The sequence below is a fragment of the Lolium perenne genome, chromosome 1 (assembly GCF_019359855.2).
Source record: "Lolium perenne isolate Kyuss_39 chromosome 1, Kyuss_2.0, whole genome shotgun sequence".
In the NCBI taxonomy this organism is placed as follows: Eukaryota; Viridiplantae; Streptophyta; class Magnoliopsida; order Poales; family Poaceae; genus Lolium; species Lolium perenne.
In genome coordinates, this window is record NC_067244.2 from 193136618 (window position 1) to 193208706 (window position 72089).

The 72089-nt window shown below is 44.6% G+C and overlaps 3 protein-coding genes and 1 long non-coding RNA gene across 4 annotated transcripts; 2 read left to right on the forward strand and 2 right to left on the reverse strand.

The window, feature by feature from the left end:
* Positions 1-3416: 3416 nt before the first annotated feature.
* Positions 3417-5738, forward strand: LOC127317114 (uncharacterized). Its single transcript, XM_051347641.2, has 2 exons — positions 3417-4659; positions 5242-5738. The coding sequence occupies exons 1-2, from the start codon at positions 3487-3489 to the stop codon at positions 5593-5595; spliced, it is 1527 nt and encodes a 508-aa protein (XP_051203601.1). The 5' UTR covers positions 3417-3486; the 3' UTR covers positions 5596-5738.
* Positions 5739-17614: 11876 nt separating this feature from the next.
* LOC127335948 (NDR1/HIN1-like protein 1) lies at positions 17615-18963 on the reverse strand. Its single transcript, XM_051362686.2, has one exon. It carries the CDS (start codon positions 18671-18673, stop codon positions 17921-17923), a length of 753 nt encoding a protein of 250 aa, XP_051218646.1. The 5' UTR covers positions 18674-18963; the 3' UTR covers positions 17615-17920.
* A 3330-nt stretch (positions 18964-22293) lies between these two features.
* Positions 22294-24137, reverse strand: LOC127309889 (uncharacterized). The gene is made up of 3 exons (XR_007857331.2): positions 24036-24137; positions 23647-23698; positions 22294-22395 (listed from the first exon to the last, which is right to left on the reverse strand). It is a non-coding gene; the product is annotated as an uncharacterized lncRNA (long non-coding RNA).
* A 6528-nt stretch (positions 24138-30665) lies between these two features.
* On the forward strand, positions 30666-51628 carry LOC127317124 (uncharacterized). Its single transcript, XM_051347650.2, has 14 exons — positions 30666-31234; positions 31753-31821; positions 31927-32034; positions 33550-33615; positions 34243-34386; positions 35110-35157; positions 39357-39463; positions 41055-41129; positions 42744-42795; positions 42908-43482; positions 44372-44578; positions 44663-44783; positions 50693-50824; positions 51243-51628. Exons 1-13 carry the CDS (start codon positions 30857-30859, stop codon positions 50759-50761), a joined length of 2019 nt encoding a protein of 672 aa, XP_051203610.1. The 5' UTR covers positions 30666-30856; the 3' UTR covers positions 50762-50824; positions 51243-51628.
* Positions 51629-72089: the final 20461 nt, after the last annotated feature.

The window sequence follows — 72089 nt, forward strand, 5'->3', positions numbered from 1 at the left end:
TCAGCAGTTTCAACTACAACGCATTTATTAATAGATGAATCAATTTTATCTTTATACGGTTCATGATACTTATCAAAATTCTTCTTAGGCAATTCATAATGAGAGGCAAAAGCTTTATAAAGATTTGCAGCAACTTGAGAATCAAGACCATATGTAGCACTCATATTACGAAATTTATCAGTATCCATAAAAACTTCAATGCATTTATAATCATAAATTATACCTGATTCTCTATCCTTGTCGTTCTCCCAACCTTCAGTATTTTCTTGGATCCGATCAAGAAGGTCCCTTTTAAACTCTTCTTTATTGCGTGTAAATGATCCAGAACAAGAAGTATCCAGCAAGGTCTTGTCTTGAAAAGAAAGTCTTGCATAGAAATTATCAATAATAACATTACCAGGAAGCTCATGAATGGGGCATTTGAGCATTAAAGACTTCAATCTCCCCCAAGCTTGGGCAATACTCTCTCCATTATGAGGCCAAAAATTATATATGCGATTCCGATCCTTGTGAATTTCACTTGGAGGATAGAACTTAGAATAAAATCGGGGCACAATATCATTCCATTCAAGAGAATCCCCATTATCCAGTAATTTATACTAATGCGCCGCCTTACCAGACAGCGATATAGAGAATAGTTTCTTCCTCACTTCATCCATAGCAATACCTGCACACTTGAATAAACCGCATAATTCATGCAAGAACAATAAATGATCTCCAGGGTGGACAGTTCCATCCCCTTCATAGCGGTTATCCATAACACGTTCAATGATTTTCATAGGTATTTTATATGGTATCACTTCCTCACCTGGCGCCTCATCCACTACCGTTGCAGTAGTAGTAGATTTCCCAAATAGAAATTGAAGAGAAGATCTCTCCATAATGACTTATAGCAGCAGGCAGAAATAAAATCAGCACAAACAGTAAAGGTTTTCCTTACCGATTCCACTTACCAATAGCGCTTCACTCCCCGGCAACGGCGCCAGAAAATAGTCTTGATGACCCACAAGTATAGGGGGTGTATCGTAGTATCTTCGATAAGTAAGAATGTCGATCCCAATGAGGAGCAGAAGGTGTTGACAAGCAGTTTCGATGAAGGATTAACTGTAAATGCTCACAGACAAGTATTCAGGGGGTTTTGATGTAACAGTTGAATAAAGTACGAGTAAGTAAAGTGCGAGAGTAACAATTGCAGCGAGTGGCCCAATCCTTTTTAGCACAAAGGACAAGCCGGGTTGTTTACTTATAATGACCAAACGTTCTCGAGGACACACGGGATTTTAGTCTAGTGCTTTCGCTACATACGGCTAAATAATCTTCATTGTTATGATAAGTGTTGTGTGGGTGAACCTATGCTAATGTACCGCCCTTCCTAGGACTAATACATACTTGTGATTATACCCCTTGCAAGCATCCGCAACTACAAGAAAGTAATTAAGAATAAATCTAACCACAGCCTTAAACTCTGAGATCCTGCTATCCCTCCTGCATCGATATACCAATGGGGGTTTAGGTTTCTGTCACTCCGGCAACCCCGCAATCGGCAAACGAGTACAAGATGCATTCCCCTAGGCCCATAAAGGTGAAGTGTCATGTAGTCGACGTTCACATGTCACCACTAGAAGAATAACACCACAACTTAAATATCATACCATTGAATATTACTCAACCATAGTTCACTACTAACATTTAGACTTCACCCATGTCCTCAAGAACTAAACGAACTACTCACGAGACATCATATGGAACATGATCAGAGGTGATATGATGATGAATAACAATCTGAACATAAACCTTGGTTCAATGGTTTCACTCAATAGCATCAACAACAAGTAGAAATAGATACCGGGAGAGTTTCCCCTATCAAACAATCAAGATCAAACCCAAATTGCTACAGCGGTGACGAGGTGCTGCGGTGGAGATGGCGGTGATGATGATGAAGATGATGGTGATGGCGGTGGAGATGATGTCCAGCTCGATGACGGTGACGATGGCGTCGATTTTCCCCTGGGAGGGAATTTCCCGGTGGATTCCTGCCCAGGAGAGCTCTTTTCTCTCTGGTGTTCTCCGCCCCGCAGAGGCGGTCAGTAACTCTTCGTGAGGTACCCTCTCGTGGTTTAGGTTTCGGGACGAAGGGTTTCGCGAAGAAAAGGAGACGAAAGGGGCTGTGGGGCGCCGAGACCACAAGGTGGGGCGGCCCGGCCAGGGGCGCGCCGGCCTGTGGTCTGGCCCCACCTTGGGCCTTCTCAGCTCCTCCTTCTGGCTTCCTTCGTCATCTTGAAAAATAGGATTTTTGGTATAATTTCCTTCCACAGTTGATCTTCCGAAATATTGCGTTCTGACGGTGCTTTTTCCAGCAGAATCCTGGCTCCGGTGCTTGATCCTCCAATAATGATGAAACATGCAAAATAGATGAAATAACATAAGTATTGTGTCCCAATATGAAATATATCAATGAATAACAGCAAATTATGATATAAAATAGTGATGCAAATTGGACGTATCAAGCCCCACGAGGTCCATGCGCGGAAGTGGTAGGGCACGTGAGCCGCGGGTCGATGGACAAGACAGACACATAACACCTTGCAAAGCCCGGGCCCAAGAAGGCGCGTAAAGCATTGCCAGTTCTAGGCCTGTCTAGCCTGCAAGCTCACCGTACGCCTCACCATCGCCCGACAACCCGCACCGTCCCAACCGGCGGTCTTCTACGGTTTTCTTAGGTCATGTTTTGTTTATAATATTTTTCAAACATGGGAATAAAAAAAACATAGGATAGAGATGTCATGACATAGACCATGGCCCACCAAACATGGGAGGAAGAGTAACCGGACACCAACACTCTTCGGCTCGACCCATCCATGACGCAAATTTGGTAGACGGATAGATCGCGCAGACATTCGGTCCGTTTGGATCGTCCCGCTAGAGGCTATTTTTTTTGGTCGGCCTATCCGCACAGACCATTCCAAACTGCGCAGGGCAGGATGTTAGCCCCGCTGGAGCGAGTGCATGGTCATAGACAAAGAGAGTACGCTTTATATCATCACAGTGGATCTCGCGTCATGGGCATTTGCTAGAAATCGGAACGAGCCTATTTGCAAGAACTCCATAACATGGGAGAATGCCACGGAGAGATTTCCATGCGGAAATCTTTACCTTAGTTAAAACCAAAGTTTTCCATAAGTTATCCCACACTTTATTTATATTTGATTTCCTCAGCGTCTATAAATTTCATTCCCAATATTATCAAACTAGTGTTTCCGTTCTTGTTAAAAAAAAAGTGTTTCCATTCACAGCTTCACACTGATAGGCTGATCTGAAAGATTTTTTTTGTACCTCAGCAAAGAATTACTAGTAGCGAGGCTTGCTAGCCCATAATGCCCCCGGCAGGCCGCAGCACACGATCGAGATGGGCCGGACTTTTGCGCCGCGGGCTGTATTGGAGCTACGCATCCGCATCTTACAGCCGCCGTTCGAGCTTTCACAGCCATGGCCTCCTCCGAGCCACCCTCGCCGCCGCCGCCGCCGCCGCCGCCCGCTCCGACCACCATTAACGCTCTCACCGATGACCTCCTCCGCGAGATCTTCTTCCGCCTCCCGGACCTCCCGAGCCTTGCCTGCGCGGCCTTCAGCTGCCGCGCCTTCCTCCGCGCCGTCCGCTCCTCCCCGGCCTTCCGCCGCCGCTTCCGCGAGCTCCACGCGGCGCCCATCCTCGCTCTATTTATCGAACCCTACATGCGCGCCTTCGTCCCCGCCGTCAGTCACATGTCCGACTCCGACACGGGCATCACCGCCGCCTTCGCTGATTTACTCAGAGACGACGGTTCCTCCGAGTGGATGTATCATCCCGAGGCTCCCTACTCCGACGGGTATGCCTTCTTCATCAACCGGAACACCGAGCAGAATATCTTCTACAACGTCCACACGCAGGCCCTGTATATCTACCCCAGGAAGTCCCACGTCGGCGTCCACACATTCCTCGAGTTCCGCACGCTCCCTGCCGACCGAGATGGCCAGAGGCCATCCCGTGTGGTCTGTGTTCATCACGATAGCTCATGGGCGTGGGCGCGCCTGGCCATCTTCTCGTCTCATGCCATGGAGTGGCAGGTCATCCCTGAGTCCGGGACGCCGCTGCTTAAGGGCGGCAGCTACACAATTGGTACGGTTATCGGTGGGTTCGTCTGTTGGTTATATGAGGACTGCATTCTCGCGCTCAACATTGCTAAGTTTCAGTTCTCACTAGTGGATCTGCCGTCGCCCTCAGACCCAGACTTGAACTCGTGTTTTAATATTGGTCAGACCAAGGATGGGGAGCTCTGTTTAGTGGGTGCGCAGGAATGCACGCTTTCTGTCTGGCTCTTGACACCGGACAATGGCGGGGTCGAGAGATTTGTGCTGCACAAGGCGTTTCCATTGCACACAAGTCTTAAGGAGGTCACTGGGCGTCCAGTAGAGGATATTGTTGATGTTGGATCGCAGCTTATAATGGCTATCGATGGCTTTGTGTACCTAGCTGTTGTCTACAATGGGGATCCTCAATCTTGGTTCGTGTCCGTCTGCCTGGAAACAACAGATGTGAAGCTCCTCTTTAAGAGAACAAGCTGTTCTTCCTGCTTCGATCCCTGCATCATGGCCTGGCCTCCTGCTATGATACATAACGAGGTGAGTCCCGTTGTTATGTCTGAAGATTCGGGTGAAGTTTCTTCATATGTTTGGTCTCTAGATTGTGTATCAAGTTGTGTTACCTGTGAGCATTGGATTGTTGCATTGCCTTGAAAATCAGCTGCAGGATTTCAAGTTTTGCTGCAGTACATGTCTGACTTTAGATATAGTAGAGGACTAGTCCCTGCAAAAAAATTGAATATATTATAGGACTTCAGTTCTAGATTGTATACCACGTACTATAAAGATCCAACTTTTCAATTGGCATCAGGATTTGTGCATATTGTTTATAAGGATCCAACTTTTCAATTGCCATCAGGATTTGTGCATATTGTGTGTTAGCATGAAGATGCAAAGTGCTGCACTGCCAATATTTGAGGCTGGAAATCCTTGTTCACAAAAAAGCTCTTTACACTTTATTATGCTAATCGCTATGAGATGCCAGTTGCAATGATATCTTACTTCACGTTATTGCTTCTATGGATACTAGTTGGTCTGTATAATTAGAACCTATTTCCTTGCACAAATTTGTCTATGAAACACCTGAATTACAAGTTAGTCATGATTTTTTGTGTGTCACAGGAGGATTCAGAAACTGAAGTTATTGGCGACAGTGTTGGTGATAATGGCCGTGTTGGCATAGAAGAAGCTTCCCCTATCCTTTTCACAGCATTGCGATCATTCAAAGAAGCTTTGATTGACGATGGCAATGCAAAATTTGTGTGCTATATGGATTCCTTCTTACTTGATGATGAGGTTAACTCTCTTCTGAACAAAATCAGTACTTTAGATGCAGGACTAGCAGCTGCGAGAGACCGTGTCTTGAAAATAGGTGGTCGCTCCGATATCAAAAAGGAAAGGATAGAACGAGAGGGTTGGTGGCGAATGTGCAAAGGGATGTTGCGGAGAGCTCGTCCTAGTTGCTTTGCCAGTTGATCTTGGTGTGCTGTCTTTCTGCTCATGAATTATGCTTCTGTTGAATTGCTGCATTGTTCTTCAGTTTTAGGATGGCGTGAGCGCATATTGTCATATTACTTTTGCTGAGTTTATCCAATCGATATGAACGAAGTTTTAATATATGTTCTTTTCCCCGCAAAAAAGAGAGGAGACAGTTAAAAAAAAAAACATAAAATTACCAGAAGTTGTGGATGCTTGAATTCATAGCTAAAAGAACAACAACCAATAAACACAGAACATGTGTCCAGTCTGTAATCAATCATTTTGCCTCTGCACCTTAACCGCAACATAGAATTAGCCACAAATTCATTGATGTTGAACTACCGGCACCATGCATGGATGGTTCTGCTCTTCTACCTTGTGAACTTATCTCCGTAGATTTTCAAAGTTTTACAGCCGGGGACTAACAGCACCTTTTCTTTTCTCGTGAAGGGATAACCTAGGACTCGAATTCATCTATGATCTTGTTGACATTTGGAAGTGATCTGTTGTTGCGTATTTCCAAAAACCCAGACCTTGTGTAACTTCCAAAGTGATCAGTCTATCAAGAGTTCAGGATGAGCAAGGTATCAAAACGCTTCCAAGACTTTCGCCGTCTGTTGCTAAAGTTTCTCCAAACATGGAAACCAAAGCAATATGGCTGCTAGTGGTAGCCTGATTGCTCCAACCCTGTGGGCGGTGGGTCGGCAGGATGTGCAGACAGCACCGGATCGGGGCCTCTCGGCCAAGATCTGGTTTGTGGTGGCAACAGATCTTCTTGATCCGTCCAGTGGAGCTAGCGGTGGCGGCTTGAATCTACGCCATCTAGGTCGCCTGTGGTGGACGAGTTGGGATGGTGGTCAATACCCTCCTGTTCGCCCCTAAGCTAACTCCTCTCGTCATTGAACTCCAACTCCACACCTACACCCATCCCAGCCTAGGACTCAGATTCATCTATGATCTTGTTGACATTTGGAAGTGATCTGTTGGTGAGTATTTCCAAAAACATAGGCCTTGCTTAACCTCCAAAGTGGTCAGGCTATCACGAGTTCTGGATGAGCAAGGTATCGAAACGCTTCAGTGTTCTCAAGAATAGCCGTTTGTAGCTGAAGTTTCTCCAAACATCGGAACCAAACGCAATATGGCTGGCTGGTGGTAGCCTGGTTGCTCCCACCCTGTGGGCGGTAAGGTAGTAGTAATTCAACATGGCGATGATGTGAGGGAATTGATACTCACGGCCTCCTGGTATATATGGTGGATGTGTCGTCAACTATTTCATGGTGAGAAGGTGTCGACAACCTCAAGTGTTGCGATGTCTATTAAAAAAGTTCCAACAAATATTATTAGGGTTTTGAGAAAGAATCCGTTGAAGAAGAAGAGCATATGATCTAAGCTACGGCTGGGCGCCATTTTATGATATATATATATATATATATGGGAAATAGCCACATGACTTGGTGCATAGCTGTGCACACCCCCAAAACCGTTGATCTACACCATTATTGATATAGGGAGCAGGCATGTGGGCTGAAGGATTCCAACGCCGGCAGTTCCGTCCGTCACAACGAGAGCATGTCTCATGCAACGTCTACGCATTGCATGCATGCTTTTAACCGAAACAGAAGGATACACACGTTACCTCAGGACGTAGGTTAAAACAAGCATTTCACCACACACGACACAATAGAATCTGTGGTGGCATTAAAACCTGGGGATGTTTAGAACGCAGCGTGAGGCGTATGAACCATTGTTTGACATGACGTGTTTGTACTAGTGTGGATGGTATACACAAGCAGCTACACACACAAAGTTTAGGTCAGTCATCCGCTGGTTGGATGATAGAAGCAGCTACACAACAATTTCTTTCACGCCTCCCGCCACTATATTTTGAAAACTGAATCTGTCGACCATACGGCTGTCGCCCTGGACGCAAATAACATGCTAGGACATGTTTTGTGTAGTCATGGAGCGTTGCGTCACACTTCAAATAATCATATAGCAAGCTCAGGGTGCGCGCGTGTGTTGGAGCAGGGTTTTATTGTGGAACAACGCCGTTACACGTTACCTGGAAGTTTTCGTCGTGGATCGTTCGCGGGGTAGCAAATGAATTAGGCAGCCACTAGAAAGGCCCAACGTAGCGCACATTAGGTGTAGTTCTCTAGCCGAATCCTTGGTGCTCGACGAAGGCTTGCATATCATTCCTAGCTCGCAAGAGCAAACAAGGTCTTGCTGATAAACAATCAGGTTCAGATGCCAACTATCTCCTCCCTATACCTAAATCCTAGCAAATTCTGGTGCTTCTGGTAAGCAGGAACACCAAAAGCAGAGGATCGGACGCCGACCCGGGTGAATCGGAAGACGAAGATCTATTTTTGCTACATGCTTCTTTGTTTCTTCGAAGGTACGCGTGCGATCTATATTGCTGTCTAATTCAATGTACGCCTGTCCTCATCTAATGCTTGCAACAGATTTAGTCTGTCCACTGTCTCATCCCCTTTTCACGTTTCGTCTGCAATCAGGATGAGTAGCGGTCCAGGATCATGGACCGGTGGGAAAGGTCGCAACCAGCCGGATCTAGCGACGAGGACGATGTTGCCTCGCGTGGCAAACAATCAGCCCAAATACGGCAACTCAGAGCTGCTTGTTTGTCTCAACAATATTGTCAGGTTGTTCACAGAGAAGCAGATTTTGGTTGCAAAGTCTACTGGCTTCAGTACATTTGCAACACCAATTCATCCTATAGAGTTTGACAAGCAGTTCACGGTATGGCTGATGCCAAGAGTCGATACCATGTCCAGGACAATCGGGCCAGTAGATGGTAAGAAGATCATGATCTTCCAGGAGGACGCGGCTATGGTGTTTGGCATCCCATTCTCTGGTAAGGAGGTGTACGACTCCTCATTGGACAAGTCTGCAACGATGCGCCAAGAGGTTATGGCCCTCATTGGCATGGAAGATTGCAAGGCAAAGCCCAATTATGCAGCTTTCAAGACTTTGTCTGATCTCGCTGGCCGTGAGTTGAACGAGGAAGAAGAAGCTAAGTTAAGGTGTCATTCGCCGTGTTCGTGCTGTGGATGTTGTGCGATGGAAGAAACCCTGGAGAGAAGGAGTCAGTCAATTTCTGGCCAGCTCTAAAATGCCCTGCACAAATCCACACATTCAACTGGGCATCATATGTTCTTGACTCAGTGATTTCAGCCTGCGTTAATGCGAGGATGGCGACGAGGTCGAACACATGCTACTCTCCACCCGCCGGGACCGTATTATTCCTTCAGGTATTACGTTTTTTGTTTCACTCAGATGACAATCGACTTAATCTGAGCTCACTTAGTAGACACTATACCCACATCCCAATCACATTTTTACTTATCCTCATGGCAATGTCTGGCAGGTTTTTTACCTTGACAACATGGATTATGGTGCACTGTCACTGGCCAAAAGCAGCCTGCCACGAATCAAACTATTTGACGCGCAAACCTTGTCCAAACAGATAATGGCAGAAACTATTGGTCTCCGTGGCCAAACTCCATGCAGAATGTTCGGTGCCGGCAAGGTAATCAGAACTAAATAAGTTTAGTTGCAAGCTGGGAGGTTTCCAATCTGGGATTCACCCAGGTCTCCTGATCATGCTCCTCTTATTCTAACGTTGATTCTCCTCGCTCATTTTATTAGATGAGGACAGACGAGCAAGTAGTGTACAAAAGAGTTGTCCGTTATACTGCAGGGAAAAGTTCATCCGCCACAACTAAAGCATCACCTGTGAAAAATAAGACACCAGATTGTGCTGACACAACACCAAATAAGCCGAAGAACATAGCACGGAATTCGCATACAATTAAGCAAAAACGGCAGAGGGCTGAAGCACCACAAAATTCCCATGCAGTAGAGGGAGCCACTACCACGATGGACGTAAGTACATGTTTTTTTGGGGTTATCAGCAAGTGTGCCATTTTGTGTGTCATGTTAGGGACACCATTATATTTTTTGGTCATGAGCAACTTCTAATAAATATCGCTGATTGCGTTGGTCACCAGGTCAATATGGAAGCGTTGCTGGCCGTGAAAGCACACAAAGCGAGATGCCTGAAGATACTCGCTGTAGCAAGAAAAGCGCTAGAAGACGAAGCTGACAAGTTGATGGACCAATTTAGTGTGATAGGCGTCACAGGGAAAGTCCCACATAGCGTCCCTACTATTCCGGACCCCGATTTTCAACAAGCTGAATTACAAATCTCACCTGGTCAGCCTTTTACCCCATCACCCATAATGTCCCGCCCAACACGTAAGCATGATTTATGCATTTCTTGCAGACAACATGGTTTGTTTTTAATTTGCATGAACTGTAACTTTTCTTAGCTGACCCGTGACACATCCATTCGTAGCTAACGTCAATAACATCATACAAACCAGGGTCCCCTGACGGAACAAAACTTAGAAGATATGCTGGATGCGAAGCACCGGCATTCTCTTTCGGGCCAGAGTTCGACGGGATGGAGGTTAAAAAACATACAACCAAACCAGGATTGTTGCATGGGGGTACCTCCGCTGTGTCGCCAGTTGGCCCTAGTCCACCGAGGAAAACGATTCGACTATCCAGTACAACATCACCATTGTCTGCCACAAAAAAGAAAAGCGGTGAGTACCTTTTCAACAAGAGGACAACATCGACAATTAACCTCAATGACATTGCAGCCGAACTGGAGTACACACAGTCACCTGTCACTCGGAAGGTTGTCCGCGAAGGACGCATACTATGCCCCCCGAGGGACACATCGCGCCCTTACAGTGAAGCGAAAAAAAAATCAGCAGCCGAGTTCCACAAGTGGGCCATGCAATTACCGGGTGACAGTAACAGGTTCGAAAACTATATGCGATAAGAAATACAGTTTCATTTGACATTACCATTCATCTCACTATGTGTTCAATTTTTTTTTGACTAAATGCATAACCAAAACACAGGTACTGGGTGCGTCACGGACATCCAAAGTTCATTGAGGTATCAATGGAGCAGATCATCGCCCAATTCAAAACCAACGGGACATATGAACCAGAAACTTGTGACGCATTGCTACGCAGATTCCAACAAGCAGGTGCAAACGGAGCAACAACTTCATGGAGACATTACCTAGAAACCGATTTCGCGGTAATGGCATATCGAATCAACGGTTGTCCGCAGTTCTATATTTTTTTCGACGCATCCCCATCTCCAATGTTGTTCCATCTGTTATTCGGATAATCAACCTACCCCTTATAACGATGCATGTTAGCACCATGTAATAATTACATAACTTGTTCATGCATTTCTAATCATTTTACTTACTCAGATGCGGGCACTAGCTGGTGAAGACTACATTGCCTCAAGGAGTATCCAGAACCAATGGATTGGCAAACAGATACAATACGATGTATCAAAGTGCATGCTGGTGAGATAACATCTATCTAGTTCATAGTTTATCTGACGTCACTCTGTTGTGATTTTGTTTGTTGCCGGATGCAGATAATGACCATGTCCACAGTTGGAAATAGGTGGGTAGCTTTTGCGTGGGACATGAAGAGAAGGCAAATAACCATTCATGATGCAGGTAACAAGGCCGAACAATGGGATTCCCACAACCAGGTTTCAAAGATCCTAAACTCTGCTATACGCACTTGCATTGCGGCATTCTTTGACGGGTGGAACATAGATTGGGAAAATTGGGCAACGGTTTATATGTCATCTCCATCGAGCAAAAAAAACAGCGCCGATAGGTTAGCACATTTCCCCTCCGCTTGTAAAAAGATGCAGTAACAATTTGTCTCAAATTGTACCATTAAAATTCACTTATCTTTGCAGAACAAAATATCCCAACACCCACGACTTTGCACCAGAAGCACTTCAATTCTGCCGAACCTTCGACGGTATCAAGCAAGGTGGCCGGCTCACATCGGTGAGCACGGGATGCACTACAAATTTTATTTTTAGATGCATCACCACATTAATGGAAATAATTGACGCTCTTAATCTTTTGACCCAATCAATATGTCCACTTTTTATGCCATTCATGTATTATTTCTTGCATTAACGTTCCATGACACACTGTACAAATACTTACAGCCCGCAGTCGACATACCAAGCGCGGCTGATCTGCTCTTCGACCTCCTACACCTGAAGAACAACACAGGGGCACTGCCGCCCCAGTTCGTGCAGGACGTGGATGAATGATCGCAGGTTGTGCAACACAAACCATGCTCCCATCCAGCGCATGCAAGAACAATTCCCTTAGTCGGCGACCCCCTTGTACTCTCACTTGGAACCATGACGTGCATCATTCGAAACAAATCATTAATTTGTTATCGCAAAAATCCCTTACTTTTACAAATTACCGGTGTCACGGCTCATATTTGATCCGAACATATGTGCAGCTTTTTGCATTGCAAGTAGGTTCCACACGGAGAATTTATTTCTGCAAGTTATTGTTGCGCGATGTCAATATTGATGTGTGCATTGCAGGTTTATTTTGAAGGTCAATGCCGCACCAAAACATCTTTTGTCCAGCTGACTCACCACCACTGCATCTACCGTGTCAGTTTTGCTTATGACCAACAGCGCCATAAACTATTAAACCAGAGCCCCCTGGCATCACCACTCTAGTGACGTTTTTTGTTATATAGCAGCAGTACAATAAACCCTTAATACGAAATGGCAATTTTCCAGGAAAGTAAATGATTGCAGGGAACGTCACCACCGCATCGCAATTTACAGAAAGGCGGGCAACCACCTATATGCACAGTTTTTCTCTCCAGTCGGTACGCCCCTTTGAGACAAACCTTGGTTGCGCAGCATCAACACGACAAACTATCTAACCATAACCTGCGCGCGCACATTGTTGCATGTCCAGTGGGTTGAAGACATAGAGGCAAACTGCCCCTGCGCAACACCATCACGCCCAAAAACCTCTCTAAAAACAAACTGCGACCAGCTAGGAGTTCACCTGGGGCACCGATTTGTGAAACTGTTCTCACGTCCTCCAATTGCTGACAACTATCATATCCCATAGGTGAGTTGTTTGCCCAGCAAAATGCACAACAAACCACGCTAACATGCACTGGCCTCCATCGCCTTGTACGAAAAACCAGCGGACCATGCAATTTTCGTGAATAAACAGGATGGGTTTTGCTGTACCGGGAGACAACACATAGAAGCCAACTGAACTATATGCGTGTGTCTCCTGGTATCGTCGTCACTTTTTTTCCAATGCTCGCGCAGGACGCGGCCGTTGAGGATGGATCACAGTTCGTGACGACCGGCTACACTGCGTTCCTACTCCAATCAAAGAGCCAGACCAACGCCACGGCAACTAAATCAACGCATGTCTACGCTGGCGATGCGTCGACAATCTGAACCAGCAGAACATCTATATAAACGAGAACAACCTATTCAAGGCAAAACACAACCAACGCCATGAGGAACAATCGCCTAGCCATGCTCTTAGCCATCCAGGTCGCTTCCAAGCAGATTCGCAGGCCTGCCGGCCGTTTAGCTAGAACTCGGAGCATCCCGCGCCACCGCCTCACTGCGACGCCGGGGTCGCCAGCCTCCACTTTGGCCACTCACACTCCCAACAGCCCAGCTTCCCCGCCAACCCCTGGCAATGACATGACACCGCCCATCAGCCCCAGTGTTCCGCCAGCCACCCAGATCGCCATTGCCGAAACGGAGCCCATGGTCCCCGGAGACTCTTCTGACGGAGTTCCTTCGGAGTTTTCGTCTGACGATGAAGAGGTGCCGGAGTCTCCTATGCAGGATACGGCGGCGGAGGACCAGCGCGACACCAACGCTGATGGAGAGGATGAGGACGAGGACTACAAGCTAGTCCTACAGGACTCAATCCGTGACGAGGAGGAACGTGAAGCTAAGGCAGCAGCACTTGAGGCAAACAAGAAGGAGAACGAGACCGTCGATGAATGGCTGAAAGCGGTGTCAGGCGTTGAAGAAACTCCACCTCCGAAGGACACAGGTAAAACTTGCGAACTCTGACGACACCGGTAATGCACTAACGTGTAGACGATCTTTTTGACATGCTTTATCTGATTTCAGTTGCTTCTGGAGAAGACCTTGCCTCAGTCTTCAAAGTGGAACACGGCGGCGCACAAGTCAAGGCGGAGCCAGGCGCACTGCCGATGAAGGATGATGATATCATTGACATATCTGACGGAGAGGACTCAGCCAAGGAGCCGGGATCGTCATCGGCACGTCCGGGCAAAAGCGCGGATGACGACGACGTCATCAACATTTCAGATTAGGTAGATGTAGGTTGGAGAGTGCTACCATCCCGCTCCAATGATCGAAGAACAAATCAGCATGTTGCTGTTCTAGTTGTCCTTAGTTTACTAGTAGCCTTGCTATGGATTTATTAGCCTCTCCCAGTTTAATTCCCAGTTTAGATTGTCTTTATCTCCGCCCGCATTTGTGTAATGTACCCGACCGTAACCATTAAATATGAGTGTGTTTCAACAATCGCCTGCAACGTTTTACTACAAGTGTTCGCTGCTACTGAATATCTAGCCACTTATTTTTGCATTCCATTATAACCCACGCCAACAAAAAATGTATACCCGACCTGTGTAAGGGCTTTTTACCTGTGCTTAACGTGCCACCCCGAAAATTTAAAAATCCAAATACTAAGTGTCTGCTATTTTCCATGTCAAACCTAATGCATTACATTTTCAAAAAACTAAAACAACTATGGTTAGAGTGGGAGCATACAATGCTCACTTTATGGGACCAGTTTTTACGCACGCCAACAAAGGTACGGCTGCAGCCATTTTCGAAACAATTCAATTAATCAATTAGGTGGACGCTAAATTTGACAACTAGCCCTCTGTTTTCACTTAGCTCAGCAACATATCCTCCGCCAACAAATACAATGTACAACACCGATGCCACGTTTCTAAGAAAGATATATCGCTTTTTCATTCGAAGTGCAATAATAACATCACCTTTTCCCACCTCCTCCCGCACAGGTAGTATCCCACCCCCTATGTCGCCCCACAAGTACAATTGAGCGCCCCGTAACTCCCCAGACTCCCGTAACTCCTATGCCCTAACCACCGCCGCCGCCGCCGCCTTTAGCGCCGGCAGGGCAAAGACCCTCAGGGTGTGGGGGCGACGGGGGCCCGTCCTCATCGGCGCCTGGTAACGTGTGCCGGATCCCCTTTCCTCGATGGATGGCGGCCGCGCGGATGGGCTGGGCGGCGGCGGCCTGCGCTGCGCCCCCTTCTCCCGTCGGCTCCCCCTACGCCGGCATGTTTCGAATGGGCGAAGGCAGCCAGCGCTGCGGCCTCCCTCATCCCGTCGGCTCTCCGCAGCACTCCAACAGGGGCTGCTGGTGGGCGCAGGCCAGACTCATGGCCTGCGACATTCCCCCCCCCCCCCCCCCCCCCGCTTCTCGCCGGTGAGTGCAGACGACATCGGGATTCAACCGCGACACGAGGTCGCCCGGGGGCAGTAGTTTTGCGTAAGTATGTGGAGGTGGACCTCTTATTCGGCGGGAGGGTTGGCATGCGGTTGTTCGTCGTGGATCTATCGATCTACTACCGCGTTCCGGCGGCAACATAGAGATGCTTGCTAGCAGGCGACGGAGTCGCCGGTTCATGGTTGTAGTGGCCACCCCGGGATGGTCGCCGACGTGGAGGTCCGACCTGAATAAAGGCGGTGGTCCTACTGTCTCTCTTGCGTCAACAGGAAGACTTACCGGAGGCTCAGACTCGTGATCTAGCCGGAGTGTTCAGGTCAGGAAGACCCCGCCGGCGAGTGTGCTAGTGTTTTTTGCCTGTAGGTGGCTGGATCGGTGGTATTCGGTCGTGCACACCCATGCCTTTATTCCGACCTATTGGTTCTGGAGGTAGCGGCGCGAAGGCTCTGGTAGTGTGTTGACATCAAGCGATTATGGATCCATGATGGTAGTCGCGAGAAGAGAAGTTCATGAAAGCCGGAGGGGAGGACTTGCTAACGGAGGCTCAAATATCCGCGATGATTCGAGGGACTTGCTTGTCGTTCCGGGCTCCACAGCAGCGTTTTGAAAGTAGGGGTGACAACACAGGTGAAGTTCATAGTCGTACATTACTACGCTGAAAACACAAGGTCTTGCCCTAACTGGTTATGCCTGACAATGACCTTGCTGGAGGCAGTATTTTGAGAGCGAGAACTATCTTTTAGGGATGAAAACCTTAGATCGTTGATCGGGCGATGATGGTGTTCGCTCACTGGAACCTTCTTGGAGGCGTCGTTTTGGGAGCTTCTGTATTGCAGGTGTTTTGTTGGCGGTGAATGTATTGTTGTTGTTATGCCCGAGATACTGCAACGGGAAATTTGTTCCTTTGTTTTCTTTTCTTTTTCTTATCTGCGTGCATCCGTAGTGACATTAGGGTGGTACACAGTCGCAGTTGCTTGGTGTAATTGGTATCGTCTTGGTATTAATATATCCCCTTCATCCAAAAATGGTCGGTATTGCAACCTGGACGCCAATCTTACCAACAATATGGACAAGCTTGATGGCCTAGATACAGCTTTCGATGCCAATTCTGACGCCAACCCCCATGTCCTATTGACTCGATTCCCGCCATCCCGCCACAACTTGCGACGATGCGCACGCCGCGTTCCTCGTCTTGAGCTTTCCGCGGGTACCTCTAGTGCTGTCGCAGACACACATGACGCGTATTCTAATGAAGGATATGAAGACTACGAAGGGGACGCGGACGATCAGGTAGCTGAGAACGTGCGGGGCGAACAGGAAGTCGAACAACCTGCACCTGGCCGTCCACGCCAATTGAACCGTAACGCTCGCCAACCTCGACAACGACACGTGCTGATGATCATGTTGTTAAACTAAAGTTAAATATTCCGCATTTGTTGGGTAGAGATAATCCTGATGCATACATTCATTGGGGAATGGAAGTAGACAAACGCTTCACATGTTTACGCTAGCCCGTTCATTTTTCCCCGTTAGTGCTGATAATTTTGAGTTCACCGATTTTAAATCTATTCTTGCTCGTAGACTACTTCTTGCTAATATTCCTACTAACTGGAGTGGTTTTTAATTTTAGCTATGCTCACTAGTGTTGTGCCTCCACTTTATGAGCGTGATTTGCTGGAAAACTTATCTCACCTAGAACAAGAAAAAAACTTAGTATAGCCACCAAAGGCTGCAAAACCATAGTGCAGCGTCTTTACACGCCCCGCAAATATGATTTCGAAAATACAAAAATTGTCCCGTTATTTGCAGCCCCAACAAATATCCGTTGCCCCACTGTATTGCTACCAGAAAGATCGGACGAAAAAGTCAGTTTATGCGTGGCCCCGCACTTGGGTAGTGCTGAGTCAGGTTGTTCTATCATATCTAACATGCCTATCGGCTGCTCTAGCAGATTAGATTCACAAACCAGCAACAACACACGCCACCAGCCATAGTCAAGCCCATCCACCCAACGCCAACCATGGATCAGATGCATAGTTTCTAACTTAGCATCGCGAAACATATGATACAGGCATATGACAATGAACAGAGGCATCCCGACTCACCCCCCAAAAAGGACAGAACAAGGAGTGTAGGCTAATGCCAACAATTTTAACGAGTGGATGCTCTTGACACTTTCTATATCTTTGGCTACCAGCCTCATGCGCTAATTCTAGCTGCACCAAACTGCATCACACTACACGTAACGTTTTTACAGCCATATAAAGTCCATGCGTTCTTGACGGAGGTGCATGCCGGCGTTAGCTGCTCACAACAATGTGAAGTACCCAGAGACCCCAAGTCACAATCAAGCTCCCTATATCCAACGGCTGAGCCGGTGTGCACAGCTACCGGTTATAAATAAATATATATATATATATATATATATATATATATATATATATATATATATATATCCAAGCTTCAAATTTTTATATGAATCCACTGAGTTTTATTGTGGCTTTGCTGATTGACCATGTATCTATTGTTTGGTTAATAAAAATACATAGCATAGTCTTGATGTTTCCATTAAAAAATGCCCCATCTGACCTAGAAGTCATTCACGCTGAACCTAGAAGTCAGATTTAAAAATGGTTTCGCCGGAAGGTGAGATGACGGTCTGTCAAAATAAAAACGGCTTCTACACATGTCGTTCTTCGAAGAATTAAGGAAGTGATGGATTGCCACTGAGGAAAGGAAAACTCCAAACCGCCGATGGGGATGAGTTCAGCCACCACTCGAACTTGGAAAGGTTTGCGAGTGAGGATTTTACGCACGTAAACATTGCATGTTATTTCTGTATACTACATGTCGACGTCGTCCAGTATCATATCATATCTCCACGTCGCAGGAGGGGTTGCCGAGCAGAGGCGCCTCGGGGACACCGGCGGCGCCGACGCCAGGGCCCTTGCGGACGCCGACGAGCAGGTCGCAGCGCGCGTACATGGAGCGCCACCCCCTCCGGAACGGGCCGGACACGAAGCGCACGCGGCCGAGCAGCACCACCCGGAGCGACACCACGCCGTAGGACACGTCGTTGGCCAGGGCCGCCGCGGTGTCGTGCGACACGGGCACGGGGGGCGCCCCGGCGCCGGCCCCGATCACGGGCGCCACCACCACCGCGCTGTCCGGGTCCTGCGCCAGCGGCGGCAGCTGCGCGGGCGCCGTGATGGCCTCCCCGCGGTAAACCACGTACGCCGTCAGACGGTCGTACCGCGCGGACGCGCGCCCGCTCGGGTTGCGGATGACGAGGGAGCACTGGAACGACGCCGCCACGGCGCTGGGCGCGCCCGGGGCCGCGGAGGAGGCGGCGACGTTGGAGATGGAGTAGACGGCGATGGAGTTCACGGCGAAGGCGGGGCCGGTGGGGCGGTACACGAGGTAGAGCACGAGCGCGGTGATGCCGGCGAGGAGGAGTATGACCAGGACGAGGAAGCAGAGCGTGCGGAGGAGCCCGCTGGAGCCCCTGTCGTGGCCGTAGTAGCCGTAGCCGCGGCGCCGGGCGGGCTTGAGGTCGTCGGCGTGGACTCCCTTCCCGCCTTTGTGGTGGTGGCCTGGCTCCGGGGGAAGGTGGTGCTCTGCCATGCTCGATCAACCCGCGAGCGTCGAGCTAATTTTGGGTTCTCGAACAAGATGTATGTATGAGTACAAGGCTGGATAGGCATGGAGTGACGTTTGTACAGTAGGAGTATATCAGTATGCGGTGCGCGTGTTCTGACTTGTGTCCATGCGCGTCAGCCTATCTGCCTATGCATGGCCTCCAGCGGCAAGCTCGGTCTCCGATCGGTGATCTTTTGGATGGAGCGGCACTGGAGCTGTGTGCATGCACCTTCGAGGATCGGTGGTCAGGTTGAAGTGGCAGACAACTGGAGTTGATATTACGGCGAAATATTCTTTTTAAACGTCAAAAAAAACAGAGATACATGAAATAACTTACTCTATATATAGTAGTTTGGAATCCCCAATGTTTAGTGTTTTCAACCCAAATTCAATTTTGATCTAGGGTGCCTATGACCATCCTACCAGAAAACTGAGGTTGGATGGTTAGGAGGGTGATTGTACCCAACCCACTAGAGTTCAAACTCTAGGTTTGATATCTGTGGGTCTCATAAAGGTGAAATATTCATTTAGTGGGAGGCGACTTTCCCGTCGATAGCGAGGTGGCTGTGGTGGCTTCGTCAATTTCAAGATCCAATTCACCGGCTTAGTCTTTCGGAGGTGCTCATAGGGATAGGATGTGTGTGTGCGCGTTCATAGGAGTGAGTGTATGCGCGTGTATGTGAGCGTCTGCGTTTGTACTGTGTTTCTCAAAGAAACTTTTGAACAAAATTTCACGCGTAAATGTCGGCATTCTATATGTGCAAGCCAAATTTCACGGAAAATCAACATTTTTTGTGTGTCCTGAAAGAAATAAGAAAATGTCCCCGTGACCAGTTTTTTTTAGCACCGATATTCTTTGTTGGATTTTCAACATTTTGAAATGTGTATGAAATCATTTTAAAAATCATGAGCATATGCTTCTGAGACCCAAAACACCACGTCCGCTTTTATATATTTCTACAAATGTTCCTCTTATTTTTTTTATTTGCTTGTGTTTTTTCTAAAGTTGTATGGTACTACCTCCGATTCAAGGAATAATGCGCCCTCGTTTTATGTGTTTTTCGTTTGACTAAGAATTACTTCAAATATATAAAGATTGTTTATATGAAATTAACATCGTTAGAAAATGTTTTTCAATACGAATCCAACGATACTAATTACATATAATATAACCAAGATTTTTTATGGTCAAAATTCGCCTTGGAATAAGCGTGCGCCTTATTTCCTTGGGACGGAGGTAGTAGGTTCCTAGCTTTCATGTGGTTGGCCATCAAAAGTTCACCATACGAACTTCATCAGGAGAGAAAGGCCAACAGAAAGCCCCAATCCCACCCTCTAAGAGAATCTCTAGCCCTTGACATATTTTTCTAGAGATCCAGTGTCTTATTAGCATTTTTCATATGAAAACATGGCGCTTAGCATAAATTTTCTGGAAAAAGTTCCATCTGCCACGGCTTCGATGAAAAATTTGCTTTTAGGGACAGAGTCAGATGCAAGCGAGCCTACTAAAACCCTGGTAATGTAAAGAGTTAAGTTATGGGGCATGACCATAGTTTTGTCATGATAGTTATCAGGAAGGCTGAAGACTCCAGTATTGCAGAAAAAAGTAAGTCGGTTTTCTCAAGAGAACTACGAAGAAGTCCTTGATTTGCACAAAATTACATCAAAAGTACATTTACCAAGAGGACCTGAAGCTCTAAAAAAATGACAGAAAACTCACGAAGTGTTTAGAAAAATTGGGTAAAAATGCTATCAAACGCCAAATAATCTATAAATGAGAGCAGAGGCTAAATCGTGAGGAAAAATATATATGGATGCTTAGAACAAACATGAGCACTCTAAGGGGATTATTGTTCTCCTCCCCATGTCATTTTCTCTATGTCTATTCGAGGAATTGCCATAAAATCTCAGAAGACGCAATAAAATAGGAAAAAATATATAGGCTTTTTTTTTGGAAAAGTAGGAGAACCTTCAAAAGAACCTTATTTTGTCACCATTTGCTGAATGAAACGTGTTGCGCTTCCTGGCCAGGGAACCAACCATGACCGAAAGCCGAAAACCGAATCTTAACCGGCGTCCGGTGTTCAGTTTTGGTTTATGTTTTCTCTATGTTCATCTAAATCTAAACTACTTATAAAAGCAAGAAGTTGGTAGGAACATTAATCTCAGCCATCTACCTACTGAGACCAGGCGGCCTAGCTGCTCCAATAACATTGCGCGTCCTTGCAAACGAATCGCCCAACTTATTTGGAACCGTCCATTAAATTAGCAGTTATTTTGGAAACAAATCTCCTCCATGCTGCCGCAAACTCCAGAATACAAAGGCTGCATCCTGCTCCACCCTAATCTAGCACGCATCGATGATGAAAAATCATTAAGCTTATGATATATATGTTGCATTACAATTTACATCAACTAATTGAGACGTGCGTTTCACGTACGTACTAACTAGTGTTTGTGGCAGGAATTTGGGTTTCATGTCTGATATACTTTGTTTTTCTAGGGAAACAAATGCCCAAATATAGACCACTAGTTGAATGCCCGTGCGTTGCCACGGCTCATCAATATCTATTCTATGACATGCAAAAATAATACATATAAAGTTTCTGGCGGTACCCAATACCATATTAATCATTATTTCAACATCAACGCCTCTTTTATCGAAGGGAAGATCTTGCAGTTTGCATCCATTCGCGACACATATGTATCAAGTATTCAAGGAAAATCCTTTTCTTTTCAAAAAGAACAATATAATATCTAATATGGCAGCATATTCAATATTCCAAGGAAATATTGTCAGCCTGAAACCTCTCGCTAAAATACCTGAGAGAATCCACCATTGGCCCTAAAGATTCTAAGTGTTATACAACTCACACCAGCCTATGAGCATTTTTTTCCTATCAATTTATTTTACTCTGTAGTAAAAAGTTGTCAAAGAACTTGTTTTAATTAACATCAGCAGGGGCTCCTCTTCGCTGCAGAGTGGTGGCCTAGCTCTGAAAGATGTGTGCAACTCACCTTTTGATCGTTTCCCCTGCTTCGCTATTATTAATTATACTACTCGTGCAACCATATTAGAGCGTATATGTGCAGCCCTTTTGCTGCTAAAAATTATGCCCCCAAAATTATTACCTGGCTTGTAAACGAGCCACAATTTCTCTGGCCACAGTTATGTGCTAATCAATCATGTCATGTAATATCAGATCAATGGCAGATGCTTTCAAAGTTCAAGGTACTAAGTTTTCTGAGAAAATGCGTGCACTATTTCCACTTTAACTCTCTTGTAAGACCGCTACTAAAATTAAGAACTAAAAAGTTACATATTTCTTGCCCAAATATATCAACAAAGATAAATTTTGAAATTAATTGGTTCTAGTTGCCGAGATAACTTAGATTGAAAAGGCTCCAAACATGTTACATACCACTCAAGGCCGACCGTTGTTGTTGTTGTTTAGGTAGTTCTGAACCACCACTATCAGCATCACCAACAACAGTAAACGCGCCAGCAGTGCTGATGTAGTTAGCTAGCCAAGACGGAGGCTGAGCTAGGTTAAACGTGTAAATATGCCAAATGGATGCATATCACACTGATTGATCCTATCTCAGCTTACTTTGAGTGCAGGACTGTGGTGCAATAGGTAATTCTTTGAGTTACTTTTAGCATCTTCAAGCGTCATTCTTCATAAAATCTCCCAACACATAGCACTCTTGGCATGTGAATTTTCTACAGAAAATTAATTTATAATTTCATCTATGCTTGCAATGATCTAAAAAGGAACCATTCATAAGAAAGGAATAGTGTATCCACATGTACGAGAGTATATTAGTAATGCATGCCAATTAACATGTTTAGGCTGGCCTTTAACTTTCTCTTTTTATAAATATTTGTCCGGTCTTTAATTTTCATTTTTCATGGATTGATATACTTGATGCATTATTCCAAAATCCTATGAATTTTAAGTACTGGAAGTTAATTACATGAACATAGGTGATCGGAGAAGAAAAAATCATAATAAAGATAGTGTTATATAGAAAATCGTGTAAGCACATATGCAAAGAAATTCACAAACCTCGTGTAGAGAAGAAAAATGTCAAACTCTAATTTATAAGCTTCTCTACACACAATGTATGTTAGCACTAATCGTGTCATGATGTATCTGCATATTTAGCTTTTCTTTGTTATGCATGTAACTTAGATGGTCTAGGGAGTAGCTAGTCGTTGAAGCTTCGGTGAGGTGCGTCGATGAGGCGAGATGCCGGGCTGCCAGGAGGTGCGGCAAGTAAGGCGAGATGCCAATAGCAGAGTGAAGCTGCAGCGCTGTGCGAAGCGGCATGGTCGTGTGAAGTGGCAATGCGTGAGGCCGGACCCAGTTCGGCTAGACCATGAGTTAGGAGCCGAGAGAATTGGTGAGTGTGTTGGTGCATGCATCACTTTGTTAGCTGAAGGACCAAGTCAGGAGGAGCTGCACAAGTAGTGGGCGTGACCGTGCATGTAGCTAGTATTCAGTTAGTACGTGGTGTTAGTGCCGAGCGTGGCTCAGTCTATTTAAGGTTGTAAAGCATGTTTATTAGCTAATAAGAAGAGAAGTGAAAATGTAATATTTGATGGTACCAAGGGAGACAGACACGGCAAAGCTTGTTCTTCTTCCCTTGGCTGTATGTGTGCGTGTGTCCTAGGTGATAGAGACAAAAGTGAGATTAGAGTTCAGAGGTGAAGAAGAGAGACACGATAGTTACAGGAAGAAGAAGATAGGGGCTGAGAGATTCAGCCCCAACAGTGTCTATTTGGTAGAAAGAAAATGTTAAACATCAAAAGACTGTTGTTGGCAGAATATACGGTAAAGTGAAATATATGGTCGGCAGCCTGTATTTTCTCAAACTGGATAATCAAAGGCAACTTCATATGGTAACGTACCAGCAGAGAAAATTTAGTGAAAGCCAGTCCTCTAGGTACTTACTGTAGTGTTCATGCTGCTCAACTTTTTCTCAACTTCGACTTGTGGAGTAGGTCTGCATAGCAAGACAGTGAACAAGTCAACAAGTGCTTGATATTTGCAGAAGCAGTAAGACTTGCATAGGTATTCATGGGGCATCATGCAAATTAATATGTTGAGTTGCTGACAATCAGCAGCCGAACAACACACTTTTTTACCAGGTAATAACACGGATCTAATTTAAAATTGTAAATAATTTTCAACTAAAATTGATGTTTAATTCTATTATACCAGATTCAAGTATACTTATAAAGGAACAAGAACCACATTTCAAATATAGCTGATGAGACCAATAAGAAACAACCATCACACAATACCACAGAATCCATGGGAAAATGATGGCTAGATCTTACTGGACATACCTTCGAAGGCCTGTAGATGTGCATCTTTTACTTCACAGAACATTTCATATGCTTCTTGAAGTTTGGTGTACTCTTCGTTCAATGAACTTTCACACTGCTAGCAATGCAAATTGCATGTCATCTTTCAGTTTTATGTAAATTAGTAAATTAATCGAGAAACTGTAAGAATTTTGCGTAAATACCTCTTTGGAAGTGTTTGACAGTACTTTTCAGCAAATGTGTGCCTGCACATGAAAATAAAATACTGATCCTACATCCTAAATTAATATGAACATTTACTTTTCAGTAATCAGATATGGTCTTGCAAAGAGACAACTGGTAACTATGAGTACTATTCAAAGTTCACACGCGGTTACCTTTCCTTCTCAGCATAGTCTGAATATCTGTTGCACCACTGTAAGGGTTGAGAAAAGTGAAAAAAAAAAAAGCTTCAAACTTCACAATTTGTGTAGTACCATAGAAAACACAAAGAGTTTCTGGATTTAACAAATCATGTATCGCATGAACAAATTCAAAACCAGCAACTGTTGCAGAGGCTGACCTGAGTCTCATATAATAATTGTTATGAAGTAACAGAGTTCTGTATGAACTGGTGAATTTTTATAGCATGCCAAATGGAAAATCGACTCGCCGAAAACGAAGCCGTACCTGACATCAAAATACAGAGCCCACTAAATCGTAACATCATTGCTCGAATGCAAAATCCGACAGGCATCACCAAACGAATCTAGGTCACAGATTCAGCCGACAACATAGATGGCACAATAGAAAGTGCCAAACTATAATTCACTACAAGTCTACAGACAAAACCGTCAGCACGAAATTCGACTGAAAGAAGCTGTCAGATTAGCACCCACATATTAGGCTACTTTTTTTAACGCTAGCACAAACAATTTCGGAGGTGAACACCAAGAAAATAGTTACCTGCACCTGGCGATAAACTGCTTGCACATCTTCTGTACATCCTGGATTTCTCCGCCCTTGATCAGCCGTAGAAGGCCCACCATCTCCCTCAAATCGCTGCATCGGCCACAAAATGAACCCGCGCAAAGAAATTAAAATTTAGACAAGTAAAATCGAAGGAGAAAGTTTTGGACGTTCAACGGGAAGCGATGTAGAATATAGGGGACTTTCTCCCTTGTCATCATGCTTCTCACCACACCAACACTCGGCCGACGACAAACACGACGCTGAAGATCAAGACGAAGGAGAGGCGAGTCCCCAACTCGAGCTTCATCGGGAGCGCGGGCTGAAGAGGGCACCAGCAGAGCCCTCTTTGTCGACCTATGCGACGGCGTGACATCACAACGGAGGAAGACGATGTGAGCAAGGACGCGGGTCCTAGAGGGTGTGGTCACCGTCGCCGCCTCAGAGCGCGGGAGGATGCGGCCTGGGTGAGGCCCGACTCTCCAAGATGCACGTCCCCGCTGGACCAGGAGATGCATCTGCCCCCGTCCCATATCCAGTCTGGAACAAACTCCTCTTTTCCAGAATCGGAATTCGGGACGGACAGGCCAAAGAGAAGATGAGCTGAGAGGGGAGAAGAGCACAATTCATCTACCGCCGGCCAGCGATCTAAGGCTCCTCTACGATGGCGGCAAGGAGTTGGTGCAACTGCGGGCGCTCTGAAACTCCCAGGCGGCGACCATGGGCGAAGAGCATGTGTGATTGTGGGCGGAGAGTAAGTCGTGATTGTGCGGGATTGGCAACAAATATCTGATGATATCATTCTTTGTATGACTTGCCTTATTACGTATGTATAGAAAGGAAATACTATTATGGCAATTTGATTGAAAATCGCTTTGATTCCATATACCATACGCGGGGAGTAGTGAAAAAATGATCGGACAAAGCGGAGACTGTGAGATCAGATTGAACGGACAGGATGACTCCAATGACGACCATCAAAGTGCGTTGAGTGTCAAACGACCAACTTCCATTTAATAGTCTTTACTATTAAATGTGAGTTGGTCGTTTGACACTCAACGCACTTTGCGGTCGTCATTAAAATCATCTTGGCCGTCCAATATAACATCAACCCCTCCGCTGAACATCGGTCCGTCCATCAGATCCACTTTCACCGTGAGGTCCCTCCTTCCCTTGTTAGTGCAATCACTGTTTGGAAAAATGAAAGGATGGCTGGAATCACGGGAAAGCAAACGCAATGTTGATGATTTGATACACAATTAATTAATGTCAAATTAATTATCTTTCCAAACTACTCTCCACGGGACACATGGCAATGATGTCATCCTCGCTGCTCGGGCTTCATTCATTTCTCTGTTCCTCTCCTCTCATCTTCCTCGTTTCTCCAATCGTCGGCGCGGCAGCGACGAGTACCAGGCTTAGATGCCTCGTCAACGGGAACTAGGGCCGGCAACGACGGCTCTCAGGCGAACAAGCAAGGCCAGGGTGGCCCGGCGGGTGCAGCGGCTCGCAAGGGAAGGGGCGGGTGTGGCTGGTGTGGCGGCTCACAGGCGCGGCGGCGATGGCTCGCAGGCGAGGCGGCCGTGCAAACCCGAGGCGGCTGTGGCGGCGAGAATCAGGAAGGGAGGGCGGAAATCAGGTAGCCCGTCCCTGTCCACTCGAATTTGGCCTCCTGTGCACAACCATAGCCTCTGCTCCGGGCGATTTGCATGTACAACTATGCAGGTTTGGTTGTTTTGATTGATGCGATGCCCCAGTGATATGGTACTTGCAAAATGATCTTCTAATGTCTTTGTTTAGTCAAGCTTCTGTTGTTAAGAGTTAGACTGAGTTTCTTATTGTATTGGTACATTTGGATGTTATTAAATTGAGAAACATAGATGAATCTGTCCTCTACATGTTACTCTTGTTCTTTGCTGCTTGTTCACCAATTGTTTGTTTCATGCTTGGTGGTAACTTATATTGTTCTTGGACTGTATCAAGCTGAGATAATGGCAGAACTTATACAAGAGAGATGTACATATATTATCATGACTTAATAGTTATTATTTTAGGTGAATCATGTCTTGCCTTCTCTGATTCTGACATGAATTAAGAGTGATATAAGTTTGGTGATTCTGAATTCTGATGATATGGAGTTGCATTGAGGCTGTAATTGTGCCGGAGGTGGAGACATTGTTCTTAAAGGTACCTATGAATTTGAAGCAAACATCTTAGCTCTAACGGGACTGGGTAGCTGCATTCATGGTCAATTTATATGTTTGAATTCTAAATCTATGTTCAGAGAGAGAATAAATCTATGGTAATGAATATATATTTTATTTTATGATATGTATTATTTATTTTAGGTTACTCACGAGCATAAACACGTCTATGATGGTAGTGAAGTGATTGATTCTGTTGAGCACAACAAGAGGTACCTCAACCTGTGTATAAAAAGCCTTTTTTCCTCTATCTCTCTGTTTACCTGATATAATAATAATATCTTAATGACAATATTTTTTCATTCCTCACATAATGTTTATGCCTTTTAGTTTTTAATCAACTTTTCTACATTTTACATGTGGCTGATATATCTGCATGGTTCATTATGATTTCTTAACAAGTTTTATTTGTATTCACAGGCGCGTGAGGTGGTATAAGGATGAACGGGCCTGAGGACGCGTAGGGTGCATTTTTTCCTTTATCTCTCTATTTCTGATATAATAATAATATCTCAATTATAAGATTTTTTCATTCCTCACATAATGTTTATGCCTTTTAGTTTAATAAACTTTTCTACATTTTACATGTGGCTGATATATCTGCATGGTTCATTATGATTTCTTAACAAGTGTTATTTGTATTCATAGGCGCGTGAGGCGGCATAAGGATGAACGGGCCTGAGGACGCGTAGGGTGGAATCATCTTGCCGTCTTTCTCAACTCCCATGTAATTGTTGCTTATGAATTCTCAAGATCAATTCTTTTGTCAGTTTCTCGTGGGCGCATCTATTCTTATATGGAACAACCAGATGCTGGGAAGTTAAATGGTGCGTACATTTCAGAAAATGACCCCATCTAATATTTTTGTTCTAATATTTTTGTTCATGATAATTGTGTACAACATCTCCTTTTTTGTTCTTTTGATGTATTCTATGTAAATAGTTTGTTTCTTTCTTCAGATGAATTGTGCAGAGATTTGATACTAGAGGAGACTGACATGGATTTGGATGGGGCAAAACACTTACGGTAAAATTATACAATTGTCTGTATTTAAATGTTTAGTGGCAACATCTATCCAGCCCCATCATTTATGCTCAGGACTATGCATGCTCTTCTGGTGGTCGATAGTCCATTTAGTTCTCTATTCTTTGGTTGATAGAAACTGACAACATGCTTGCTGCAGTCGTTGAGATTTAACCAGCCGCACAAAAATTTTGGAATGCCCATCACATGTTGGATGATTATCTCATAAAAAGCATTAATTTGGCAATGCTTGGATAGTTTTGTTGCTAAAAAATTACTCTGTTTGATCGACATGCTTGGACATTTACTTGACAACTTACTGAAGGTGACTACTTAGCTATTCTATGTATCTTGGTTAATTCTTCTATGCAGACTGCTCATATAAGTTTATTTTTGGTTGTTCATTGTTAGATGCAGTACTTTTTTATTATTAGAGAAATTTAAAGGATTTACTTTGTTGCTGTTATGTTACTGTATAGGCTGCAAATCAAGAAGATCAACTTTCATATCTTCTTTGCTGCCTCTTCAGAACACAAGATAAAGCCATGAAAATCTTGATTTAGTATCACATGATGTCCTGACTTCATGGCGAGGATGAGTAAGCGGGTATTGTAAAGCTTCAGATTTATTGTTTAATCCTCTGTGTAAGTTCTATCTGTTGACAATTTGATGATATGTGGTACTCCAAGCACTTAAATACAAAATTTTCTATTTTGTTTCACGGCCCTGGTGTCTCTTGTAAGTAGTATAAGCACATATATTCTTGTTTTCTTCCTTGAGGAACTTACACAATTACACAAGACCATTGTAGTTACTGAAGTTCACAAGCATGAAATTCCTGAAGTACCTAAAATCAGGGATGACTATAATGCTTTTACATGGATGATGGACGCCACAAATACTCAAATGGAGCAAATCCATGTAGTTGGTTTTGCTATATACTATCGACAGTCGAAGTTACTTCTGTAAATATAAGTAAGTTTTAATTCCACACCCACTTTATATTCACCTTTCTGCCACTCACATGTTTGTGATGCATTTCAGGCAGACCAAAGAAATCGTCAAGACCTTGAGCAAACTGAACATTGAATCCAGCTTACTGTCTCTAGGAAGTATGCTCCGCCATCGCTCAGTTTCTTGCTTGCTCGTGGAAGCAAAATTGATGATACTAGAGCAACTGTCAGTATGTTGGAGTTCGATTCTTCTTGATTGTCATCATTTCCTGGATGTTTGGGATGATTTTCTGGAAAAATTGCTCTAAAAGGTATACTGATGCCACTTTGTTCAAACCCTGTGATTTCCATCGAAAGATTTGTATCATAGAGAGAGCTACTGGAATTTATTCAGCATTACCTTTTGCAATCTCTTGGTATATTAACTTCTTATCTAGAACTTTATTCATTCAGCATAGTTAGTGCTTGTGTCATTTAGTATAGTTAGCTTGTTCCCGGCCTTCCTTGTCGGGTCAGAGCAAATCAAGCCTCGAAAACTACTTCTAGGTTCATAACTGCTTCTAGGCCGCACATGGGCGGTTGGTCATGGGCGAGGTGTTCCTGGACTCCTTCAACGATGATAAGAGGCCACCGTTGCTCGTCATGGATTGCAAGACCTATAACAAGAGCCGGACAAACTCCGGACGTCTCCATTCTCCCATCCATCAGAGACCAGGGGACTAGCTCCCTTAGCCTTGGGTGCAAGCTCCTGGCGGCGCTGAAGAAGCTTCTTTTAGAGGCCCAGTCCGAATTGCTGGGCGTCACCGTCAGGCGCAGCTTCGGCAGGTGCACAGAATTTCCTGTCTTTGTGTGAATTATGGGTGATTACCTCTGAATTTATCATGGGGACTCTCTGTCTTTCTGTTTTAGGCACCAGCTCCGGAATCTGGACCTGTACGTCATGCTCGGCTCTCTCTCTCTCTCTCTCAACTGCTCAATCTTTGCAACTAATGTGGTGCTCGGATGAATCCCTTTTGTTGTGCCTACAAAAAACATGCATACTTGGGTCTAAAGCTGCATGAGCCTCTAGAGATTTTGGTGTTTTTAATAGCAGATTAGGCATGTGATCGTGCCCTGTATTTAGTTGATGCACTGCAGTCTATATGTTATACCCTGTAAACATCAATCAATACAAGCTAAATACATATTCATTACTCTAAATTCCAATTCTTAGGGTGGAGTTTTAATTCTTTGTTTAGGATTTGCTTGTGCATATGGAGATTAGATAGAGTGCTGGAGCTTTTTTCTCCAATCTATATGATGTCACCATTATAAATCCATCTAATAATTATTTTTATAGTTTTTATTTTTATTATTCCGTAGCAACGCACGGGCATTCAACTAGTAAAGATAAAAAGCGAAATTACGAGAAAGCCTTCTACTTTTCTCCACAGGCCACACAAGAGGCCCGGCCCAATTACAAGACGCACTGGGCCACCAAACCGACTACCCGAGAGGCCGAGACCGTCCCCTAGAAAAAAAAGGAGACCGCCGGAGAAGTCCGAGACCCTACCCACAAGCCGCCACCCAGCCTCCGCCTCCACCCAGCTCTCGTCGCCCGCGCCACTTCAGACGAGCCTCCGCCGTGCCGCCCCCGCCTCCGAACTCCAAACTACTCTCCTAAACCCCCACCGGCACGAAACCCTAGGACTACACCGCGGCGGCCATGGGGATCGACGCCGACATCGACATGGCGGACCTCGCCTCTCTTGACGGCCCCGCCTCTTCCGCCGCCGCCGCCGCCCCCTCCACCCGCTTCGCCCCCAACATCAAGGGCAAGCCGAAGGCCAAGCCTAAGCCGAAACCAAAAGCAAAACCCAAACCGGAGCCCGAGCCGGTGCCCGCGCCCGAGCCAGTACAGGAGGATGAACCCCGCGCGGCGGCGGCCCCGCTGCCGGAGGATAGCGTGGACGCGATGGAGACGGACGTGGTGGGCGCTGGCGTGGGCGCGGATGAGATGGATCACGAGGTCGAGGACGAGGACTTCGTGGTGCGGGAGATCGATGTGTATTTCACGCCCAAGCCCTTCGACGAGGACACCATGGTAAAGTGTTCCAACGCTCGCTGACTCCGTTCCTGTTCCTTTGTGCCGTAGTGTTAAGTTTTTCTAAGCTGCTTTTAGTGCTTGCATGATTCTGCGGCCTGATTGACTCTGCTGTGGCTATGAATGCTGTCTGTGTTGGTTGGTTTAGTTTTCAGTGTCGCTGATGATTAATGAAGTGTTTTTATATGGCGTTTCCATCTTGATAGTGATCTGATTCTCTCTCCCAGTGGCAATAGAGGACCCTATATTTGCTGAACTTATTTGATGTACAGTTAGCTAGTTTGGCTGAACTGAACTATATGGTTAATCAGTTTAAGATAGACAACAGTAGCTTGACTATGAAAGGGCTATTTCAGTCTGTTATCGATTTTTTGTATTGGTTTGGTTGAACTGAACTATGCTGGACCTTTGCGGTCCTTTGGTACTCATCAACTTCTATTATAATGCTCACCTGTAGACTGCTCTTCTTTGTGTTATATCTATTTCTGAACTTAATTTCGTATATGGGAACTTCACAGCTTTACATTATGCAATATCCGCTGAGGCCATGCTGGCGCCCGTATGAGCTTAATGAGATCTGTAAGGAGGTACGACCCCTGCTAGCTGTATCTCCCTTTTCACGGTTAATGTCTGTCAGTTGATAGCATATTAGTTTTTTTTTTACTTCATTAAAAGGATTATGATCAAATCAGGTTCGCGTGAAGCCGCGGAGCTCAGAAGTTGAAGTAGATTTGGATATCGATACTAACAGTGATAATTACGACCCAGAGGTTTCTGCATCTGCGAGACTAACAAAGCAGGTGGGTCTTACTGTCACATAATTTATTACAGACTTAACTCTTTGGATTATTTATCATGCTTCTCTATGATATTTAACTATGTATGATTCCTTGGGTGCTCAGTAATTTTATGTGAAATTTATTGTTGAAGCTTACATTATCCATTCAATTGTTATTAATATTTGTAAGCTTAATTTATGGATACTTACTCGATGATCGCTGTTTATAGTGCACCATAGGTTTCTCCTTGATGTTATCCCGCTATTATAAATGACTATTTATCTGAATGGATAATTTGTCCATGTGCTTTCTGCTTATTTAGTTTTGTGTTGAAAAATCATGTTGATTGTTTATTCAGAGTAACGTGCATAGCTGGCCTTGTGGCTATTCCATAGCCTTACCTATTTGTGCTGTCAAAAGTGCAAAGGGTGCGGCTTGGTGCATGACAGGAGACTAGACTCGAAAAGTGCTTTGTCAAGCTGTACGGATTTCGAGTCTAGTCTCCTGTCAACTTCTTGTTAATACTATTAATATAGAGGACATTTTTTTTAGAGAACCTTGATGTGGTAAAATCAAGCAATAATCCCCTGAAGTCTCCTAAGTCTTAAGATGAATGCTCCCTGTTAGCCAACTAGCCACACAATTATTTTATCTGAATATAAAGGAGTAGAGCAGAGTAAACCCGTTGGAAGAGGGCAAAATAAATACTGGTTGATTGGCAGGAGGCATGAGCAGAAAAGAAGGTGAGGGGGTGGGAGGAGAGGAGTATTGGAGTAATGTGGTTCTTGTAAGTTACGCTAAAGAAAAGACCATAATAGCACCGATTTCAGATCGGTGCTGTGTCCCCTGACACAGGTTCATTCGCCCTCAATCAAGGGTTAGAGTCAACAGGTGGAATGCCATTGTCATAGTAGTTCCCTCCTTTTTTTGTAATAATAATTAAATTCAGTATGCTGGAATGGTTTTCTTCAGATTCTGCACTCTTATTACGTTGTGCTCACATCTAGAGTTCGCCTTGTATAAGACATGGAGTAATGCCGCATAGTGTCACTGTTGGTTGATTTTTGCCGCATACATTCCTGGCTGATCCTTTTGGCATTCCTCATTCATGGATTGTGCTGCAGAATGTAGTTCTGTATTTTGGGTGGGGGTGGGGGGTGCTACAGGAGTTACTTATTTGTTCCAGGGCATAGTTGTTGTATGTGATTTGGTGGGACGGTATACCGGTAAAACTCAGAGTTTGGAGCTGCTGCGGCTGGAAGAAACACAGAAGTCGTAGCTTCTGGTCTGTAGTGCAATTTTTGAAAGCGCTCCACTCAAGCCGCTGCGTGGGTGGCCAAAAAAGTGGTGTTTGTTTGGGCTCCGGCTTCCACAGCCCAGAAGCTGTTGGAGCGGCTGGGAGGAGCCCAGACAAACAGAGCCTTATGCTGGTTCTTCGTTGGGCAGTAGTTCAGTTTTCATCCGAACTGTTCTTTTCTTCCCCAGCTGGTATGTCTGAATAATTTCATTGATATCGTTGGGTTTATGTTGTGGCAGACACTATCATCATCGAAAGCAGCTGATGTGACTGATTATGCAGTTGGGGTTCTTCGAGGCAACTTGGTAAGTAGCAGAACAATTTTTATGTATGTATTGTCTATGGCGAATTAGCCACGAAAGTTGCATATGTACTTCTGGTGTGCCTCACTTAGCTTAGGCCATCTGTGCCATGAACATTGAACAAAATGAATCGTGGTGTGCCTCACTTTGCTTTGGCCAACTGTGCCATGAATATTGAACTAAATCCTTAACCTGCAATGGCGTATAGAGACCTGTTCTTCATGGTTCTAATGGTGTATTGGATTGAGAGGTTTTAATCCATCTCCTTGTTTGAGATAAATTGAAGTATTCATGAGCATGCTCCTGAATTATGGACAGATTGATTCGGTACTCTTATGTTTAAATAGTTCTGGTGGAACTTGATGTACATGCAGTCAGATAAGGCTAGTACTCCTACACTCGAGAAGTTGAAACAATTGCACGAGAGTTAGTGGTACTGAGTTTGTTAACTTGTTTTGTCCCTAATTAGCTTCTTGTACTTGTTGGATAGTAGCTATAGTTCACAGCCTACCCATTGCAGGAAAACTTGTACCTTCTGAAAGAACTTTTATTCTAGGCAACTGATTAATGCAAGGTGTTTGGTCATGTGATGTAAATGAACATAATTGATCCCCTTGCTTTGTTTCACAGGTTTATTTAAATCATATTGATGCAGTGATGCAACTGCGACCATCGATGTCACATCTAAATTCTGGTGGATCACATACTAGGCAGCCTTTACAACGGGTAGAAACAAATGTTCGTACAGGTGGTCCAGCGGCTCCATCAGTTAAGGTGCGGCACTAGTTCTCGCCAGCATTGCTACTATTTTGTTGTGTGTTCACAACAAGTTTGATGAACATCGAAATATCTTCCCTAGCCACAATCTCTGCTAATAGTTATCTAGACAACCAGGGGCAACTGAAAGCTACCTCTTAAAATGTAACAAACAAATTGAGCCATGCAATAATGTTTCGTAATGCGTGTTGGTGACAGTGAACTGGCTTTGCCAACATAACAACCTCTGGTTCCCATGTTACTCCACATTCATGGAACAACACGTCAACAGTAAGAGTAGCATACAGATGATTTCTGTCTGTTTTTAAATTGGTATTTTATTGGAGTTAGCCCTTTCGGTATTAACTTCTGCAAGAAAAGTTGCATGTATGGTATTCGCTCTCTGAGGCTCGGCTAAGCAGGTACAACATCTGAATGCGTACTTTCCTGCGATTATGAGAAAAAAATGTTCTGTTGTCAATGATCTAAGGTTTGCTTAGTGAATGTGCGCATTTAATGTATAACACTGAGGAGAACAGATGTCATGCTGAAATATGGCACACCCTTCCTATTGGTGTATGTAATGTATTCCATGTGTGCTGTTTTTGAGCATCATATTCTTGAACTACCCTGCTTACTTCTGTAGAGAAAGGGCTGCAGTAATGTTAAGACTGTTGCCTTTTTGCTGCTAGCTCTGAGCGTCTATTCATGTCTTCATTGTCGCTTACCTTATGCTCCCAGGGAAATGAGCGCTCAGATGGTTCCAAGGACTCCGCTGAAGAATCTGAGGTTTGTAATAAGGATATTAGTTTTTCACTTAATGTAAATTTATCTGTCTTACATTCTAGGCTTTCTTTTGGTCCAGTTCATTTTTGTTATATCTTCTACTGAAATTTGGGTCTTCTAGTCTTGGTTCTCTCCATAGTAAGCCTCTACTGAGTTCGGCTCCCTCACTGTTTTGTTTCGACATTTTGCTAGTTAATTTTTGAACCTATTCAAGCTTCCTAGTTTACAAGGCTGAACATTTTCTGGGTATAAATAGTGTGCGGCCCTAGATACACAAAAGTCGACTAGAATGACTTCAGGTTTGTTTGGTGTTTGAGGTGAATATGGTAATAGTGTTGAGTCAAGAGGAATCACTTTGATATGTATCAACATTTGGCTACCTGCTTTTGTTAAAATTTGTACAAACAGAGTTTTCAACTGGTGTTACTATTAGATACATAATTAGAAATAAGAGCACAACAGTAAATTCTGTGGCAGCGGCCAATGCTTTTTTGAGATATATTGAACTTGTAATCGAATTTGCCAAACAGACAAACAGGACACTGAATTTGCCACAACATATCTAATTTTGCAATAGCCTCCAATGCTTTTGGGAGAGGTAATTAACTTGTAATCGAATTTGCCAAACAAAACACCATGTATTTGTATTCCACAACAGCTATAAACAAATGTGACATGTCGTAGTTCAGCAAAAAATTGGCCCTTAACATATCTTGTAAGGTGGATCTGCAACATTACTGATGGTGTCAATGCCAACTCTATTATTAGGCTGTGATCTTGACCATCCACTGGGTAAGTGATATATTGCTGATCTTGCCTCCTATTGTCTCCTACCTGATTGCTGTGACTGTGAGTGATCAGCCATACAGTATTCCGGTAGTTGCACCTAGTGGTAGCAGGATGCCATAAATCAATGGGGGTATTAATTAGGGGTGTAAACGGATAGGATAATTTCCGCACTGAAGCCGGCACCGAATCCGTTTTAAGGTATCCATATTCGATTTTAAAGAATCTGGTGGATAAGTATATCCGATTCCGAAGTGGTGCTCTGGAGACGGTATAGCAAATAGCATGTGGATTTGGATTATCCGAAATTTAATTAGGATAATCCGATTTTTAAGTCAAAAGCCAAGGCCAATCTTGCAAGGTTAGTAGTTGTTGAGTTACCAAATTCATTTGGCGAACATGTTTAGCTCTAAATTTCTATCAATGCTTGAATTTTAGCGCATTATGTTGTCTCTTCTGTCACGGAAAGTTCAAATCTCTCAAGATTTGCAAGAACTATAGCTATCTATCGATGAGATCATATATCCGACTATTTTGTTTCCGGTCCGAGTCGGCCCCATTTCCGATTCGAATCCGCAGTTCGGTATATCCGCATTCGAATCCGAAACCGATCAATATCCGGTCTGATCCGAATCCGAGAAAAATACATGGTAAAGGATATGGTATGAGCAAAATCCGATCCGATCCAATCCGTTTACACCACTAGTATTAATACACAAATACAAAATGCTGATACTTCAGCAATTTTTGGCATGAGAAAGATCTTGGTGCATAATAAATATTGTATTAAGCCCAATATACTTTAGTTAAATAAAATGTGTACCAAGATGTGCATTTACAAGTACAACATACGTGAACAAATAGCAATGTATTTGGATCCACCAAAATAAAATGAATGCAAAATTGTGACGTCGAACTGATCCACTCTAGGTGTCGAGGCAGCCAGTCATATCTGGATTTGGGTTCTGTCTGCCTACGGTCGTTGGACAGAAAATGGAGGCGTATACATTTGGAAAACACACATAGTACAAAGAACACACAATACACGAGATAAACTAAATATAAGGCGGATTCGGACTGTTAAATCCATGCTTTGACTGCAAGTTACTCATGCAATAGTCAATAGTTACAAAATCGCAATAATACAAAAGTTTTTTAATATAATCTAATGTGTCTATTTTGTGTAACATACAACAACAACATCAAAGCCTTTTTCCCAAGCAAGTTGGGTAGGCTAGATATGAAACCCAACAGAACTAAAAGGAAGCTAAAAACAAGAACAAGATGAAAAAAGAGAGTAAACTAAGATTGTGGCACATGGATCGCTGATCTCCATGCAGTCCTATCAAGAGCCAAGACTTTAGGTACATTCCAATCCCTCAAGTCTCTTTTTACCGCCTTCACCCAAGTCAACTTTGGTCGTCATCTACCCCTTCTAGTCTCCTCCATACTCACTAGAATTCCGCTTTTGGAGGACTCTACTGGATATGCCCAAACCACCTTAGTCGATGTTGGACAGGCTTCTCGTCGATCTGTGCCACTCCTAATCTATCGCGAATTACCTCGTTCCTAATCCGGTGCTTTCTTGTATGGACGCACGTCCATCGTAGCATGCGCATCTCCGCAACACTCATTTTTTGTATGTGTTGTCTTTTAGTTGGCCAACATTCTGCCCCATATAGCATCGCCGGTCTAACTGCCGTCCTATTGCTTTGCAACATTGATCCCAAATATCGGAGCTTTGCAACATTGATCCCAAATATCGGAAGGTGTCCCTCTTAGGCACTATTTGTCCTTCTAATCTGTCATCTCCGTCTTCGCCACCAACACCACTAAAGTTGCATCGCATGTACTCAGTTTTGGTCCTGACTCCAACGTCTGCCTCCATAGCTCTAACACCCTATTCACGCCGGCCCTGGTTTCATCTACTAGCACCATATCAGCAGTAAAGAGCATACACCAAGGAATATATCCTTGGTCACCTCATCCATCAACAAGGAAAACATGTATGGGCTTAAGGCTAACCCTTGATGTAGACCTACAGTGATTGGGAAGGTATCGGTCTCACTATCACGGGCGTACATATCTCTGATGAGGCTAATGTGCTTTGTTGGGACTTTGTGTTTCTCCAGCGCCCACCACATGACCGTCATTGGTATCTTGTCATACGCCTTCTCCAAGTTGATGAAGACCATATATAGGTCCTTCTTTTGCTCCCTATATCTCTCCATAAGTTGGCGAAGTAAGAAAATCGCGTGGTTTTTAGTGACATTCGTCATTCTCCTCAAGCGATGCTCGATGATTTTCTCCCAAAGTTTCATAGTATGGCTCATAAGTTTAATCCCTCGGTAGTTAGTACAACTTTGAATATCTCCTTTATTCTTGAAGATTACTAATATGCTTTTCCTCCACTCTTTGGGCATCTTGTTTGACCGGAAAATGTGGTTGAATAGCTTAGTTAGCCATACTATTGCCATGTCTCCAAGGCTTCTCCACACCTCAATTGAACATCATCAGGGCCAAGGGCCTTTCCTCCTTGCATCCTTTTGAGGGCCTCTTTAACCTCAAGCTCTTGGATCCTCGGCACGAAACACCTATTGATGTCATCAAAGGAGTCATCCAGCTTGGGCATAGTGCCCTTATTCCCATCATTGAATAACCCATCAAAGTACTCCCTCCATCTATTCTTGATCTCTTAATCTTTCACTTGAAGTCGATTAGCCTCATCCTTGATGCACTTAACTTGGTTGAAGTCCCTCGTCTTCCTCTCACGAATATTTTTCCATCTTGCAGATATCCTTCCCGCCCTCCTTTGTGCCTAGTCTATCATATAGCTCATCATAGGCCTGCGCCCTTGCTCCACTCACAACTCGCCTTGCATTCTTCTTGGCCTCTTTGTACTTTACCATGTTGCTTGTGCTTCTATCCTGGTGCCAACTCTTGTAGCACTCCTTTTACTTGATAGCCCTTTGGACATCCTCATTCCACCACCATGTGTCCTTAGCTTCTGGCTTCTTACCCTTTGTCACTCCAAGCAGCACCTCCCTAGCTACCTTTCGGATGCAAGTACCCATCTTCACCCACATGCTATCCTCACCTCCCTCTTCGTCCCATGGTCCTTCCATGATCATCCTCTCCCGAAAGGTCTGTTGTGCTTCCCCTTTGAGCTTCCACCACTCCGTTCTTGTGATTTTGATGCCTTTATCCCACATCACACGAGCGTGAAAAGGGAAGTCGGCTACCACAAGCTTATGTTGCGCCACAACACACTCCATGGTTAAACCATGGATTTGGACCGTCAAATTATACCTTATATTATGGAACAAAGTTTAGTATCTTTGTGTTCTTACCATACACCATTTTGTTATTTAAACTTCAGAAATAATTGATATGCCTTTTTTCGTTTGTCATTTCAGCCATGGATATCGCTCACATACGAACCAGCTGGGAGTCACATTGCAAACAAGTACGACACTGAGATGATAGCAAATGACAGCAGGCCTATAGATTTCACAATGAGCACGTAAGTGTTGTGATAGTTGTTCCTGGTATTGTTTTGTGAGTAACATTGTGTGATGTAGCAAAATATATTCATATGTAGCACAGACATAAGCGAACCTATATATAGACTTATCGTTGGCTTGTGTCAGAAGATTGCCAGTACATATTTGCTTTTGTAGCAAATATGTCATGGCCATGTAAGCTGAGTCACCAAGAATATAATATACAAGACTGTTCTGCATGTTCAGTTTGAGCCTAATTGTCCCACTGGCAATCAAATTTCAGCTGTATTCTAATTTCGCAACCCATTTTCCTTTAGGGCTGCATGATTTGAAGCATTGCTGGCAAAATCTGGTCAATATCTCAATTGTATGTTTTGAGTAATTGAGTTGTTGACGCTGCAAACTCACTAATTAGGAAAACATCTTAGCATAGATGGAACTTTCAATGCTAGACATATCGTTTACATTGATTTTATTACTTTTGGTTTAGCCTTTTTGCAAAGTTGACTCTAGGACACCGTTATTTTTTGTTAAGTGCTCAGTCACATTTCAAAATATAAAGTTAACTACAAAATCCATTTACCATAACACACTGTTGATTAAAATATGATGAGTATACGGAAAACATACATGTGATACTCTCCTCTCTCTTGTCCCATTGCTGTGTGAAACCCAAGCAGCATGGCTTGTTTTCATCCCCTCTCCCTTCTCATGCTCCAGTAAATCAAATTTATTTGATACACAAGTAAAATCTGAATTCAATCAGTAAACTAGCTTAATGTGAGCTTGTCCTCTTTTTTTTATCTTCCCTTTTTTCCCTCTATGAACAAGGTCAGACAAAGTGATGGGATCAGTTCCAGCAGATCCAAGGAGTTGCCTGACAGTAGTGGTCGTCTAGGTCATTCACAGGGTACCCGACCTAGGCGCTTGTGTCCACAGGTGCTGTAACAAACACAGCACTGGGATAGTGACGCTAGGCCAGATCCTAGACAGGAGGCTTCCAACGTTGAGTTCTCCAGCATGGCACCACAGTGCATCCGTTGCCGGCTGGCAGGAGTTCATGCATCTCTTTGCTGCCAGCCACGAGTATCTTTCCTACGATGGTCCTGGTGCTTACCCATGGCACAGCAAAGTGTTCATCCCAGGCTTTACAAGTCCATTCTGTGTACAGGGGGTATTGTCTTTTACGTTCACGGATTCGGACAATATAGATAGAGGGGAAGGGAGAACAAATGTAAGAGGATCATGGCAAAGCTTATATTTCGTGAGATATTCACGCTAATATTACGGAAGCAATATTTTGATGTGTGTTCTAGCAAATGGGCATGATTTTTGTAGTGTTATTGAGTCAATGCCATGTTTACAGTGTGTATGATCAATTTGCACAAAATAACAATGCCCTGGAGCCAATTTTGTGTTTATTGTCCATTTCTTGTTTTATTATTGTTGTTAGTGTGCATGATGTTATGTGTTGGTTCGGCACTGACAATCATTAAAACGGTACTGAGGTGCAGTGCGATTTTTCAAATATATACAACAATCAACTTTTTCTGTTACTATCGGATTGGAACTGGTACCTTTTGTTGTATAACTTCCAAATTTATTCTGCAGATCCGATTATGCATTGTCATTGTGTCCTGGTGGGCCTACAGGAAGCAAGAATATGAACAGATGCCATGCGCTAAGGTGCAGATCACATAATTTCCTTTCCTCTACAAGTTCAACTGATCTTGCCATTTCTTTGTATATTTCTGTTTAGTTTTTTTTTAAGTCTGGTGGAGTTTTCAGTTTTTGTAGGGGAGCAGCCCTACTTTGCTAATATATTTATGGAAAATTTCTGCTTATGAAGTGTTACTTTCGCATATATGGAAGTATAAGTATTTTCCATGCATGTTTTTTTTTCTGTTCAAATGACTTTCTAGATTATGTTCCTACTAATTGCAGTCAAGGATGAGCAAATGGATTTGCCACAATAGCTAGAGTTTTTCAGTGATCACTAGGTACTCTGATTAAGAGGCAGTCAACTCATCGCATAACTTGTTGTGAATCAGTACTTTGCTTTGAACTGGAATCCTTGACTAACTATATTTGCGACTATTCTACGAGTTAGTGTCCCAGGGACTATCTGGACTCCCAATAATTTGTGAGAAGACACTAGGAATGCATTAGTATTTAGTAGGAGAGTGACATGGATATGTCACGGATTACATTACAGCATGCATGCATGTGCACGACAAAGATAATATAGAGGTTGCAGTATTAACATGCTAATATATGGTTAAGACTAAAAAGAAATAAATAAGTGTACAGCATTTTGTGGAAGCGTTTTCATTTCACTTTTCCAGTCAGGTTGTTTTTTCTTCCTATTAAATGATCAATAGGCTGTTTTGTGTTTATATGCAATTGAAGCAAGACATGTATATTTTGGAGGCAATTCCCGTAATATATATGTTTAGCTAAAAAAAATGTTGGCCCAATTTTCACTTAATTAAATGTTTGAACATTTCTTCATGAAATGGGTGCTCACTTTTCTGTTCAACTCTAGCAGTCTTGTTAAGAAAATATTGTGCCAATGAAATCATTCTTCTCACACAGCGATTTCAGTGAACAGAAGAATATTACTGTATCATGCCTCCTAGGAGGATTGTAAACCAAACTCTACCTTTTCAATGAAATGAAACACAAAGTTCATTTGCGTTTCACGAAAGAAATGATTCTTCTTTTGTCTGATATACTAAATAGCATCTGAGTGTGCTGTATAATTATTCAATGCTATTTATATGCAAATATTGAAAGTCATATGAGAACTTATTTTGTGTTGACATTAAAATTAGTCAAGCCCTAGATCAAGCGAGAGGGAGGGAGAAAGATGAGTTATGTCGCGATTCTTGCTTACTCCCTGATAGCTTCGACGTCTTTACATAGTCATAATTCATAGAGGTGGCAACTAAAGATATATCACAATTGGATGTAGAGTCTGTCCAAGCTAATCTATCTTTTCCCACCGTAACTAGTCACACGGATGTCTTTATTTATCTTAAACTAAGTATCAACTTGACGGGCATGTGGTTCCATTTCATTGTGTCTAGATTGCCTTAGTTAAAATCTTGCAAGGCCCCACTGGAACGTGTATACTGTGTAGCTTTATATCTTAGTTAAAATCTTGCAAGGCCCCACTGGAACGTGTATACTGTGTAGCTTTATATCATTTCTTTTCTTCCCCATGTTGTTTAACTTGGAGCTGAGATCTACTATTCAACTCAACTCGCAAGTTATTTCTAACTTGCATTGCATAAACAGGGAGATGCTTTTACTGCCACTGGAGGAGCGCCTGAAGAAATGGTTTTCTGAGGTTAGATTCACTGACAGGATGTTTCCAATTCCGAGATGAGATAGAAGAACAAACCAACAAAAGGCTCTAATTGTTTTCTTGACTTTTTTTTTCATTCACTTAATTGAATCAGGTGTCACAAGTGAATCGATTTGATGCTCTAATGCATCTTGCTCCAACCTATTCAGAGGAAGAAGTTCTGAAAATTCTTCCAGTGTATGCAGATTTGGTGCGTGGTTTATGGGTCTGCAAAAGTTCTTTATTGTATGATGATGGACATGCTCCCAAAAGAGATAGAATTATACTCGAATTTACAAAAAAAGAATCCATACCTATGGAAATCGTAGACAAACTGTTCGGAGATGTGCGAACAAGGAATATGATATTGAATCCACTGGGTAAAAGAAGGGAAATGCTTAAAGACTATAAATTTATAGTAGCAGCAGATTTATCCTTCATAAAACGTTATTCCCACATAGTCAGGGAGCAAGAAAATACTTGGTCAGTTCGTGAGGCAACTTTGGCTGCCACCCTAGAGACATATAGCACTACCAAACAAAGTAAAACCAAGAATTCAGCCAGGTCTAACATTCCCGGGAAAGGCATGGATCCAGTTGTGGGTAAGACCAAGGATGGCCTTGTTCAAGGAAGTGAAAGCCATGTGCGCTCTGTCTTGGATAGTGTCTTCATCGCAAATAAAGTTCGCAGGTAATTGTTAAGAAATTTGCTGGTTATCTTTGTTTTTTATCCTGTCTGATTTTTCTTTAAAATTAGTAGTTTCCAGTATGTTTTACCCTCTGAAGTTCATTCATTTGCGTTGGTATGCCAATTGAAGGAAACTATGAATCTCTAGTTGACCTGTACTCTTGATTGTAGCACTCAAGATTGTTTGATTTAATGTCATATCAGCAAGTATCTAGGTGTTTGTTGCCGCAAGAAAATGCGAGCATTGTCTATTCTTGTACTGTTGGTTTTTCGGAGCACTCCAGTGTAGGGGTCATTGATCACGCATATTAGTTTGCATCGAGTTATAGCTATTTTAGTCAGGGGAGAATTCCATCGCATCGCACATTGATGGCAAGTGTGGCAGGTTATGCTGAGAAAGCAGGACTACATCAAAATACCAAGCCAGGCTCTTAAAAGATTTTGCAGTAATGATATACGGTTTGGCATACAAAACGATGATGAGACACTCCTAGGTTCCGAGACCCTGCAGTTGCATGGAAATAGTTTAGCCTACCATGTGAAGTTAACTTGTTACCACAGAGCAAACCAGCATTAGAGCTCTTAAACTAACTACCTTACCACTGTATTAGGCTACTAGTTACTGGTGTCTTGTATATGCGCTGTTATATATGTTGGCTGTTATTGCTAGCCTTAATACCTCATGTACATGCTATGATTAAGTATATAAGTTTCCAGTGCGTGGAATAGATAAGATGACACGAGTAGCTGGCGAAGTGTGTTTTCAGTGCTAAGTTTCTGTATGTATGCTGACTCAGTGGCTCTCTTGTTTCCTTAGCCTGCAACATGTGTTTTTTCCACAATGGATGTTCGAACTATTCAATTGCGATAATGTTGGATGTGTTCACTGTAGCTTTCAGGCAGTAGTTAGAGATTTGAGGCACTTGGCAGTGAAGTATGCCTCTGACAGGAAGGATGGAGCAAGGTTCCAAGCTCTGTCAAATGCTGCAAAAACTTGTGTTTCACTTCCTCGTAAAGAACTTGAGGCTTCAATAAAGGTTGTTGCTGTTTCTGTCCATGATGTATATATTCAAAGGACCGAGGAGAAGGGTACTATGAGGTACTGCAAATTTGAAAATGGCACTGAGTACCAATTTGACAATGACAAGAGCTCCGAACTTATTAATTTACTTTCTCCCTGCAGGAATGTGCTCATTAGGCTATTCCGTGATAAAGAACCAAATGCAACGTTAAAGAAGCAGGAGATTCTTGATAATGCTGTGAGACTGCTAAAGAGAAAAGTTAGTGACAAGGAGTACCATCAGGTGTGGTCTTAAATTAACTATTGCTAATTTTGCACTAGTGTTGCATAATACTCCGTCCCAAAATGTAAGGTGCCTAAGCTTTAGTCAAAAGTCAACATATTTTAAGTTTGACCATATCTATATGTAAAAATATAAACATTCCCAATGCCAAATCAATATCTGTAGATTCACCAGAAACTATAGTTTCTCAAAATGTCCGTTTGATATTGTAGATATCCATATTTTTTTGTATAAACTTGGTCAAACTTAGAAGATGTTGACTTTTGGGTAAAGCTTAGGCGCCTTATATTTTGGGATGGAGGGAGTAATTCTTTGTACAGCTCATAAAACCAATTTAGTCTATTGTATTGCTATTGCTATTTGGTATCCTTTAGTTACTTTGGGAATCAAGTTGCAATAAACACCTAACCTTCAGAGTGTTTGCTTAACTTGAGATGTTCTTTTTTTGTTTGTATAAGCACCATTATTAACAAGTCTGGATACTGGAGAGAAGAAAATTTGAACTAAATGTAGAGTGTGCTAGTATAAGAACCACTGCCAGTAATGTTACTATGCAGAGTCAGGGCTCCTTTGATTCAAAGGATTTGCATAGGAATTGTGTAGGATTTGGTTCCTATGGGAAAAATTCCTATACATGTTGTTTGATTCATAGGAACATATCCTATAGGAAAAATTCCTATAGGAAGCTTGTAGTGTAATTCCTGTAGGAAAAAAGCATTAGCTCATACCTCATGGAAAAATTCCTTTACTACAATCAAACAAACTTCATCTTCCTACAGGTTTCAAGTAGACATGTCATTCCAATCCTATACCTTTCCTATTCCTATGTTTTTCCTATCCTTTAAATCAAAGGAGCCCTCATTTGGCAATCTCCACTAACTGCCTGGCGATAGGTGAGGGATCCAGTTGATAGTTGGTGAGTGCTTGGTGAAGTGGCACAAGGTTAAGGTAGGGTAGTGCCCGCTGTTAGTGATGTGATGATAGACAAGGTGTGTTAGCAGTAGCTACTAAATTAGCATTAGCCTAATACCAGTTACTAGCAAATATGCCCATGCATTGCTACAGGGTAGCAGCAATAGGCCTGTAAGTTGTCACGGAGAGCCCACGGCGCCGCCAGCCCACCCCAATTAATTCGCTTAAGTGAAATTCCATGGACACACATAGAAAACTCACGGGCTCTCACGACGCGCCCGCTACCGCCGCCGTGCCGCCACCCATCCAGATCCGTCCCTGCGCTTCCCCTTTGTTCCCCTCCTCCTCCGCCTTCTCCTCTGCACCCGGTACGTCGACGCACCACTCCCACACCCTAGGCCGGGGGTTTAGTGACCACCAACGGCAAAGCCCTCCACAAAATTCGGCGCCGCAGCAGAAGCTTGAGGCAGGTCGCTACCGCCGAATCGATCTGATGTAGGCGCCACGGCAGACATCTTGCGCGGTAAAGGAGCTGCTGGGGTCCGGCGATGTCTGTGAGCAGCCGCCGGCGTCCGGCGAACTTCCGTGTGGAGCAGCCAGCATTCGACGATGTCTAGGCGGAGCAGCCGGCGTTCGTGAGCAGCAGCCGGCGTGTGGCAGCATCCGTGAGCAGCAGCCGGCGTGTGGCGGCGTTGAGGAGCAACCGGGGTGTGGCGATGTCCATGAGGAGCAGCCAGCGCCGGCGATGTCCGTGAGGAAAAGCCGACCACGGACATCGCCGATGTCCAGCGACATCAATGAGCAGCAGGCGAACATCTGGCAGACTTCAATGAGAGCATCTCCACTCGTTGGCGCTCCCCACGCCCAAATCCGGACGAAACAACCGCCGGATTGGACGAAATTAAGTCGTGGGGAGTACCGTATTTCCAGTCGTCCACCCGGAGTTCGGCGGACATAGTTTAAATTCAAACAAAGCGCCGTCCCGCGCTACAAGTACGGCCAGTTGATCGGCAAAAGGAGCAAAAGGATCAGCCACAGATCGGCGATCGGAGGGAAATTACACGGAAACAGGCTCATCGGGAGTCCCGGCCGGCACGGCGGTGTCCGACGGACCAGTTTCCTCACACGCCGTGGCCGAAGCGGCTGCGGCAGCCGACGACGAAGCAGCGGCAGTGGACGTCGAAGCAGCCGCAGTCGACGAGGTAGATGGGGAGGAAGCCGAGGTAGGAGCCGGCGGAGACGACGAAGGACTGGCCGGGGTGGCTCGGAGGATGTCGCTGCGGTGGCCCTGGTACCAATTCTTTGTCTCGTCCATCAGTTCCATGTTGCCGCCGCCCATCAGGAACGCTAAGTCTGTGTTCCTCTTCTTCGCCGCCGCCGTCGTCTTCAGCAGGGCGATCCGGACGCCTTGGTTGGCGAGCATCTCCCGCCACCTGTCGTCGAACTTGTCGTTCCTCCCGTGGGCGTGCGACCTCAAGTCGGCCTAGCACTTGTCGATCGACGCCTGCATCCTGTCGGCGGGATTGCCCGTCTTTTTGAGCTCTTTGAGCTTCTTCTGGCCGAGTTCAGGGCGCCCTTCCGCCGCGCAAGCCGCCGGAGCGTCGGGGTTGTCTTGCTTTCGGTCTTGCTCTTCGAGAGGGTCGTGCGGGTTTCCTTCCACTTCTCGCAGTTCTCGAGGCGGGCGTAGACGTTCAGGAACTTGAACTGCAGGCCGGTGTCGTCCGTGTACATGTCTAGAGCACGGCGCAGCTGGGGAAAAAAGAGCACGGCGATACGGGTCAGCTCACGACGATGTACCTCGGTGATGCAGGGTCGACGGAGCATACCTTTTGCTCCAAGTCGTGGCCGCTGATCGGCCGTTTGTCGACCTCCTCCTGTATGCCGTGCCATTTGTTGCACGCCGTCTGCATGATCCCCCAATGGGTGGCCATTGCCTTGTCTCCCCGGTACACGTTCATGTTCGTCTTGTTGAAGTAGGGATCGACGAGTTTGCGTTCCTCGTACGCCTGCCTCACTCGAAGCCAATATGTGTCGAACGACTGATTGGCCCCGTTTATGCCGTTCGTGGACACGGTCATCCAAGCTTCGGCGAGGCACTCCTCTTCCTTCGGCGTCCATTTGATACGCGGTTCGGCAGGCGGCGAGTCCTTCCTCCTCTTCTTCTTCCCCTTCGACAGGTTGGCGGCGGCTTGAGTTGGCTCTTCTTCTTCTTCGTCTTCTTCTTCGACGGCTTGGCTTCCGTCGGCAACATCCTCCCGATGCTCGTTGCGCGCCGCCACAGCTGCCGTCGCCCTCGCCTCCTCTTGCGTGAAGAACACCGGGCTCGCGGCGGCGGCGGCCATGAAGAACCCCGGGCTCGCAGCGGCGGCCATGGAGCCGGAGGTGATCATCTCGTGGATCTCCTCTTCGTTCGGCGCCGCCATCGCGCCGAACGGGAGCGGCCCTCGTCGCATGACCGGCGAGCTGCCCTCGAACTGGCCGCCGATGCCGACGTCAAGCTCGGGCGGCGACGGCGCGAACCTGGGCGGTTGGACGTAGGCGCCCTCTTGGAACATGGCAGGCGGCGACGGCGAGTACATCGAAGGGGAGAAGGACGACGGGGAACTACTTGTACCTTGCGCCGGCCATTGGCCGGGGAACATGGCGCCGCCGCCGCTCATGGCCATGCTGATCTTCCTCGCTTGTTCGTCCTGGGCCGCCGCTGCTGCCCTCTTGGCGGCGGCTTTTTTTACCCTCTCCGCCCTGCCGCATGTTTCCACCTCGCGCCGTTTCTCGTCCGCCGCCCACTCTGCGTTCGTCATGCCCGGCGGCCGCTCCTTCTTCGCCCGCGGCTTCCTCGTCGTCGCCTTCGGCGGCATTGTGGTGGACGAGAAGACGAGGAGGAGAGCGGTGGTGGACGAGAAGACGCCGCCGGGAACTGGAACTGGAAGACGAGGAGAATGGACAAATTCGGCGGGAGAGAATGGGGATATGCAAGCAAATTGGAGGGAATGGGGATATGCAAGCAAATTGGAGGGAAAATCGACAGGATTTGGTTTTCCTGTCGTCGACTACGCGGGTCCACACGACGTTTCGCGCCAAAATCTTTCGTCCGGAGTCCCCGAGCGCGCCCCGGGGGCTCCCCCGGGGATGGCGTGGGCTCGCCGGATGGATGAAGGGCCAAATCCGGACGAAAACGAGGAACCGGGGGCGCGACGGGGCCGATTTACGCCGTCCGGATGTAAAAATGGCTCGCCGGGGGCCTGTTCGGGGGGACGAGTGGAGATGCTCTGAGTAGCAGCCAGCGCCGGCGATGCCCGTGAGGAAAAGCTGACGTCCTGTGACGTCAATAAGAAGCACACGAACGTCCGCGACATCCGTGAGGAGCAGCATACAAGCAGACGGCGTATACCGTTCCTCATAGGCTCTTTCCTGTACGGAAGTATTACTAGTGTGGAGCTGGCGGGTTTAAGTTGGCAGGTGGGTAGCAGCTAAACAAACGCGTATTATACAGCCAATTAGCCGTCTCCCGTTCAATTCAAGCGGCACAAGCGGTCACTTGGTGGGCCACCGTGTTCGTGCCCACGTACACCCTGAAGCAGCAACGCATCTCAAGCTGAACCGGCTGGCCACCCGCAGCAGGACGGAGAACCTTCACTGACATGTGGCGTTAGGGTTTTGCGAGTCCGGGGGAAGAGGGCCAATTCGAGGGTGGAAATCCAGAGATGGGGTTTCGGTCCTTCCATCACCGTATCAACAAGCCAGCTGTATTTTTTTTAACTCGGAACGGCCCGAAGGGCCTAGGTGTTTATCATTAAAACAGCGGTGCAGTAGAAATTACAAAGAGGCCCACAAGAACTATTTCTATTACAAACCAGACCTCGGCAAATGCAAATAGGACCCTAAAGAAAAGAGCAGAAACGCAATCCGGTCCTCTGCAACCGCCGGCAGATGGTGGACTCGAACGGTGACCTTCCACGCCGGGACCAGGGACGAAACCACTTGGTCTCCACAGGAAGCGGTGCGTCGCCGTGAATCCATGAAGGGGCCTCCGAAGGAGGTTGAAATCCTGACACCACAGCGACAGGAGCTGGAGCAGCCGCCCTACGGCTTGTTCAGTCGACGGCCAAACCTGGGCCATCGAGGATGATCTCCAAGAAATTGCAGCACCTCAAACTCCATGCAGCTCCCCAGCATCGCCAGCAGCATCAGCCTTCCACCGCCTCATCCCGCCACCATGGCAGCCCGGAAGCGGAAGACGAACCCTGCAAGAGGCAGCTGAGTCGCCATTAACACAGACCTGGACCTTATTGTTGATGGAGATGCGGACGGCGCCACCACTCTTCATTAACGTCTCCGACCGGTGGAGCACCGTGAGGAAGAGAATCACCGTCAAACATCGCCGGAGTCGGTCCCGAAGCACCGGCGAAGCACTCCAAACTACCGGCATGACGCCAAAACCAAGCACCAGGCTAAACTCTAGATACCTACTGTACAGTGGTGGACCCTCGCCCTACTCGCTGCCGGGCAGCACCGGAGAGGAGAGTGGAGGGGCCTGCTGGATCTGGAGAACTCAATGAAGAGCGGTGGCGGAGAGAGAGAGCGGTGGGGGACTCCCAGTCTCGTGACAAACTTTCACAAGCCAGATGTAGGGTTTTCCCACAAAAGAGAATGAAGGTCGCAAGCAAATCACACATAAACTGGATGAACTAGGGTTTTCAATTTTTTGAAAACTCCCAATCTAGATAAAAATTGGTTTCTTGAGAATCATTTTTTCTTGGTAACCTTAATTTAAGCCTCAGGCGCTACCCCTAGTCTATTCTCAATCTTTTCTGCAAATCACACGGTAGAGTTAGAGTTCAACACAGGGTAGTTATGGGCAACTAGAGCCAAACCTGGACCATCGGGTCAGCTTCCCCATATTTTCCTTCTGGCTGAGATATCTTGGAATGTCCGTATTGTTAGGCATGTAAAGGTTGTTTATGGACCTTTTTTTCACATCATCTTGTTACTTGTAGGCTGTGACTGAGATCTGCATCACAAATGATGAAGGACACCTGGTATTGAAGAATGGTGATAAGCCCTGAATTTGTTGTGATGATGATTTTTGTAAAACGTGCAAAGGTGTTTCTTCTTTCTTGAAATGAAAGGTATGCTTTGTTGTTCTTCTATCTACTTAAGTTTCTTTCAAAAATTAAACTTGCATAAAATGGAACCAAAGATATTACCTAATCATCTCTGCGAACTCTTGTGCATTAGTCACAAATTTCCTGATTACCAGATATACTAATTTTCCACAGTTGTTAACTGCGTGGATCATTTAAAACAGAACCTGCATTAGTGAGTGAATGGTTATTTCAAACAGTGGTCTCTTAGCGGGCTTCAGTAGTCAGCCTGTCATCTTACCCTTCATTTTAATGTTAGTTTGTATGTTTTGCTTCCCGTTGATTAATCTGTGATGTTTTATTTCACCAGTATTTGTTATTTCTACTTTCTGGTTGATTTTATTGCGGAAAATCATTTTGTTTGATTCTATAATATATACTGCTTTCATTTTTTTTTAAACAGTTCTTGAAGTTCACCGGAGTCAGAGAAGTTGGTAAATAAGCATTCGAGCAAGATACATTCTATTACCCATTCTAGTCTTAGGTTGCGGTATGGCTAATCTTATGGGATATTGTTCTCACTCCTGGTTTCCAGATCTTCCTTTCTGTTAGAACTTTCGTTCTGAGATACAATTTTTATACAGTATTTCATTATATGTCTGGAGTAAGGAAAACATCAGCGGCCAAAGTGGCGAGAAGGGTTATTGATGATGTTTTCTGGCACTTTTGTAGTTGTAAAGTGGCTGTCTGTTCCATTATTCTAGTCGTATTTAGTTCTGAGTAATATGAGGATTCTGTATATTTAACACATGCTCCTTTTGCCCTCCCCAGTTAGCCCTTGTTGCATTACGGTTTAACTAGCCTTGTGCAGTTCGACTTTGTTTTAGCTTGTTTGTTAGCCATGTCCACAGTGCTAAATTGTTCCCAAAAAAATCAATCATTTCTACGACTTAGGCATCTCATCTCATGTATGATAGGCAAACTGCACAGTAGGGAGTAGGCCGTTGATACTAGGACCCTTCACTAAGGGTAAGAAGGGAGTTTTCTACTCCCTCCGTTCTATGAAACATGTTATAGATTTGTCTAAATTCGGATGCATCTAGACATGATTTATGATTTAGTTTCTACATACATTTAATTTTAATAAATCTCAGATACCTTTCATGGAAAGGAGAGAGTATTTATATTAATTTTTAACATCATATCAGCTAGGACTTTGTTTTATATTCTTCGTTAGCCATGTCCACAGCGCTGAATTATTCCAAAAATATCAATCATTTCTACAACTTAGGCCTCCTATATCATAGCTAAAATGAATAGTTGGCCTGTTTATACTTGGTCAGTTCATTAAGGGTAAGAAGGGAGTTTTCCTGTTTTCTATGAAAAATTCAATTCGGCACATGGAAGCATATGCTCCTACCACCGAAAAACATTTTGGAATGTCTAAAAAAATCGAACAAAAATTCCTGCGCTTGCATATCGACATTCTATGTGCGCACATCAAGTTTCGTGAAAATCTGACATTTTTGTGACTTGTGTGAAAAAAGACAAAGAAAGCGTCACGTACAGAAACTTCTTTTCCACCAAAATTTATCTTTTTTACAAAGTATGTTTTGCATTTCTATGGTGATCTCTATATATGAATCAGGGTGTTAGATGTACTGATCGAAACATTGTACCAGATTACAAAAATATATTACATAACCCTTTTATGATTTTACTCGGCATTAAAGTACACAAATTTTAGTCAAGAGCACCATATATTCACTCCAGATACAATTCATTTAGGTTATCAGCTTAATTCATTTACGAAGAAACATGCCAACGAAATTTTAGGAAGAACACAACGTACCATCAAATCTTATAGCTGGTAGGCATTCACCGATAATTAAACATACTAATCAAATCTCAAACTCAGATTACTTGTAATTAGGCTAGAACTAATCGTTCCCCTAGATTAAATTCACATAGTATAAAATGTGGGTTTTGCACTTAAAAAAAGTGGGTTGTGATCAAACCACATACAGACTGACCATGAGAAAGTGAGAAGAAAAAAAAAGGCACCAACAATTCACCATGCACTCCTTGCCGGGAACAATGGGGACGTTTCTGGAAATTCAAAAACTAAGATGAGTTAAACAAATAAGTATCTTTGTTATTGAGGTGAAACATGTGAATGTGTGGTGCACACATCCAAATAATTACAAATAAAACCACCGGAGTCATGTGCTTATCCATTTATCGCCAAAATATTCCCCATGAAGTATTCCTAGGGATGTGGAGTTTGTTATTCGCCAAGTTCAAAAGGAAGTTTGTTATTCACGCATGCAATTCGGTTTTTTTAGCTTACCGCATCTGGAGTTTGTTATTCACGCGTGTAGTCTCACCACGTCGACTGGCTCTAGGTGAGCATTACTTTTTTTTTCTGAACATATAGGTGAGCATTACTTGGTACTCCGTATCTTTTAGCGATGGAAAGCGCTGGCGTTCCCCCAGGGGAACGCGTCGCTCGCATCCTCCGCCTCCACAGCTTGAGTCGTATCCTGTGGGCCCCGTACCTTATCTTCTCCCTCGGCTCTTTCTCCCCAAGTCGCACATCCGAAACGACTTTTCCCCCCGAATCGCTAGGGGAAGCGCGAGCGTGGCTCCTTCCTTGCGCCGCTCACCTCCGCACCTGGTGTCCTCCTCTAACGCCTCGTGCCTCCTCCACGCCGCTCTCTCCGTCGTCGCCTACCGCCCGCTGCACAAGCCAAGCAGCGGCACCGCCGCCCAAGCCATCATCTAAATCCGTGATGCCCAGCTGCTTCTCCGGCCACTCTTGGCTTCGACCCGTCGCCACCTCTCACCGCGGGGACACCCTCCCTCCTTCAACTACACGGGAACACCTCAGTCAGCATGTTCCTCCGAGCTCGAGATCCTTCTCCTCTGCTGCCGCAAAGGGGTGCAGGCTGCTGCAAGCAGGCCGCCGCTGCGGCAAGGGGCGGCCGCTAGTGCTGCGAGCTGCCCACGCTAGCTGCAAGCTGGGTTGCTGCAAAGGGCCGACACCGGAGATGCTATGGATGCTTCAAGGCGGTCGTTGGGTTGCTGCAAAGGCCAATGCAGGAGCTGCTATGGGCCATCGCCGATGCTACAGGCGGCCGCCGCCGTTGCTACATGCCGCTGACGTTGCTACATACGGCCATCGAGGTTGCTACATCGCAATGCCGAGGTTGCTACATGTCGTCGCCGACGTTGCTACATGCGGCCGCCGTCAACGTTGCTACATGTGGCCGCCGCCGTTGCTACATCCCGCCGCCGATGTTGCTACATGCGGCCGCCGCGGTTGCTACGTCCCGCCGCCGCTGATAACCCACAAGTATAGGGGGTCGCAATAGTCTTCCAGGGAAGTAAAATCCAAATTTATTGATTCGACACAAGGGGAGGTAAAGAATACTTATAATCCTTAACAACTGAGTTGTCAATTCAGCTGCACCTGGAAAAGCACTAGTAACAGGGGTGATGTGAAAGCAGCAGTAATATAAGAGCAATAGTAACAAAGAATACAGCGATAAAGAATAAAGAATACGAGGCAATGGCACCAGAAAATAGTTGATACTACTTCCAATGTCATATAGGAACGAGTATATGATGATGAGAGATGGACCGGGGTTCCCAGCTATCTACACTAGTGGTAACTCTCCAATAACAAGTGACAAGTGTTGGGTGAACAAATTACAGTTGGGCAATTGATAGGATTGAAATAGCATTAAGATAGAACATCAATTTATTAATCATGTAGGCATGTTTTCCATATATAGTCATACGTGCTCGCAATGAGAAACTTGTATAACATCTTTTGTCCTACCAGCCGGTGGCAGCCGGGCCTCAAGGGAATCTACTGGTAATTAAGGTACTCCTTTTAATAGAGCACCGGAGCAAAGCATTAACACTTGGTGAAAACATGTGATCTCATATCTAAGCCTTCCCCTCCAGTTATCCCAGTTGCTGTCACTCTGGGGCCTCGGGTTCCAGACATAGACATGTGCAAACAACTTGTAGATACAATCTAAGCAATAAGTATAGAGCTTAAATCTAAGATCATGCCACTCGTGCACTAGTGACAAGCATTAAACACAACAAGATTGCAGCAACAATAACTTCACAAACTTATAGATAGACTAATCATAATGTAACAAGTCATCGGATCCCAACAAACACAACACCGATTACATCAGATGGATCTCAATCATGTAAGGCAGCTCATGAGAACATTGTATTGAAGTACATGGGAAAGAGAGTACCAACTAGCTACTGCTAGAACCCGTAGTCCATGGGGGAACTACTCACGGAGCATGATGGAGGCGGTGGGGTCGATGGAGATGGCTTCCGGGGGCACTTCCCCGTCCCGGCGGCGTGCCGGAACAGAGACTCTGTCCCCCGAAACGGAGTTTCGCGATGGCGGCAGCGCCCCTGGAGTCTTTCTGGAGGTTCGTCAATTGGTATCAGGTTTTTAGGTCTCTAGGGATTTTATAGGCGAAGAGGCGGCGCGAGGGGGTGCCTGGGGGTCCCACCCCATAGGCTGGCGCGCCCCCCCTCTAGGCCGTGCCGCCTTGTGGTGTGGGGGGCCTGGGCCTCCTCTCCGGCTCCCCTTCGGTGTTCTGGTCCGTCTCGGTGAAATAAGATGTTTGGCTTTTGTTTCGTCGAATTCCGAGAATATTGCCCGAACAGCTTTTCTGAAACCAAAAACAACAGAAAACAGGAACTGACACTGTGGCATCTTGTTAATAGGTTAGTTCCGGAAAATGCATAAAATCATTATAAAGTGTGAGCAAAATATGTAGGTATTGTCATAAAACTAGCATGAAACATCAGAAATTATAGATACGTTGGAGACGTATCAAGCATCCCCAAGCTTAGTTCCTACTCGCCCTCGAGTAGGTAAACGATAAAAAGAATAATTTCTGTAGTGACATGCTACTTACATAATCTTGATCATACTATTGTAAAGCATATGAGATGAATGAAGTGACTCAAGGCAACGATCTATAGTTTGCTAACAAATAGATAACATATAGCAAAACTTTTCATGAATAGTACTTTCAAGACAGGCATCAAAAAGTCTTGCATAAGAGTTAACTCATAAAGCAATAGATTCAAAGTAAAAGACATTGAAGCAACACAAAGGATGATTAAGTTTCAGGAATTGCTTTCAACTTTCAACATACATATCTCATGGATAATTGTCAACAAAAAGTAAAATAATAAGTGCAATAAGCAGACATGTAAGAATCAATGCACAGTTGACACAAGTGTTTGCTTCTAAGATGGAAAGAAGTAGGTAAACTGACTCAACATAAAGTAAAAGAAAGGTCCTTCGCAGAGGGAAGCAGGGATTAAATCATGTGCTAGAGCTTTTTAAGTTTTGAAATCATATGGAGAGCATAAAAGTAAAGTTTTGAGAGGTGTTTGTTGTTGTCAACGAATGGTAGTGGGTACTCTAACCCCCTCATCAAACATACTTTCAAAGATATTCTCCCATGAAGGACGTTATCTCTACCAGCAAGGTAGATCATCCCTCTTCTCTTTTGTTTACACATGTAATTTAGTTTTATTTATGGATGACACTCCTCTCAACCTTTTGCTTTCACAAGCCATGGCTAACCGAATCCTCGGGTGCCTTCCAACATTCACATACCGTGAAGGAGTGTCTATTTGCAAAAGTAAGTTGCTTACTGATGAATCAGGGCAAAACATGTGAAGAGAATTATTAATGAAAGTTAATTAATTGAGGCTGGGAACCCCATTGCCAGCTCTTTTTGCAAAATTATTGGATAAGCGGATGAAGCCACTAGTCCATTGGTGAGAGTCTGTCCAACAAGATTGAAAGATAAAACACCACATACTTCCTCATGAGCTATAAAACATTGACACAAATAAGAGATGATAACTTTTGAATTATTTAAAGGTAGCACATGAAGTATTTACTTGGAACGGCAGAGAAATGTAGGTATGGTGGACACACATGGCATAGGTTTTGGCTCAAGGTTTTGGATGCACGAGAAGCATTCCCTCTCAGTACAAGGCTTTGGCTAGCAAGGTTGTTTGAAGCAAACACAAGTATGAACCGGTACAGCAAAACTTATATAAGAACATATTGCAAGCATTATAAGACTCTACACTGTCTTCCTTGTTGCTCAAACACTTTTACCAGAAAATATCTAGACCTTAGAGAGACCAATCATGCAAACCAATTTCAACAAGCTCTACGGTAGTTCTCCACTAATAGGTTCAAACTACATGGTGCAAGAGCCTAATCATGATCTACTTGAGAGCTCAAAACAATTGCCAAGTATCAAATTATCCAAGACAATATGAGGCATTTTCTGTTTTCAACCAAATAACAATAAGTGCAATAGCTTCCAACTTTTGTCATGAACATTGAAAGTAAAACGAAGAACACCAGTGTTCATATGAAAAAGCGGAGCGTGTCTCTCTCCCACACAAGGATTGCTAGGATCCGATCTTATTCAAACACAAACAAAAATAAAAACACACAGACGCTCCAAGTAAAGCACATAAGATGTGACCGAATAAAAATATAGTTTCACTAGAGGTGACCTGATAAGTTGTTGATGAAGAAGGGGATGCCTTTAGACGCTTGAGTCTTCTTGAAATATGCAGGGATGAACCACGGGGGCATCCCCAAGCTTAGACGTTTCACTCTTCTTGATCATATATCATCCTCCTCTCTTGACCCTTGAAAACTTCCTTCACACCAAACTTCTCATAAACTTCATTAGAGGGGTTAGTACTCAAAAAACTTTAATCCACTTTGGTCCTGTAGTGACACATTGCAAGAACTCAATAAAACATTAGCTACAGCTCTCCACGTCTAGAAAACCTTGCTTAAAGTCCACAAGAGACAATGCAAAAAAAACAGAGACAGAATCTGTCAAAACAGAACAGCCAGTAAAGACGGATTTTTAAGAGGTACTTCCGTTGCTCAAATCAGAAAACTCAAAACTAATGAAAGTTGCGTACATATCTGAGGAACACGCATGAAAATTGGCAGAATTTTTAGGTTCTCCTACAGAGAGACCTACTCAAATTCGTGACAACTAGAAATCTGTTTCTGCGCAGAAATCCAAATCTAGTATCAACCTTCTATTAGAGACTTTACTTGGCACAACATTGCAATAAAATAAAGATAAGGAGATGTTGCTACAGTAGTAATAACTTTCAAGACACAACAAAACAGTAGCAAAATAAAGACATGGGTTATCTCCCAAGAAGTGCTTTGTTTATAGCCATTAAGATGGGCTCAGCAATTTTAATGATGCTCACATGGAAAATAGAAAATGAAGCAAAAGAGAGCATCAAAAAGCAAGTTCAAAACACATTTAAGTCTAACCCACTTCCTATGCATAGGAATCTTGTACACAAATAAATTCATGAAGATCAAAGTGACAAGCATAGGAAGATAAAACAAGAGTAACTTCAAAAGTTTCAGCATATAGAAAGGTGTTTTAATACCATGCAAATTTCTACAACCATATTTTCCTCTCTCATAATAATTCTCAGTAGCTTCATGAATGAACTCAACAATATAACTATCACATAAAGCATGTTTTTCATGATCCATAAACACATAATTTTTATCAAGCTCAAAAATAGTGGGATTAAAACTTTCAAACCCACTTTTATCAATAATATAACAAGATGATTGATCAATCTCAAAAGATATGGGACTCCTACATAAAGTCAAGAACTCTCCAATCCCATTTTCATTAGTAGTACAATTAATATTATCAAGTAACATAGGACCATCATCTAGAGCTTTATCATAAACATTTGCCAAGCAAAACTCTTTAGTACCATGCATTTCGATATCAGGCACAAACAAAGCATTATCATAAGATTTATCAAAGTAGCATGGATTATCATAGATAACAGTAGCATAATTATTCTCACAAGTTTTACTCATAGGTACTATTTCAAGAGAATCCACAGGAACATAAAATTCATCCTCCTTTGGTAAGCATGGAGGACAATCAAATAGTGTAAGAGATAAAGAGTTACTCTCATTAGAAGGTTGGCGTGGGTAGCTAATCCATTCTTCCTCCTTTTGTTATTCACTCTCCTCCTCTTTTTCATCCAATGAGCTTTCAGGTTCATCAATTTCCTCCTCTTTTTCATCCAATGAGCTTTCAGGTTCATCAATTTCTTCTTCCACAGGTTTCTGCAAATTGTGAGTGCATTCTTGTGCATTAATGAGTCTCTCTTTATAATCAATAATATAAGGATTATCGCTGTAACTTTCTATGCAAAAATTAAGGATAGAAGAGACATAATCTTTAAGGTCCTTACAAGCAACACAAGTTTCATAATTTTTAGCCATGAAGGATTCAATCTCAGACGCTCCCATAAATAAGACAAATTGTTCTACTTCTTCGAACCAAGATGAATATAGTTATTCCAATGATAGTTCACAATTAAAACTTCTTCACTAAAGCCACATTGGAATTTAAGATGTTTAGTATCCTGTTTAGAGCAACAGTTTATATCATGGCGTTTAAGCAAGATTTTAGCAATTGTATTCAATTTTTCTAATACGGCACTCATGACTTTACCCTTTCTTGATTCTCTATAATTCATATATAATTCTATAAGCTCCATACAAGTTGTGGGTTCTTCCATAACAACAGTTTTTAATTTTTAGGTTTTTTCAAATTTTTATCGATTTTTGGGTATATAAGAAAAATAAAACAAGACAAAAACAAACTAGACAAAAGTAAACTAAGCAAAATAATACTAGACAGAAATAAACTAAGCACAAATAAACTAGACAAAAGTAAACTAAGCAAAACAAAATAAAATAAAATCAGAGAGAGAGGTAGAGTGTACTCCCCAGGTGAACTTATGAGTAGAGCTATGCCTCCCCGGCAACGGCGCCACAAAATAGTCTTGATAACCCACAAGTATAGGGGATCACAACAGTCTTCGAGGGAAATAAAACCCAAATTTATTGATTCGTCACAAGGGAAGGTAAAGAGTACTTATAAGCCTTAACAACTGAGTTGTCAATTCAGCTGCACCTGTAAAAGCACTAGTAACAGGGGTGATGTGAAAGCAGCAGTAATATGAGAGCAATAGTAACAGTAACACAGCAGCAAGAATAAAGAATACAGAGGCAATGGCACCAGAAAATAGTTGATACTACTTCCAATGTCATATAGGAACGAGTATATGATGATGAGAGATGGACCGGGGTTCCCAGCTATCTACACTAGTGGTAACTCTCCAATAACAAGTGACAAGTGTTGGGTGAACAAATTACAGTTGGGCAATTGATAGGATTGAAATAGCATTAAGATAAAACATCAATTTATTAATCATGTAGGCATGTTTTCCATATATAGTCATACGTGCTCGCAATGAGAAACTTGCATAACATCTTTTGTCCTACCAGCCGGTGGCAGCCGGGCCTCAAGGGAATCTACTGGTAATTAAGGTACTCCTTTTAATAGAGCACCAGAGCAAAGCATTAACACTTGGTGAAAACATGTGATCTCATATCTAAGCCTTCCCCTCCAGTTATCCCAGTTGCTGTCACTCTGGAGCCTCGGGTTCCGGACATAGACATGTGCAAACAACTTGTAGATACAATCTAAGCAATAAGTATAGAGCTTAAATCTAGGATCATGCCACTCGTGCACTAGTGTCAAGCATTAAACACAACAAGATTACAGCAACAATAACTTCACAAACTTATAGATAGACTAATCATAATGTAACAATTCATCGGATCCCAACAAACACAATACCGATTACATCAGATGGATCTCAATCATGTAAGGCAGCTCATGAGATCATTGTATTGAAGTACATGGGAGAGAGAATACCAACTAGCTACTGCTAGAACCCGTAGTCCATGGGGGAACTACTCACGGAGCATGATGGAGGCGGTGGCGTCGATGGAGATGGCTTCCGGGGGCACTTCCCCGTCCCGGCGGCGTGCCGGAACAGAAACTCTGTCCCCCGAAATGGAGTTTCGCGATGGCGGCGGTGCCCGTGGAGTCTTTCTGGAGATTCATCAATTGATATCGGGTTTTTAGGTCTCGAGGGATTTTATAGGCGAAGAGGCGGCGCGAGGGGGTGCCTGGGGGTCCCACCCCATAGGCTGGCGCACCCCTCCTCTAGGCCCCGCCGCCCTGTGGTGTGGGGGCCCTGGGCCTCCTGTCCGGCTCCCCTTCGGTGTTCTGGCCCGTCTCGGTGAAATAAGATGTTTGGCTTTTATTTCGTCGAATTCCGAGAATATTGCCCGAACAGCTTTTCTGGAACCAAAAACAACAGAAAACAGGAACTGGCACTGTGGCATATTGTTAATAGGTTAGTTCCGGAAAATGCATAAAATCATTATAAAGTGTGAGCAAAACATGTAGGTATTGTCATAAAACTAGCATGGAACATCAGATATTATAGATACGTTGGAGACGTATCAGCCGCCGATGTTGCTACATGCGGCCGCCGCGGTTGCTACGTCACGCCGCCTATGTTGCTACCAGAGGCCGCGTCTGCTACAACAGGCGATAGCCGCTGCTACAAAGCGTGACGTCGTCTGCTACAAGCGGCGGCGGCGATGTGCTACAAGCGACGGATGGCAGCGGTGGTTGTTGCAAACGGTGGCGGCCGTTGCTACAAGGAGGCTGGCCGCCGTTGCTACAAGTAGTCCAGCAAGGCCGTCGGTGGCGGGGGTTGCTGCAAACAGCGGCGGCCGTTGCTACAAGGAGGCCAGCAAGGACATCGGCGACGGTGGTTGCTGCAAACAGCGGCGGCCGTTGCTACAAGGAGGCTGGCGGCCGTTGCTACAAGGGGGCCATCGGCGGCGGTGGTTGCTACACACCTGGCGCCACCATCTGCAAGGAGGCCGGCGAGGTTGTCGGCGGGGCTACCACATGCCAGCGGCGAAACTACATGTTCAGGATAGCGGTGCTGCTCGTGAGCGGCCGTGGTGCAGCTGAAGCGCGCGGTGGTGCTGCCGGACCTGGCAGCGCTTCTGGTGATGCGGGATGGGTCATTCGTCGGGGGATGAGGGGAATAATATTTCCTTGTGCTTTTTTCTTTGTTTCCTCTGTGCGGGACGGTTGACTCGATCAGACGATCGCTAAGATCACCATCGAACGGCTGGTGACCCGGGGGATCGGGGATTTGATCCCCGGGGGACGCTCAGCGCTACCCTTTAACGATTCATGCGAGTACTATTTAAGATTTTCTTGTGGTTCCCGTAGCCTTTTTCCACTTCCATCTCATCCGGAGTTCCGGACCGGCTTTCTCTCAACATTGCCGACGAAAGTTTCACCCGCGGGCATGGTGCGATGTACCAGAGGAAACAGATCTCTCTCCAGCTCCTCTCCCCGTCTCTCGTCTTCTCTCGTATCATGGTTGCAGCGATAGACCGGGGTGACGGTAGGTCGGTGTCGCATCGAGCTAGAAGGTGAGTCCATCCTCCACAATGTTCTCTGCCTCGACGTCTTTACCCCCGTCTAGCTAGCCCTCACGGTGCTTCCCCACGCCTCGGGCAACTGGACGCTCCGCCCTAAAATCTTTACTATTAAAGTGAAACATGTGAATGCATAGTGTTGTCACACATCCAAATAATTACAAATAATACCACCGGAGTCATGTCCTTATCCATTTATCGCCAAAATATTCCCCGTGGAGTATTCCTAGGCATGTGGAGTTTGTTATTCGCCAAGTTCAAAAGGAAATTTGTTATTCACGTGTGTAGTCTCACCACATCAACTGGCTCTAGGCGAGCATTACTTGGTATCTTTCGGCGATTCATGCGAGTACTGTTTAAGATTTTCTTGTGGTTCCCTTAGCCTTTTGCCACTTCCATCTTACCTGAAGTTCCAGACCGGCTTTCACTCAACATTGACGCCGATGTTTCACCCGCGAGCATGGTGCGATGTACTAGAGTAAATAGACCTATCTCCAGCTCCCCTCCCCATCTCTCGTATCATGGTTGCGGCAGCAGATCGGGGTGATGGCAGGTCGGTGTCACATCGAGCTAGAAGGTGAGTCCATCCTCCACAATGTTCTCTGCCTCGAGGTCTTCACCCCCATCTAGCTGGCCCTCACGGTGCTGCCCCACGCCTCGGGCAACTGGACGCTCCGCCCTAAAACAAGGCATGGGCGCCCGCTGTTTTGTGACATGCCATCGTCACAACGCCACGCCTTGTGCTCCTAAAGCATTCGCTACATTGCACGCATGGACTTCTTGCCACGATGCAGTGCAGCCGACGCCGGTGTCGCCGCCCATAGGCCCAGTCTTCGTGCGGACTCTAACCGCGCAAGGTTCACAGGAACCCACACTAGAGTAGACAGTGCATTCCGCCGGCAACACACACCGGCTTGCAAGCGTGCAAGCGGGGAGGGAGGGGATGGCTAGCAGTGCATGCTCCTCATTGTGAGAATTTTGATGTGCAACTTCGTGAAATGAGAGCTAATCTTTGCTCTTATTTGGACGACCAAGACATCTAAGCAAGTCCTGAAGCTGCATGATTATAATCCCTTATTTTTTATTTTTTTAAAAAAACAAGGCAAAAGATTTGCCATTTTCATTGATTAAGGAGAAGTTTTAGAGGTCTTACAAACCAAACTTGGTAAAGCACCAAGCTAGAGAACAAATTCCTACTCTCGCGGCATCATATTACAAAGTGATTCGCATTGGCAAGGCTCCACAAAGAGACCTCCTCTTTGATCTTCATGACAAGCATGTTTGCAGTTGACAAAATATTCCTAAATACTCGAGCAATACGTTCCTTCCAAATCTCCCATGAAAGAAGCATCGCTAAGGAGGCTATGGCCTTCCCATGTTGGCTTATTTTTTTAATCACGTCCCGCCACCATTTTTTGACGGAGTGAAGATCGGTCCAATCTTGGGGTTGAATGTCAAGAAGACCGAGCCATGACTTCAAGCTTTCCCAAATGGGCCGAGTGAACCGGCAATGGAATAGTAGGTGTGCAGCCGATTCTTGCACTTGGTTGCAAAGTTCACAATTTCCACAATTTGGCCGACCTCTCTTTTGTAGACGATCCACCGTCCAAACATAGTTTTGAAGAACAAGCAATGCAAAGATCTTACACTTGGGGAGCCCAAGGTCTCCATACTAAAGTAGTCACTGGGAGGAGGTGTGTCCTAAGAATTGCATAGCCGAGTATTAACCATCTTTGCCAAACTTCCAAGAAATAGAATCATCTGTGCCATGGTGTAGTGTCATGGTGTAGGTGCACACCTTGTAGCTTCTCCCATATATTGTAGAATTGTGAAAGGTGATCCACCGTAAGCCCTTCTTGGGTATTAATTTGGGACATCCAATAGTCATCATTCAAAGCTTTTTTCGCAGAGCATCTTCTTTTCCTTGCAATCTTGTATATAAAAGGAGGGCAGTAGGGTAGCAATGTCTCTTTAGGCTCGGAGAAGGAGGACAAAAGAGTTAGATCGGAGGCGTTGGAAGAGGGAGTCTCTGTTGAATATATAAGCAAATATCCATATGAAATAATCCGTACAAGTAAGTGATAAATCATGACTACGAAAACAACAAATAAACTAATCGTGTAGACTAGTAAGGTAGATGGACATATCACATCTAAACAAGACAAACTGGTCGCATCTACCACAGAAACTAGAAGAAGAAACTCTAACAGAAACTGAAAGAGAAACGACAAGATCACATAGTTCGCAGCAGCGTCGTTGTCGCCATGTTGAGGTTGCCGAAGAAGTCGCAGAGGTCCGGGAAGAAGTTGTCGGTGTGGAGGAACTCTTCGCCCGATGACGACGTCGTGATGTCAGTAGTCGCGCCGGAGCGCTCCCCAAAAACCTGATTTCCCCTCACCCGTACAGGTTGACGAGAAGCAGGGTTCCGGAGGCCTACTGTCCCGGCAGTCGGTGCACGCCGACGGACGGGATGAGGAAGATGAAGGCGGCAACGCAATGAACTGGAAACAGGTAGTCGCGAATGTGTCTGGTAGATGCGGCTAGGGTTGCGCATGATCTTATGTAGTGCGGTTCGGGAAGGTCATGGGGCGCAGCCCACGTCCGAGTTGGCACAGCCACGATCCAGAAAAAACCGGAATACAAAACGGCTGAGTTAGGCGTCCATTATGACTCAAAATTGATTACACAATTAATTTCCCAAATAGCAAAAAGATAAGCTCGGCTCGGCGAGATTCCCGCAACCCACGGCGCGTCGTGACGTGTCGTGACGAGGCGTGGTGAGGCGAGGCGGGCGGCGGAGGAAGAGGAGTGCGCGAGGGCTCTCTCTTATCACTCACTTACTAGGACTAGAACTTGGTAAAGCACCAAGCTAGAGAACAAATCCCTACTCTCGCGGCATCATATTACAAAGTGCTTCGCATTGGCAAGGCTCCACAAAGAGACCTCCTCTTTGATCTTCATGACAAGCATGTTTACGGTTGACAAAATATTCCTAAATACACGAGCAATACATTCCTTCGAAATCTCCCATGAAACAAGCATCGCTAAGGAGGCTATGGCCTTCCCATGTTGGCTTATTTTTTTAATCACGTCCCGCCACCATTTTTTGACGGAGTGAAGAGCGGTCCAATCTTGGGGTTGAATGTCAAGAAGACCGAGCCATGACTTCAAGCTTTCCCAAATGGGCCGAGTGAACCGGCAATGGAATAGTAGGTGTGCAGCCGATTCTTGCACTTGGTTGCAAAGTTCACAATTTCCACAATTTGGCCGATCCGCCGTCCAAACATAGTTTTGAAGAACAAGCAATGCAAAGATCTTACACTTGGGGGAGCCCAAGGTCTCCATACTAAAGTAGTCACTGGGGAGGAGGTGTGTCCTAAGAATTGCATAGCCGAGTATTAACCGTCTTTGCCAAACTTCCAAGAAATAGAATCATCTGTGTCATGGTTTAGTGTCATGTTGTAGGTGCACACCTTGTAGCTTCTCCCATATATTGTAGAATTGGGAAATGTGATCCACCGTAAGCCCTTCTTGGGTATTAATTTGGGCCATCCAATAGTCATCATTCAAAGCTTTTTTCACAGAGCATCTTCTTTTCCTTGCAATCTTGTATATAAAAGGAGGGCAGTAGGGTAGCAATGTCTCTTTAGGCTCGGGAGAAGGGGGAGAAAAGAGTTGGATCGGAGGCGTTGGAAGAGGGAGTCTATGTTGAATATATAAGGAAATATCCATATGAAATAATCCGTACAAGTAATTGATAAATCATGACTACGAAAACAACAAATAAACTAATCGTGTAGACTAGTAAGGTAGATGGACATATCACATCTAAACAAGACAAACTGGTCGCATCTACCACAGAAACTAGAAGAAGAAACTCTAACAGAAACTGAAAGAGAAACGACAAGATCACATACTTTGCAGCAGCGTCGTTGTCGCCCATGTTGAGGTTGCCGAAGAAATCGCTAAGGTCTGGGAAGAAGTTGTCGGTGTGGAGGAACTCGTCGTCCGATGACGACGTCGTGATGCCAGTAGTCGCGCCGGAGCGTGATACGTCTCCAACGTATCTATAATTTCGGATGTTCCATGTTTATTTTATGACAATACCTACATGTTTTGTTCACACTTTATGATGATTTTATGCATTTTCCGAAACTAACCTATTGACGAGATGCCGAAGTGTCAGTTCCTGTTTTCTGCTGTTTTTGGTTTCAGAAATCCTAGTAAGGAAATATTCTCAGAATTGGACGAAATCAATGCCCAGTATCTTATAATTCCACGAAGCTTCCAGAACACCCGAGAGGGACCAGAAGAGAGCCACAGGCCCACCACACAGGTGGCCGGCGCGGCCCAGGGCGGGTGCCCCCTATTGTGTGGCGCCCCCGTCAGCCCTCCGACTCCGCCTCTTCGCCTATAAGAAGCCCCCTGACCTAAATCTTCGATGCGAATAAGCCACGGTACGAGAAACCTTCCAGAGCCGCCGCCATCGCGAAGCCAAGATCTGGGGGACAGAAGTCTCTGTTCCGGCACGCCGCCGGGACGGGGAAGAGCCCCCGGAAGGCATCTCCATCGACACCACCGCCATCTTCATCACTGCTGCTGTCTCCCATGAGGAGGGAGTAGTTCTCCCTCGAGGCTAAGGGTTGTACCGGTAGCTATGTGGTTAATCTCTCTCCTATGTACTTCAATACAATGATCTCATGAGCTACCTTACATGATTGAGATTCATATGAGTTTTGTATCACTATTCATCTATGTACTACTCTAGTGATGTTATTATAGTACTCTATTCCTCCTCCATGATGTAATGTTGACAGTGTGTGCATCATGAAGTACTTGGTGTAGTTTATGATTGTGATCTCTTGTAGATTATGAAGTTAAATATTACTATGATGGTATTGATGTGATCTATTCCTCCTTTCATAGTATGATGGTGACAGTGTGCATGCTATGTTAGTACTTGGTATAATTGCAATGATCTATCATGCACTCTAAGGTTATTTAAATATGAATATCGAATGTTGTGGAGCTTGTTAACTCCGGCATTGAGGTGCTCTTGTAGCCCTACACAATTAGTGGTGTTCATCATCCAACAAGAGAGTGTAGAGTGTAGCATTTATCTATTTATTCTGTTATGTGATCAATGTTGAGAGTGTCCAGTAGTGAAAGTATGATCCCTAGGCCTTGTTTCCAAATACTGCAATCATCGCTTATTTACTGTTTTACTGCATCTCTACTTCCTGCAATATCTCCCACGTCAACTGCACGCCAGCAAGTATTTTCTGGCGCCGTTACTACTGCTCATATTCATTCGTATCACTTGCATTTTACTATATCTTCGCCGAACTAGCGCACCTATACATCTGACAAGTGTATTAGGTGTGTTGGGGACACAAGAGACTTCTTGCATTGTGATTGCAGGGTTGCTCGAGAGGGGTATCTTTGACCTCTTGCTCCCTGAGTTCGATAAACCTTGGGTGATCCACTTAAGGGAAAACTTGTTGCTATTCTACAAACCTCTGCTCTTGGAGGCCCAACACTGTCTACAGGAAAAGAAGCTTGAGTACACATCAAGCTATTTTCTGGCGCCGTTGCCGGGGAGGAAAGGTAAAAGGCACTCACACTCTGGTCCCAGGTAACTAAGTTATTTTCTGGTACCGTTGTAAGTGCTCGAAGCTATTTCCTTTAGATCCTGCAATTGCATCTTTTTGTTTCTTGTTTTTATTTCACTAGTTAGGCATAATGGAAAGTGACAGTGAGCTTTTGAAGCTATTTCCTGAGTTAAGACATGGATTGTTTGATGCGAAAATTAAAAAACCTATGGAATCTTATTTGCATGCTAGTAGCTGAAAGATCGAGATGTCGCCTAGAGGGGGGGGGTGAATAGGCAATTACAAACTCTTGCAGATTTTGTCTTGTAAGAATGCGGAATTAAACTATCGTTTAGTTTACAAGCACAAACCCTAAATATGCTAAGCTCAACTAAGTGTAACAATAGCAACTAGAGCTAAGCAAGATAGGCACAAGATATATGTAGCACAAGTGATAGCAAGATATATATATATACTTCAAGCACGATGGCTATCACAAGGAAAGAGAGCTCGGGTATAGAAATAACCGAGGCACGCGGAGACGAGGATGTATTCCCGTGTTCCCTTGCTTTGCAACAAGGTACATCACGTTTGGAGGAGTGGAGGTCCCACGAAGGATTCCCCGCGCCACGAAGGCTCACCCTATTCTCCGAACCACACCCACGAAGGATAATGGCCCTTTCCTTATGGTTAGCTTTTCCTCCGCTCCGGAGATGGCAAGCTCCGCAACCACTTCACAAGCTCCACGAAGGAGAAGCCCGGGCCCCTTCACAATCTTCCACGAAGAGATCACCGGGACACCAACCAAGCCAACTAGGAGGTCACCCTCCAAGAGTAACAAGCTCACGGTCTCTCACTCGAACAAATCGTGGTGGAGAGCTCAACACTATGCAATGATGCAAAGCAAGAACACCGGAGGTGTTCAAGTCCTTCACACTCAAATCCCACCAAAGCAACGAATGCTAGGATGAGATTGGAGAGGAAGAACAAGGGGGAAAGTCAACCAAAGACTCCAAGATCTAGATCCCAAGAGATTCCCTCACTTAGAGAAGAAACGGTTTGGTGGAAGTGTAGATCTAGATCTCCTCTCTCAAATCCTCAAATATGAGCAAGAACGGTTGGAGGAATTAAGGGGGAGAGCAAGTTCTTCAAATAGCAACAATGGAGGTGAGAGAATAGGAAGAACTAGTTGCTCAAGGTGGAAGAAGAGCTATTTATAGCATGGGAGCAAATAAAACTGTTGGGGGGAAAAAGACAAGAAAAACGGGCAAAAAACAGCTCTAAAAGTGGCCTGGCTGCCGCCAGCCGGCCGGATTTGGCGCTGAGGCGGCCGGTGGCCCGTCCGGCCGGACCTGCCCAGCAGCCGGGCGAGCGCAGCGCGCGGGGCGGCGGATAAGGGAACCGGCGCCCGGTCCGGTTCAAAAGCCGGCTGGGCCGGGTGGTGGCCGGCCGGCCCGGTGGGAGACCGGCTCGGGCCGGGGAGGCTGCCAGGCCCATCGGATGCGGCCCGGATGGCACAAGCCTCCAGGCCGGTTTTGGCCGGGTGGGCCGGCGCGCCCGGCAGGCCGGGCGCGTCGCCGGCAGCCTCTCCCCTTTTTCTTTTTTTCTTTTCTTTTCTTTTTATTCTTTTCCCTTTTATCTTTTCTTTAATAACAAATGCTCCCGAACTCCGAATCGCATGAAACCAATTTTGTTTGGAAGATAACAACGAATGCTATCTAATAGAAAGTGAAAACCCAAGAATCTGTAGGAGGGGATTTTATCATGAATATAAAAGGTACAACCTTATATCATGAATAACCGGTAAAATCACCCAACCTCGAAAACGCAATAGAAGATGCATGTGAACTCCGTTTTCGATGAACTTGGGCTTGTTGTAAAGCTAGCAACAAGCTCAAGAACCTCACATAGAGAAACACCAAGAAGCAATAAGGATATGCAAAGTATGCAAAGGGTTGAGCTCCCTAAGACGATGTGATCAAGTTACCCAACCGAAAGCCCCTCTTAATAGTGCGGCTATCTATCCTATAATCCGGTCTCCCAACATCCACCTTGAGACCGGTAAAAAGAAAACCTAGCAAGGCCATACCTTTTCCTTGCGCATCCCGCTTGATCTTGATGATAACTCTTCAAGTTTCACTCAAGCCGGAATGCCTCTCTTGACCAATGTTGCTTCGTGACGACTCACAAATGCTCCCCCATACACTATGATGGGAAAGCTCCATTGATGCACATCTTCACAAGTCCATTATCATCAAATGGACGGCAAGCTTCAAGTATGTGATTCACTTGAGACGCTCATCTTGAACTTGCCCAACTCAACCTTGTATCTTCACATACTCACATAAGATAGAGCATGGCTAATATTGAGTCCCACATAAGAACTCCATCTTCATTTCTTCTTATTGATCATATCACATATATATATCTTCATACCGATGATCTTGATGCCAATACACAAGATATACCTTTATCTTCATGGCATCCATACTTGAATCCAACACATGGAGAGCAAGTAGTACCTATGGAATATTCCTTCATATAAACTCAATGAAAACATTAGTCCATAGGGGTTGTCATTAATTACCAAAACCACACATAGGGGCAATGTACCCTTACAATCTCCCCCATTTTGGTAATTGATGACAACCACAATAAGAGGGTTTATATAATGAATATTAGTGACAAGTACGCAACTTATCCGAGAATAAGTTGTATACAAGAGGTTGTATTTGATATGGTCAAGTAACACAAAGCTACTAGCCCATATCAAAACCGGCTCTACTCACACAACTACAACAAATGCAATGGATGTGAGTAGAACCAATATATATAGAGAAAACTCCCCCACAATGTATGCACGTGTGATGAACATGAATTCATTGCATATATTGTCAAGATTAACCTTTGGGATAGTTTCCACTATATATATATACAACCATGCAAGACATATAAATATGGAATGCATGAGAGGCAAAACACTTAAGCACAAACCAAACTTAAGTATAAAACCATTCCCTTAAACCCTCTAAACTTCTCCCCCATTGGCATCGATTGTCAAAATGGGTGAAAAATTTAGAAGGCCAATATAATGTGAGTTCCTCCCCAAAGTGTGCACTTCTCATAATTTGAGTGGAATCAAGTGCACATATCCAATGATGAATACTTGAAGGAAGTCAAACTATATTGAGGATCAAAGATTGCATAAAGATAACATGGTGAAGTGAGCTTCAACAAATAAAGCAAGCAATCAAAGATCCAATTGGACAAACAAAGATATCATGATAAGAGAGATATAGTGCTTCTAAAAATAAGAAAGCTCCCCAAGGTTCGTGCACAATTTATAATGTTTGCATTTGAATACAATATGCACAAACATGGAATCCTCACTCCCTATATATCATTTAGAACACAACTAAGATAAAGAGAGTATGCTTATCAAGAACAACTTTAGTCCAACAATTACGAGATATGAGTGCAAGAAGGAAAACAAATAAACTAAGCACTCATAAATCTTCTTTACCAACAACACTAAAATCAAAAGGATAAGAAGATGGTTGGCAAAGAACAAGGATATCAAGGTGATGGATTAGCGCTCTTATGTATATGAGTTTCTAAAGTGGACAAAGTGATCCATAAAGAAACATGCACACACAAGAGGTTAACAAAATAGATAAGACAAGGTATCCAAGATGAAGTCATAAAATATACCAAAGGATGTTTGCTTAATAAAGCATATATATAGCCTATGGCTCCAATTTTCACTTATGGTATATGAATGAGCTTCAACCAAGTAAAATCTCAAAAACATCACAACCAACAATAAGGGAAGTCAAGCTAGTTGGAATGTTTTGAGAGAGGCAACAAGTATCACAAATGCGGATTTATTTCGCAATTTCATCAATATTGCACATAAGAGTTCTTTGAGGAATTGATATGCAATAAATTGCTAGAGGGCATATTTGGGATAGGTGAATCATAAACATGATATATATATATATCCCCATCATATGCATCTTCTCAAATTACTCAAGTGTACAATAAGAAGTTTTCTTTAAAAGGATTTTTCAAGAACCTCAATATTTTCGAAATAAAGAATTTCATGCCAAGATGCAACCTACAAGAGGTTGGATGCTATATGAGTATGCATGAATAAGATACTTGTTACCGAGATAGCAATGGCATGATGTAGTAGATAGGAGTTCATCGATCATCCTAGTCTTGACTCCAATTCTCATAT

What these genes read in the sequence shown, in the direction of transcription:
- LOC127335948 (XM_051362686.2), bottom strand. Translation starts at nt 18,673, where the DNA reads ATGGCAGAGCACCACCTTCCCCCGGAGCCAGGCCACCACCACAAAGGC.
- LOC127317124 (XM_051347650.2), top strand. Translation starts at nt 30,857, where the DNA reads ATGGGGATCGACGCCGACATCGACATGGCGGACCTCGCCTCTCTTGAC. An exon ending in CTGCGAGACTAACAAAGCAG is followed by an intron (nt 32,035 to 33,549) that starts GTGGGTCTTACT and finishes ATGTTGTGGCAG; the next exon opens with ACACTATCATCATCGAAAGC. An exon ending in ATCGCAAATAAAGTTCGCAG is followed by an intron (nt 43,483 to 44,371) that starts GTAATTGTTAAG and finishes TGTTCACTGTAG; the next exon opens with CTTTCAGGCAGTAGTTAGAG.
- LOC127317114 (XM_051347641.2), top strand. Translation starts at nt 3,487, where the DNA reads ATGGCCTCCTCCGAGCCACCCTCGCCGCCGCCGCCGCCGCCGCCGCCC. An exon ending in CTGCTATGATACATAACGAG is followed by an intron (nt 4,660 to 5,241) that starts GTGAGTCCCGTT and finishes TGTGTGTCACAG; the next exon opens with GAGGATTCAGAAACTGAAGT.